This window comes from Dreissena polymorpha, chromosome 3 (assembly GCF_020536995.1).
Source record: "Dreissena polymorpha isolate Duluth1 chromosome 3, UMN_Dpol_1.0, whole genome shotgun sequence".
NCBI classification, from domain to species: Eukaryota; Metazoa; Mollusca; class Bivalvia; order Myida; family Dreissenidae; genus Dreissena; species Dreissena polymorpha.
The window spans coordinates 152,382,032-152,441,616 of NC_068357.1; the positions used below are offsets into that span (position 1 = coordinate 152,382,032).

The 59,585-nt window shown below is 36.3% G+C and overlaps 1 protein-coding gene across 3 annotated transcripts; it reads right to left on the reverse strand.

The window, feature by feature from the left end:
* Positions 1 to 8,062: 8,062 nt before the first annotated feature.
* LOC127872022 (stomatin-like) lies at positions 8,063 to 38,971 on the reverse strand. 3 transcript variants are annotated; one of them, XM_052415376.1, is made up of 9 exons: positions 38,775 to 38,971; positions 31,590 to 31,652; positions 30,087 to 30,205; positions 29,115 to 29,187; positions 28,489 to 28,571; positions 10,239 to 10,442; positions 9,769 to 9,824; positions 9,348 to 9,528; positions 8,063 to 8,488 (listed from the first exon to the last, which is right to left on the reverse strand). In XM_052415376.1, the coding sequence occupies exons 2-9, from the start codon at positions 31,606 to 31,608 to the stop codon at positions 8,402 to 8,404; spliced, it is 822 nt and encodes a 273-aa protein (XP_052271336.1). In that variant the 5' UTR covers positions 31,609 to 31,652; positions 38,775 to 38,971; the 3' UTR covers positions 8,063 to 8,401. The 3 variants fall into 3 exon arrangements, with proteins under 3 accessions (XP_052271336.1, XP_052271334.1, XP_052271335.1); XM_052415374.1 differs by lacking the exons at positions 8,063 to 8,488; positions 9,348 to 9,528; positions 9,769 to 9,824; positions 10,239 to 10,442 and adding exons at positions 12,267 to 13,027; positions 15,033 to 15,088; positions 16,583 to 16,786 and having other exon boundaries at positions 38,775 to 38,953; XM_052415375.1 differs by lacking the exons at positions 8,063 to 8,488; positions 9,348 to 9,528; positions 9,769 to 9,824; positions 10,239 to 10,442 and adding exons at positions 17,870 to 18,300; positions 19,502 to 19,557; positions 20,518 to 20,721 and having other exon boundaries at positions 38,775 to 38,969.
* Positions 38,972 to 59,585: the final 20,614 nt, after the last annotated feature.

Consider the following 59,585-nt stretch of genomic DNA (forward strand, 5'->3'; position numbering starts at 1 on the left):
CTGAAAATTGCCAAATGACATTGACCTTATCTGTTAAAATACCAATTCAAAGCTGACCTACTTTTTGTTTAAAAGCGGATATGTGTTGATTTCTGTAGCATATCAATTTCATGTCATGATCGAGTCATGTAGAAATTATCAGGTTTTCTTTCATCACAAGTAAATAATAATATCACTATGCTATAACATGCTTATACCCTGTTTTTACAAATAAACTGTTAGCTCTGAACTGTAAAGCTAATTTTCAACTTGCAATGAGTTTCATAAAAAAAGCAGAATAGCAGATTCCTCAGAGCATCATAATGAAACATATCAAATAATCTTTTAATATTTTAACTAATGAAATTGCTTCCTGCTAATTATGGTTACAGTCACATTTATTGTAATAAAAGGATATAAAAAAATCATAACATTAAATACATTTCAGTGGTATTGATTTCTCTTTTTTTCAGAGCTCTGGTTTTTAAAAGGTTCACCTTCATCCAGAACACGAAGTGTACATTACTCAAGGGCAACTTTCACAAGAACGGCATGCTGTAGCCAATATCCACAAAAGTTAACAATTGCTCTACTGGATGTCCTTTTCAGCAGGGAACAACTTGCGAAGTCCAGCGCCAATGGGTCTGGGAAGGCCAATAATACTTTAATATCAACAACATGTTTGCCTTGTGTTGCCACACAGGCTGTGAAACATTTTGTGTTAATTGCATTTAAAAGACAATGGTACACTGTGCCTGTTCGATTCAGCTTTCAATGACATAATTAACAGTAAATGTGCAAATGCTAGAAGGGCAATAACTTGTTGAAATGTTCAAATGTGTCCATTATGTAGATATGTTTATACTATGTTGTATAAACTGTAAAATATAAATTGTTCATTTGTACTCTTTACTTTTTTCAGATTGGAAGGTTGAACAAACTTGAAAGTACTATTCTATGGAAGCTGCAAGCTTGCAAGCTTGCGCGAGCTTGCAAATAAACAACATCAGCAAGCTTGCACAAGCTCGCGCAAGCTTGCTGCGAGGTTCCAATTCTAAGCTTGCGCAAGCTTAATGAATCGCAAGCTTGCACAAGCTTGCAAAACAAGTATTATCAGCAAGCTTGCGCAAGCTTTCTGCGAGGTTCCAATTCTAAGCATGCGCAAGCTTCCTTCGCAAGCTTGCCGCAAGCATGTTAGAAAAGCTTACGATTTATGTTTGGTTGATGTACAAGAATACAATTTAAAAAAAGAACAAGAGATGTGTTTGTCAGAAACACATTGCCCCCTATTGCGCCGCTTTGAAGCTGTAAATTTGACCTTTGACCTTGAAGGAGGATCTTGACCTTGATCTTTCACCACTCAAAATGTGCAGCTCCGTGAGATACACATGCATGCCAAATATCAAGTTGCTATCTTCAATATTAAAAAAGTTATGACAAAACTTTAACGAAGGTTAAAGTTTTAGGAAGAAAAATACAATGATATTTGACCTTTAACCTAGAAGGATGACCTTGACTTTGACTGTTCACCACTCAAAATGTGCAGCTCCATGAGATACACATGCATGCCAAATATCAAGTTGCTATCTTTAATATTAAACAAGAGATGTGTTTGTCAGAAACACAATGACCCTATTGCGCCGCTTTGAAGACATAAATTTGACCTTTGACCTTGAAGGATGACCTTGGCCTTCACCTTTCACCACTCAAAATGTGCAGCTCCGTGAGATACACATGCTTGCAAAATATCAAGTTACTATCTTCAATATTCAAAAAGTTATGACAAAACTTTAACGAAAGTTAAAGTTTTAGGAAAGAAAAATACAATGATATTTGACCTTGAAGGATGACATTGACCTTGACTTTTCACCAATAAAAATGTGCAGCTCTATGAGATACACATGCATGCCAAATATCAAGTTGCTATTTTTAATATTAAAAAAGCTATCAAACTTTAACCAAGGTTAAAGTTTTGGGACACACACATACAATGACACAATGACAGACAGACAGGCCAAAAACAATATACCCCCGATCTTTCGATCCGGGGCATAAAAAAGTAACCCTCAGCAGGACTCGAACCACTGACCCTTGAGTCCTGGAGTAAAAAGTCTGCGCCTTAGACCACTTGAGCATCCTTTCTTATACAACGTAATATGTATTTTATTCTTGATATAAGCGATCCTCGAAGTTTCACAAAGTACAACAACAACAACAGAACTCTCCAAATTATTCCATCGTTTCGGGTTGCAACGCTTTATAATTTTCAGGTTTTTAAATCGTCAAAAGATACATAGAAAGGCTATTTCAGAGCATGGTAAATGTTCAGTATTACGGTTTCCTCACAAATATCATAACTAAAACGAATATTTGCAAATATGAAACAACTTTTTTAAATTTTGTCAATTTACCTCATTGTTAAAAAGCCCTTTTAAAATCCGGAGAGAGTGAAAGTATTTTTTTATAAATAAAACATTGGTATGTATTAAACATAAATGGTCAATTCTTTTTATTGTCTTTATACGTTGGCTTGGTTCTAATGTGTGTAACAAAATCTTATGAAAATAAATATTGTCATTTTCAATGTTTAAATAAAGTTGGTTATTTTATGAGATCATCTATGGGATTTAACTGTGTAAGCTACTTCTACATGTGAACTGACCTTTACAATCATGGTTTTGGCATATGACTGTGCTTACCTATATTTTGAGTGTTATAATACACAGGTAGCAGTGCTTTCCACAGGCCATTTAACAGTCCCTCGCCGTGGCGCTTGAATTTCAAAATCAGAGTCAGACTCTTTAACTTTTCCGATAAGTGTATAATGTGCAGTTTCTGCAACTAGCCCTTCTAAAGATCAAAGCAATAATGACTTCGCCAAAAACTTTTGCAAGTTTCGAAGGACCATAAACAGCGATTTGTTTCCTTCTTTATAAAGTACCGGTAAACGGCACTTCCCAATTACGAAAAAACTACAAATTTCCCAATTGCTGTCCAAAAAATTCCCAATTTAAGGTAAAAAAAAAATTATAAAAATTTTTTTTTTTTTTTGAAAAATGCAACATTTTGTTAGTTTCTCTATGCAGCTCTATGGTTTGAACCTAGGTAAATATAATATTGTAACTTGAAAACACTTTGTTATCAATTTTAAAGTATTTGGGTGCATAAAATCAAATACATCAATTTCCCAATTTGAGGGTTTCACGACTCGATTTTTCCCAATTTTCAGGCTTTCACGACTCAATTTTTCCCACCCGGTAGGGGTACTTTTCCCAATTGGACAAACAAAAGCACTGAATAAAATAGTCACTGTCTGTGGAAAGGACTGTTGTTAATTTTACAAAAAGTCTTTGGCATTTGGTCGAAGTCTGAAATAACAATCACTGGAATCTGTTATTCATAACACTTTCGGAATATACCATTTATTTATTTATCATCCATAACCATTGTCTGTGACTTAAATGAACAAGCAGCTAGATGATGGGATGCCAAAAAAATGGGGGGGGGCAGGGGTGGTGTTCGCCATTGCTTTTATAACCGTATGAAGCCGTAAATCTTTTAGACTGAATTTTTTCAGAGTGGTCAAACTATTTACCAGTGAATATGGCAGGCTTTGTCAAATTATTTGTCCGAAATATGTACGTCCGAAATGTCGACAAGAAATAATTCCTAAGCTTAATACTTTTTTGATTAAATAAACTCGAATAAATTTGTACTTACCCTACAGTATGACACACACTTGATGATTGGTATATGATCGGAACAAATAATCGAGTGTGTTTTCCTCATATATAAGGTATTTACTGGAGATGACATTTTTCGCTTTTTTGTTGTTGTTCATAAAGGTTGGATAACACTAAATCCAATTCCGTATGGTCCCATTATAAAAATGCCAACTTTCAAAGCCTCTCCTATGTATCAAAAGTTGCAAGTATTGTATCATTTTAACACGGAGGAATACACAATATTTTATTGTAATGTAACCTTAAATAACTTTAAATAAATTTGCGGTTCCCGCGAAATACCCGCCAACGAATCAAAACCTACGTTATTTTTCTTTATCATTTGATTGGATCCTACTTAAGGACTTTGCTCGCCCTCCATAGCTTGTCTAGAAAATGGCGGACAGTTCGTTGCTAACTAACGCGCCCGATTAACCGTCATGTCAATTAGATTATCAGCATACAAGCCGGTTTTCGTGCTAAAGAGATCGGGTTTAAAGAAAGAGGCGATTTAGTAATGACGTTTTATGATTTATGGAGTAAAACAGATAGATTCCTTTTTGGGTACTATGTTTTTCGTTCATTGAATTTTGAGATTAAATGATGTTTTGCAAGGCTGGTATCGTGTGGTTCGCTCTTAACACTGGTTTCCAATCTCCTTTCATTTGTTACGCCATCCTTTGTCAAGAATGATTTATTTCGCGTAAAAGTATTTGTTTTCTACAATTTATAATATTTTTTCTTGTCGCTGAGATGAATATACTGATACGACTACTGATTTCTTGTTTCATTTTTGTTGCCGCTGCTGCTATTGGTTGTGCAGATGATGATAATAATAATGGTGATGATGAAGGTGATAATGATGGTAGCTGTAATTCCAAAAATAATGAAAAAGGATATAAAGAAGATCGTTATTATAGATTATTATTATTACTATAAGTATTATTATTATCTTCATCATTGTTATTCATTTGGGTGCACGAATCAATTTCATAAAAAAGCAACTTCTTTCAAAAAATAAGTATGTCCATAATACGCCAACTTCAATAAACATTCGATATAACGCGTGCGGTAGAATTGTGACATAAATGTAACAGGCCTGAGATTTCTTTAATAAGCCAGATAACTGAATCGGTTTGTTGTAAAAATGCAAATAGGAATAAAAGTTATCGGAAATTGCCGCATTTCCATGCAATTTATTATCACACTCGGAAGTATTAATCGAGGCGAATTATTCATCGACACCGTTTGGATGCGCGCGCAGCATGTCCATTGTTGAAAGTAGCGCGAGGTTTGAAAAGGATTACTTTGCGAAACCACTGGATTCCTCACAATAATCATCCATGATAATTGATGACAACATATTTCAATTTGTTTTAATTCCAATCATTTTGGAATCGTCGGCATTATTGAATCGATTCGTTTTAAGGAGTGTTCCCAACAAAAAGTGTCATTTCCGAAGAAAAGAGTTTTATAGCGCTTTTAATTATAGGAGAGATGTGTTATATCCGAAAAAAACACTCCTTGACATAATGCGAATAATGTTAATTGAGAATCGATTTTATTTTACATTAATTTGTTATTGCTCATTTATATAATAACACAATTCAATGGTTTAATAAATAAGCATTATTTTATTTTAATATTTTGTGGATAAAGTTGCTAAATTTGGGAAAAAACTGATCTCCGCTGTTTATTTTTTCCTTTTGCTAACCCGTTCTTGCACATAAACATTGTCCTAGTATAAAGCATGTTACCTTTGTATTTTAAAAAATCATTTGAAAAACAGTAAACATATATATTTATATAAACGACGTTAAAGCGTGTTATAGTATGCCATAGAAAGATTTGATTTTGGTTTGTATGAACATTTCTTCCATGTTTATAGAAGTTTATAGTTATTAAAGTTGGAAACTTCATATACTTTTATGTTAAAAATTATGTTGTTTGATCGTTAAAATCTGTGACCTTCGGCACCCATACAATGTTTTAGTTTCTTTGTATTCAACATTACATTTTCACTGCGTACATCAACTTCCTGTCTGGTTTGCTGCATTCGATTTTCATAATTTGCTTCTGATAAATTCAAACCGCATTTCAACAAACAAGCGCAAGAAATATGGACCAAAGCTTCATTTTAATCTTTACCAAACGCGAATATTACAAAACAAAATATTCGCTCATGGAACAAATTACCGCTTGACAGGTGCGTTCACTTGAGACGGTGAGACGGTTTGTCATTTCACGGCGAACAGTCGCTTAAAGAACTGACAGACGAAAAAGACACCTCGTGCGGTGGGCATTTACTAAAAAATTTTAGCGCAAACAACTGCATCATTAGTTCTCACCGGAGGAGGCCCGCAAAAAATCTTTAGATGTTTTACAATCTTGTGTGGTTGTAACTAAACCGAAAAATGAACACCTTACATGGAGCTGTGCGGATGAATATATAAGAGGTAGAAAAATGGTGCCAACTATGCATTATGATGTATCGAATATCTCTCTTCATCTGTGGGTATCCATTAAATTAAGACGTATAAATATAATTTATGCATATACAACTTTGTTCATACACGTTTCGGGTACTTTCGGTGTTTTCCGTTGTCAGTCGTATTGCCCATTAACGTAATCATATGGAATACGGTGTGTTGACGGTGTGTTGTTTGGGAAATTGTCAATACTTTTCGCTAGAATATTATTTAAAAACACGTGTCTCTTTCGGTAATTGTTTTTATTTTCCTTTCCGATTGTATGTGATAATTTGGAGATGCAAAATCCACAATACACACCCTCTTATTCGGAAACAACTGAAATCGATGCAGATCAGTTGGTAGTTTGCCCGATTGCAATCGATTAAGGGACCTTAGTGGCTTTCCAAAATTATCTTGACGATAAAAACCAAGGCAGACGAGATTTATACACAGGTCCGTCTATTTGGGATCCTTTGTATTTATCATTGTTTTGCAAAGTGATACTGAAGGAATTAGTTGTTTATTTTGTTATATGTATGCTAACTTAAGCAGGTTTTCATCAGCACATTCTAGAAACTTTATAAATTTCAGATATAACAGAGATCAACGTGTATTATGTAGCGAACCAACCTCCGCGAGGTATTTGCCAACCCTGTCGTAGGTAAACGGGATAATCACTAGGCCAATGCTTGAGCCCAATTCAATAATAACTGGGCATACAAATAAATATTATAGTTGTGAACTTATGGAACGGAAATGTACACACATTTTTACGTTTATGTTAGATATTCGTACTCAGTAAACGCAAGTTTATCAATTAATTTCATTTGTTAATACCCATAGGTTATCTGCATTATACACACCAGTACAATTATAATTTAACAATTAGTTTTTCAACACCATAAACATTTTGTCTGTTCATTGAGTTACAGTGTAGTTCAGGGGAATTGACTCATTGATAACAAAATATTATTTGGACAACCAGAGTAATTCCCCTTTATATAATCTTCCAAAAACTGATATGCCTAAAATAATATGCAGGACGATATTTAATACTAAAACATCGTTTTATATGTTATATATGTTTCTTCGTTATATATATATATATATATATATATATATATATATATATATATATATATATATATATATATATATATATATATATATATATATATATATATATATATATATATATATCTATATATATATATATATATATATATATATATATATATATATATATACATATATATAAATATAACGAAGAAACAAACGTCTTTAAAACAACATTAACATGACCAATCAGAAAAATGTGAAAATATATGGCATAGTATTCACCACTAACAAATTCGTTGACCAAAGCAAACGTTTTTCTTGGTTCTAAATCATCTCCCCAGCCCCCCCCCCCCCCCCAAAAAAAAAAAATGGTGGAGGGATATAGACTTGGCGTTTTCCGTCTGTTTGTCACTGGGTGTATTAATTCAACGATTTTGCTTGTTTCTTAAGTCTTGGTTGGTGAGAACGGGTCCTGGGTAAAGAGTCAAATTGTAAATAAAATCAATCTCAAATAACGCCTATTCCGGCGTGAGTTCCACTAACATGATTCAGAAAGGTCCGGAGGAAAAATATGTCTTAAATTGTACTCCAATACAATTAAATGTTAACGGTTAAACTATTCAGAATTTAACACTCGGAAACAAAATAGATATACAGAGACTTCAGGAAATCTTTTTAACAAAGTTGTATTATGTACCATGATATAATTATAATTCCAACAAGTGTTCATATATAACGGTATCTGCATTTTATCGATTTTATAAAAAAAAACACAAAAAAAAAAACATTAATTTAAAGTTTGAAATATTACTTACAACATATCACGTTATCACAGATTATTAAAGATATCCAGATATCTTGGTCCAGAACGTTTAGAGTAAAAATAACACAGACGGTAAAATTGTTACAACAACATGGTGACGTCATAGTAGTTGTCAACTCCTTTGCGACGTCATAGGTTAAGCCGAAACTATCTTGACGTATCAGTAGGGTAATGCAAACTCAGGCAGCACTTTATCTAACTGTTTTGAAAGTTTTCATCGCTATTTTAATTAAAATTCGGATTTTTGTACAAAGACTTGGGAAAAAAATAACCATGTTTTTGATTTGGAAATCTTGAGCACATTAGAAAAAGACCTGCCAGTTGACGTCATAGAAACGTCATCTCATCTACTTCTTGCTAAGCTGACTCAGCATGTCAATCGGTAGCGGGAAAATGATGGTAGAGTTGCGTTCAGCGGCGATCTGATTCAAAGTCTGACAAGAAATTACAAAGGCGATTGATTATTTTCAAATTACGGTAGCGCTAAATATAGTATTAAAATTCCGTATAGAGCTTGAAGGTTGTTTTATAGGATGACACAGATTTAAACAGATTTTTAGCACAATGATCAAGCTTATTTGTAAAATCCATTAACACTTGTACTGTTTTAAAAAAAAGATTAGAGTGATCATTTATGTGGTCTTTAACTATCATGGCAACTTCACTTTTTTCATCCGAACTGCTTGGATTCATCTATAATTCATACATCTAAATCTCTTGAAGCCATACGATATCAACGTTCCTGTGTAACATGCATTATAATTGGTGAAAATAGATGAGCTTATTTTACTTCCGAGAATGGGAACTTACGTAATCGTTACGCCCTTAATTCCAGAGCAGAAGATAATATCCAAGTTTGAAATGTCTATTTGTAACAAGCGGTCTGATTGGTCAGAATTTATGTTGTCATTAATGTAAAAATTGAGAACGTTTAATTAATGCAGTTAGTAGCGGATCCGTGGTCTAGTGGTAACACACTGGCTTCACAATCCAGAGATCGCTGGTTCGATCCCCCGCTGCACCTAACCTACTAACTCGTCTTTCGCATGAGACGTTAAACCGAGGTGCAGTGTACTAGGTGCTATACACCGAGCACTAAAAGACCCAGGGTCACCTCTGGAACGGGGTGTCTCCTGTATCTTGCACTATCTCCCGTAACCAACTAACTCGTCTTTCTGGGGGCGATGGCCATATGGGAGACAATCCCGGTGCACTCGATAAAAAAAAACAACAACAACAAATGCAGATATATCTACTTCTGTTATCGTTATGAATAAACGTCTGGGAACTCACCTGCAGGTACCGGATCTGCATGGCCGCCGGCGACTGGCTCATGATGTCGGCGGCTTCCTTCAGAGATCGGGAAGCCTTCATCTCTCCTTCCGCTAAGATCACTTTAGCCCTGGCGTCCCTATTGGCTTCCGCTTTCGCCGCCATGGCCCTCTGCATCTGAACCGGAAGTCGAACGTCCTTCCTGAGAAGCGAGCATTTTAAAGCAATGAAACCGATTGTTACCGGCAACGTTTGATATTAGAGTGAAATACGAAACCAAATTTTTTGTTAAACACATTGGTTTCTGTTGTGTATTAAAGATGTTTTTTGTAAATATACATGTATATCGATAATATAATATAAATACATACAAAAGTCACAAGATCCTCATTTATTTAATAATGGCTTAAAAGTATCTTGTAGGGGCCCTTGTTTAACTCACACTTCCACTCTCTCCACGTCCACTCCCCAGGGGTCCGTCGCATGGTCCAGTATCGACTAAAAGTGACAAAATCACATTGTCATGATATTAGAATGCTGTTTGCCTCGGCACATGCGATGAAAGCTTTTAATTACTTAACCGCACTGAACACTGACAGTTAGTATATAGCAAATCACACCTCTAACAAAAAGAGTGTAGGGGAGCAAAGACACTAAATCCAGTGAGCTATAAGTGTCTTTTACCAGATATATTTGAACTATAAAGTCACATTTTTTAACGCGATTTCTTTCCAAAAAAAAAAAAGAAAACGCTTGGTTTATATATGCACCTTCGTATTAAATAATACAGTGTATTACAGTAAGAAACTAACCTGATGTTATTGTTAAAGCGCTGTTTTTCCTATAGTATTTTGATTGAAGGAAAATGAAACTTATAAGCAATCTCCCATTTCTTTGTGTAAGACGATCTACCTGCATCGTGTGAGCGATACTCTCGCGGTCGCTGAGAATTTCCGACAGCACTTTGGTTCCCAGCACGTTCCTCAGCGTGGTCGCGGCCAGGAGCTTGGTTGACGCGTGCGCATCCTCAACGTTTATTGTCGATTTGGTAGCGTCGAAGATTTTAGCGTAGATCACCGCGTCCACCGCCACTGTCACTGAGTCACGTGACAGAATCTAAAATTAGAGACGTTAGATCTACTTTCAAAATAGAGACGTTTTCAATGCAAACGCTAACTATTTCTATCAAAGCGCTGAAGGCACTGAAGATGTTCGCTATTGCATAATTTAACACGCAATTCATTTTTCAAAATCAATTGCAAGTTTGAAATGAACACACGCCATTCAACTTTATAAAGTGTGTGTCATAGCGCACGGGTCGAGTTTTTTGTGCACTTTTTATCACCCTTATTATTTCATAGAAATAACTTAGACAAAATAAAAACAACATGCTTTTTGGACGTTCTGAAAGCATAGAAAGTATGATGAAAATGGTAATGAGAACTTAATATAAAGAAAATTTGCAGTCACCATCATATTAAAGGAATATTTTTTCTAATATCAAAAAAACTATCTCACCAAGAATATAAATTCATAATGAAAGTTCCGTGTACAAAACTTTTGATTTTTGACACCATATACAAATTCAAAATATACAATAATCTTCGTATCTTGTATATGGAGGAATAAAAGTATATAAACATTGCTGATTATGCTTTACTTGTTACCCGAGCAGTTCACACGGTGTCAACAACACTGACATAAACATAGGTATAGAGCACTAATGCGCTTTTAGGCATAGCTGTTTTACTCAGTTTTCCTCTTAGTGACTTTTACACAACGCCAACAGATACGCATGAACATTTTCGAATATTTAATAAGCTGATTCGAGATACTACCTCTGAATTTTTGCTACATCACTGCGTATGTTCTCAATTCAAAGGATGTAGCACTGTTCAGTGTAAGGAATTCCGGACTACTCTCTACATGCTCAAACGACACAAGGCGCGTATGTAGCTCCGGAACATGTGGCGCCGCGGATGAGATGGTTGCGAATCGTCGATGTCCTCCCGACATTTGTATTAATGCTGATGTAAATCACGGCTGTTCGTGTGTTTATTTTCTTAAACCTATGATTCAAGATAATGTACCGACCAAGTTTGAAACTAAGTCATACATGTGCGCTTTTAATTACTTGAAAGCATGGCTTTAATGAAATCTTGTAAACGCTCTGAAAATCACATTTTTTGTTTGCCCACTCGCCATGAAACTTTCTCATATAATCCACTTTTATGATATCTCGGTCAAGCCTAAAACTGGTTCCGTTTCATTGAAAAACATGTTCATAAGGGGGCTGTAGGGAAAGAGGGGACGTATACGGGACCTAACCGGGTCTAAGTGAGGTTAGTTGGAACTTACTTCCAAGATGGCGTCGTTTTCGTGTATTTCGTGAATGAGTAGAGGATATTTTCACCCGGTTAGTAACTTCATATGAATTTTTCTTGTAAATGACTACGCCATTTCGGCCATACAGTGTTTGCGCTTCCTTCGTTTCCCCCCCCCCCCCCCACCCCCTTGCATGGAAATAACCTTATCTGACTAGAAAGACTGGTGAATACTGACGAGTTCAACTTTGAAAAATCACCATGAACCTCGCTCAGAACACTTGTTTAAATGATATGAGCCGCGTTCTGAGAAAACTGGGCATAATGCATGTGCGTAAAGTTTCATCCCAGATTAGCCTGTGCAGTCCGCACATGCTAATCAGGGACGACACTTTCCGCTTAACTTGATTGTCGGCAAGGAGGGACTTCATTGAAACTTTAAATACCATAAAAGCGGAAAGTGTCGACCCTGATTAGCCTGTGCGGACTGCTCAGGCTAATCTGGGACGACACTTTATGCACATGCATTAAGCCCAATTTTCTCAGAACATGACACATATCTCAACAGAGTTCAACTAAAGGGAATATTATTAGCAGATGGAAAGACAAGACGATACAGAATTTCGAATATTTATTGAAGCTTTTAACTTGTGGTTATATATTGAACGCTAGGACACTAAAAGGAAATACATAACTATGTCATAAAATGGGTTCTTTAAGAAAGAACTGGAGAAAAAAAATAAGCACTTATAAAAACGGACAAGTACATATAAACAAATATATATTAATAAAAGCGAAATGAACTTTCTTCACGGACTGTTTTTTGATGAAGTAATTTGTTTCTTAACTCTTGTGCGCTTGTGGTAAAAATCGATATCGTAAACACGCATTTTTTTCTTTTACATCATATCCATTTGTTTTGTTCACTTGTTGCTGTTCATATTGTAGCAGTAGTCATAATTGATGTCAGGGTAATACGCATTGACATTTCATAGGCGCTACATCCAGTGTTATTTATTCATCAGTCAGCCAAGCACATTGAATTGTATTAAAGAACATATAAAATATATTGTTTCTTCTCCAAAATCATTTCGTTCGCGCACGCGCGATTATTTCTTCATCAGTCCGCTTAGCAAATCGATGGGCAGCGGGAAAATGATGGTCGAGTTCTTCTCGGCGGCGATCGAGTTGAGCGTCTGCAGGTACCGGATCTGCATGGCGCAAGGCGACTGGCTCATGATGTCGGCGGCTTCCTTCAGTGATCGGGAGGCCTTCATTTCTCCGTCCGCCAAGATCACCTTGGCCCTCGCGTCCCTAGTGGCTTCAGCTTCCGCCGCCATGGCCCTCTGCATCTGAACCGGAAGTCGGACATCCTTCCTGTGGAGCAAAAGAAAATTCCCCATAATGTGTTTGTATATAACGAGTCTTCTTCATTGGACTTAATTAAAGACGCAACCTCACAATATACATATTGTATATGACTTAGTTTAAGCAGGCTAATAAAAACCAAACAAAAAATACTAATTTTTTTTACAAGTAACCGAAATTAAAACGAATTTAAAGGTAACCAATAACAACACAATAAACATGAAATAGACGTCGAAAATTCACAGTTTACGAATTAAAGATATGATCAATAACGTTTTACTTAACAGGCAAGGTCAAACACAATACGATGTTTACGTATGGCCTTAAAATAAATAGTTTACTAGTAGCCGAACAATATACCGGAAACCGAATGTCAACAAAATACAGGTAACCGAATATCAACCAATATACATGTAACAGAATATCAACATTATACTTGTAGCCAAATATCACCCAATATACATGTAACCGAATATTAACCAATATACATGTAACCAAATATCAACCAATATACATGAAACCAAATATCAACCAATATACATGTAAACAAATATCACCAACAATACTTGTAACCGAATATCACTAAATATACATGTAACCGATTATCAACAAATATACATGTAACAGAATATCAACCAAAATACTTGTAGCCGAATATCTACCAATATACATGTAACCGAATATCACCATATATAGATGTAACCGAATATCAACCAATATACATGTAACCGAATATCACCAAATATAGATGTAACCGAATATCAACCAATATACATGTAACAGAATGTCAACCATTATACCGGTTGTAAAATGTCAACCAATTTACAGGTATTTTAGTGAAAACGAATATATAGTTAAACGGATTTTAACATCAACAACGGTATCCGACTGTCAAACAATATACATGTGCATGTAATGGAATGCCAACACAACTTATGGTAACCGATTGTAAAACAATTTACATGTAAATTATTTCAAACTTACTTCAAACAATACACATTTAACCGAATGTCAACGATGTCCATGTAACCAAATGGAAAAAAACACATGCAGGTAATCGAATGGAAAACAAACACGTAACCAAACGTAGAAATATATAGGTAATCTTATGTCAAACAAAAGATAGAAGGATAAAAACTGTTTAAAAGGGTAACAAACACATGTTACAAACATAGATTGGTTACCTGTATACATTTTTATATGTATTGATAATTTTCACAGTTTTACATTAAATAAATGAATATTTGGAAGTATAAGCCCGAATGTTAGAGAGATCTTCTTGTATCGCGGTCATCGTAGGCTCACCCTTGAATCCATGCAAAACAAACGGACCGTGCTCTAAGAAAATGGGGTTTAATGAATTTGCGAAAAGTGTCGTTGCAGATTAGCCTGTGCAGTCCGCATAGGCTAATCAGGGATGACACTTTCCGCTTAAATGTTTTTTTTGTTTACAGAAAGTCTCTTCTGCTCAAAAATCCAGTTTAGACGGAAAGTGTTGTCCCTGATTAGCCTGTGCGGAATGCTCAAGCTAATCTGGAACGACAATTTACGCACATGCATTAAACTCCCTTTTCACAGAGCACAGCTCAAATCTAAATAATGGATTAAACTCTTATTTGCAAAAGACTACATTATTGTTGGAGGGGTAAATTTCAATTTCGTTTTACGTCATTTGTTAAATCCTGTGCTTTGGAAAAAAAACAGTTAATAGTTGCTTAAGTAAGGAGGATTGAGGGCCTGTCTTTACCAACCGATTCTAAGACTCAAGTCTAAAAATAAGGAATATTCTCAAGACTTAAAGCTTTTATAATGACTTGAAAGTTGAGTCTAGCATGGCAGTAAACACATATATTTACATGATTATTTATCTAGAACTGTCTGTAAATAACAAAGCACCATTTCCAGTTTGTATACATTCAAACTCTATGTGTTATTTTCTTTGGTCTTAGTCTATTCTCTATTCTTAAAACTAAGACTGTGGTGGAGAATACGGTTTTAGTTCACGCGTACTTACACTTCCACTCTCTCCACCTTCACTCCCCAGGGGTCCGTGGCGTGGTCCAGGATGGTCTGTAATCAGAAATATTCACATAAACACGTGCACAAGGGAATACACTTTCCGCTTTTAAAGGAAGTCTCATTTCAATAAAAATCCAGTCTAGGCGGAAAGTGTCGTCCCTGATAAGCCCATGCAACTTCAGTGGCTTATTTGGAACGACACTGCACACATATATTAAGCCCAGTTTTCACATTACGCGGCTCATTTAATAAGTAACATGTTTAAAGATTGTCAAAATGACTTTTCTAAAAAATAAATGCCGCATATCAAAATGATGTACATACTATTTTCAAACAAAGAGAAAATAAGATAAATGGCACAGAGTAACATTTAATCCTTTGCATGCTGGGAAATTTGTCGTCTGCAAAAATGTCGTCTGCTGAATTTCTAATATTAGCATTTTCTTCGATTTTTTTCAAAGAATACTATCAGAATAGCAAACAGTTTGGATCCTGATGAGACGCCACATTATGTGGCGTCTCATCTGGATCCAAACTGTTTGCAAAGGCCTTTAAAATTCGGTTCCCGCACTGAAAGGGTTAAAGTACAGCTGCGTTAATGGATCATCACCTATGAAATTAGATTTTAAAATGCGAACATCTGTGAACATGTTCCTTAAAAATATAAAGCTAGATAAAGTGAGAATTTTAATTGACGGACGTAGAGAGCGGGAGAGATATTAGGATCAGATGTGTCGCTTTGTACGACCTGACGAGCGAAAAGAACCACTGCCGGTGAGCGGCAACAGAAACGCCAGTTCTAGGGCTACGTCAAATTAAATAATCCGTTGTTTTCTTTTTGTTAGCACACGACTATGCTACTTTAACAATGTTTTACGAAAAGCTACAAAACACAAGCTTAATAAAATAAATAATGTCGTTATTCAAACCGGACCGCCGTTTCATGCCTATGAAGACATCATTAGAGTTTCAACTAAGACTGCACAATCACTTCTCCGGATGTAAGCCACATTTTTTTAAAGGGCCAAAACTTCAGTAAGATGCGATCAATCATGCTGAAAACTGCATGCTTGATATTAATAAACTGTTAAATAATGTTTATTCGTCGGCAAATATTCGTTACAATTTTGTGTTATAATGGCGTTTTCGTGGACACATTCATTCGTGGATTTCTGACTTTTAAATTAAAAAAAAAAAATTTGCTTTGGCCATTTTCCGATGTGTTAATTCTTGGATGGGTCAACCCACGAAATCAACTTAAAATACTGACCCACGCACAGGTGTTGGGAGCGTGGCCAATTCACTGTAACACTATCAATATGTCAAAAAACAACATTTTTCATCGCTTTGATCAAAAATAAAATATCAGATTTTTTTTTTTGGGGGGGGGGTTTAAGTGATGAAAAATGTTGTTTTATGACATATTGATAGTGTTTCAGTGAATTGGACACGCGCCCAACACCTGTGGTCCCACGTATACTGCGCGCCCAACACCTGTGGTCCCACGTATACTAATAATTGTACAGTACCGCAAAGCTTTCGTACTTGCATCTGCTGCGCGATAATCTCGCGGTCCGTGAGAATCTCCGAGAGTTGTTTGGTTCCCAGCACGTTCCGGAGCGTCGTTGCCGCCAGGAGGCGCGTCGACGAGTGCACGTTCTCCACGTTGCAAATCGATATCACGGCGTCAAAGATCCTCGCGTATATAACCGCGTCAACCGACACCGTCACCGAATCACGTGACAGAATCTAAAAATGAAGCAAACACAAAAGTACAAATCTATTTTTAAATGGCGAATTGATATTTTAATCATAAACTAGAAGATAATAATGCGCGAATTGATTAATTTTAAAGATTTATAGATTTTTCTCTTTCTCTGTGTTTAAAAAAAAATATAATAGCTCCTTACATAAAATGTTTACGTTATAAACGGAATAGTTGGAAGCCCTATTTTGTATCAAAAGTAAGAAGGACATGCAGTGCTTCATGCATAGAAGGTTATACTCTACGGTTATACATAAGTTATACGTGCAAAGTTTAAAGTTACTAGCAAAACAGCTAGTGTCAATTCTACATTCGTTAAGTACTGAGGAAAGAGAAGATGTTTATTTTAATAAAACGATCAACTCACCTCTAAAAGTTTTCTGTTTTAGAAATTTCGAGGTTGACGATGTGCTATGATGCACTATTTGAAAAATCACACTGCTTAAAACCCACTTTAGAAAAATAGCAATTCATTTAAACCAATCATTCTTAGTGCCTCAGCGGAGGAAAGCCGAGTGGGTTGCGCATATTTTCGAAATAGAACAATCAACACAAAAAACTGGTATGGATTTCAAATGTGCACTAGATCTTTTCAAAACGCTATTCTTATTTAAAACAATACTTTTGAGCAAAAACCTGGATGGACATATTTTGGTATAAAGACTTTATTGATACAATAAGTACAAATTGACAAAACAACCTAACACATGTTACTAACACTTCAATCGTTTTTTTTAATTATGGGAGAAATGTAAATGGAAATTGTGAAACGCTTTATGGTTGAATCAGAGCATCACTTTTTATGTACATGTCTATACAAGACAATGATTTTCTAAATTTATTGTACATGCTTTGTTCAAACACAATGATAACCTTTACTTTATTTCTTCTTGATAACAATATCAATTTTAACAAATTAACAGTTATTAAATATACATTAATTTTAAGAATGTGTTAATGTGAATTTCTTTCTGTACAGTATTACAATTGGTGTGGCCATCTTAATATATATATATATATATATATTAATTCAATATTTGCCCCATTTATTTACATTTCATTTTTTAGGTTAGTCATTATTCCTTGGTGTCCCGTAAGGTTAATGTTGATAGATGCATAGCAGTAAAAACACAGTGCCAAGAAATAACTTAAACAATGCTAACAATAGTCTCAAATGGAGTGTAAATATATTGTTTCTTCTCCAATATCTTTCTGTTCGCGCATCCGCGATTATTTCTTCATCAGGCCGCCAAGCATATCGATGGGCAGCGGGAAAATGATGGTCGAGTTCCTCTCGGCGGCGATCGAGTTGAGCGTCTGCAGGTACCGGATCTGCATGGCGGCCGGCGACTGGCTCATGATGTCGGCGGCTTCCTTCAGGGAGCGGGAGGCCTTCATCTCTCCGTCTGCCAAGATCACCTTAGCCCTGGCGTCCCTATTTGCTTCCGCTTCAGCCGCCATGGCCCTCTGCATTTGAACTGGAAGTCGGACGTCCTTCCTGGGAAGCGAACATTTTAAAACATTTAAAACGGTTGTAATCGGCGCATTTGGTTAAGCGTCCATTTAGTTCTGTTATGAAAAAAGTTTTATAGATTATGGAAGTGGTATAAGTGGCTAAAACATTTGTAAATATATATTGGTAGCGCTGTGTGACTGTACTATCGAAATGAATACCACAACAATCTATAAAACAATCACTAGTTTCTCTTATTTAAGGGGCCTTTTCACAGATTTTGGCATGTTTTGAAGTTTGTCATTAAATGCTTTATATTGATAAATGTAAACATTAAATATTACAAGCTCCAGTAAAAAATCAAAAATAAAATTTAAAAAAGGAAAAAAAGTAGCCCGCAGCAGGACTCGAACCAGTGACCCCCGGAATCCTAAAGTAAAAAACGCACCAGCCAACTGAGCTATCCAGCCAAGCTTACATAACTGCGTATTTTATACCTTATATACGCAATCTTCGTAGTTTCACAAGTGTAAACGACAACAGAACTCTTCAAATTATTCAAACGTTTCGCGTTGCAACGCTTTATAATTTTTAGGGTTTCAAATCGTTAAAATATGCATATAATGGCTATATTAGACCATGACAAATGTTCAGTAATACTGTTTCCTCACAAATATCATAACTCAACCGAAAATTTGCGAATCTGAAACAACTTTTCTCAATTTTGTCAATTTACCAACCCGTGAAAAGAACCCTTTAAAAGCCCATACACAATCAAAATCAACGAATATTTCGTACAATATTTTCTAAAAATAAAGTGAACACATAAAAGCTAAATGTTCTTTATAGCAATAGCCAAAGTTTCAACGCTAGAAGTGGTCTGATAACATTGATTTCAAGCGATAGAAACATGCTCAGTTTTTCTTTTTTTTGTGGGAAAATATATGCAAAACATGTACCAAGTTAGTGTTCGTGTGTCGTATGAATAGATATTCTTGCAGCAAATTAAAATGGAATATGTTGTGCCACAAAAACATATTAACGAGCATTTTGTATATCGATAAATCTGCGTTACCATACCACATCTAGCGTTGAAAATTTGGCAATTGCTATAGGGAACACTGATTTTTATGGGTTAACTTTATATTACGAAATATTTTACGAAATATTCGTTGATTTTAAGTATTTATGTTACTTTTAAGAAAAGTTCAAACGTATTTATAATAAAGACCCTTGTTAAACTTACACTTCGACTCTCTCGACCTTCACTCCCCAAGGGTCCGTCGCATGGTCCAGGATCGACTGAAAGGGATAAACCGATAAAACACATTGTGAAGACATAAGAAGGCTGTTGGCCCATACACGTTTAATTCCTATTAAAGCTGAAAAATAGTACATGGCAAATCACAATGGTCATAACGATAACAACGTGTTGTAGAGAGAAGACACTGAATCCAGTGAGCTATAAGTGCCTTTTGTCAGAAATATTTTAACTTAAATGTCACACTGTTTTAATGCGCTTTTGTTAAAAAACGATGCTCAGGCGATATTGTTGAAAACAATATTCAAGCGACATTGTTAAAAATTATATTCATTGGACCGTGTTCGAAACAATACTCAAGGCGAAACTGTTAAAAACGATACTCAACGCGAAAGTGTTAACACATTACTCATGGCGACATTGTTCAAACCAATATTCAAAACGAAAGTGTTCAAAATCATAGTCAAAGCAAAATTGCGCTCGACAATACTCAACGCAACACAGTTTAAAACGAAATTCAACGAAAAAGTGCTCAATAAAATACTCAGCGCGAAAGTGCTTAAAACAATACTTTACGCAACCGTGTTTAAAACCATACTGACGCGACAGCGATATTCGACGCGACATTGTTTAAACCGATACTCAACGCGACAACATATTTCAAAATGAAACTCAAAATAAGTATCATCGCGACAATTCTCAAAACGATACCAAAATGACAATGTTCGAAACACATTTCAACGCGACAAGATTTACCTTGAAAGTCAGATTAACAATTTCAACGATAATATCAAAGCGAAATTACTGAGGAAATATTCAAATGAAAATAACGTGACATTGTTTAAAATAATATTAAACCCCAAATTGTTCAATGGTGACAAATATTAATCGCGGCTGAGTTGAAAAGTTCAATAAGACACAGACCCAAAAGTACGTGCATTACCGAACTCAGATATAATAGGACGTTAATCACAGGGCCACAAGCAACCACCCAAAAATACCTGCATCTGGTTGGCGATACTCTCGCGTTCGCTGAGAATGTCCGAGAGTGCTTTGGTTCCCAGCACGTTCCTCAACGTGGTCGCCGCGAGGAGCTTGGTTGACGCATGCGCGTTCTCGACGTTAATGATCGACATCGTGGCGTCGAAAATTCGAGCATAGATGACCGCGTCAACCGCCACAGTGACTGAGTCACGTGACAGAATCTATAAATAGAAAAGAAAACGTCAAACATAAGACAAAAGGTAACCAAACAGTATAGTAAAATAAATCATGCATATTTTATATATTTAATTGCATGAGAGATACGTGGTTTATTCGCGCTAATTTAAAACAAACAAAAATGATTTATTCGATACAAGGTATTCAAATGGATGCGTTTTGATAACAACCAGTTGACTGAAAATATAAGGAAGATACGCTCGATTATGCAGCAGACTAAAACGGCCAGAAATAGAAATGGTTACACAGAAACAGAAATTCAAATGTCAGTTTTGTAACGTTTTAATTTGAATATTTAAGCAATAATAGACAACTTGACATATAAATACATTATACATCTTTAACTTAAAGAAAACAATAAATATATCTGAACACAGGCCGTACCGGTTTGAAGAGACGTCTGAAGCCAAAATCGGAACGATCTCAATGCAAGCATTACTCGAAATGTTGTTTTTTTCGCTAAAAACTTTTTTATCGAAAAGTTTATTTCGTTAGTCAAATTAGAAACATTGACGCTTATTTAAATAAAATGACGCCGATCAAATCGATGCAAAGAGCTCAGTTAGTTGTACATAGTTTGTCATGTGCAATATTTACCAGATTTAGTTTTTTTGCAACCAAACATATTAACAGATAGTCGTGAAGGTAACTATTTATTTGAACAAAAAAAAAGAAAAACTAAGATATAATACTTAATTGCAATAATGAACCTGAATGAAACTGGGTACAATAAATAAACAAGCAACCTGTATTGTTACAATGAAGCTAAAGCTACTATTATCACAGTCTATAAAAGCGCGACAGTTTACGAAGCAAATATGGACATTTGTGTGGAAAATAAAATCGAGAAACTAATGGGAGTGTATTAATTTTGTTGACATTCAGAAATAATAAAAAATACTGTTAGTACGTTTGGCAGGCCATAAACTATTATCAGATTTTATTCGATACATTTTCAGGACAGCTTTGTCAAAAACGTTTATTGCGGGCTGACGTGAATTAAAAGTCGATGCACGTTGTGAAATCCCTTGTTTAAGTCTTAATACTGCTGATAAACAATAAAAAGACATGAGATCGCAAATAAAACTGATACATAATAATACAATAATTTAATGGGACGAAACTTTTCAATCATGGAGTAAGCCCCGTTTTCCGAGAACGATGTCCATGTGATTAAGCCGAAAGGAAATTATTCTACAAACACAATAATGTCTTAAAATGTAATTATCATAGCACTGCGAAAGGTTCTTTTACAGCAGCATTTTTGTATTAATCAGTTAAGGCACAAACAACTTCATGGATAACGTATTTTCATTGTTAGATCATGCTGTTCTGACGAAACAAATATTTTTGAACAATGAGTTCACTTAGATGCTCAAACATTTATTACACAGGATCTTTTAAAAATTTACAGCGAGCACCGTCTAAATCTGGGTAACGCGTGAGTGCGACGTAACTTCAACCGGTTCCAATCTAACGTAACAAGGGCCGTGCCTAGAGCGCCGTCGTTTCGTCGGGAGTACCCGGTAGACTCGGAATCGGTCATTTCGCCATCAGATCGCTTCGGGTCAACTCAGACACGAGTAATGTTTCCTTTTCCGGCTCATCGTAAACGGCAGGATCGGGGATTTCCGACCGATCCCTTTCGACTGTCGCATCTGACTGCTTCTCGAAAACCACGTCCGTTTTCATCGGTGATTTCGATTCCTCCTGTTTCACTTCCGCTATCGCTGGCTGCACGGGCTCTACTTTTCTAACGGGAGGCGCCTGAATAGCCGGTCTGCTATAGCCTCCCCCAGCCCCTGTTTTCGTCGCAACCGACAAGATGTCGATAGGCAGAGGAAAATGATTGTGGAGTTATTTTCAGCGGAAATGGCGTGCAGCGTCTGCAGGTACCGGATCTGCATGGCCGCCGGCGACTGGCTCATTATGTCGGCGGCTTCCTTCAGGGAACGGGAGGCCTTCATCTCTCCTTCCGCCAAGATCACCTTGGCCCTCGCGTCCCTCGTGGCCTCCGCTTCCGCCGCCATGGCCCTCTGCATCTGAACCGGAAGTCGGACATCCTTCCTGAAGAAAAAATGCAGCGATTCGGTAATTTTGCATTATGCATCGTCCCCATTATTCTTTTAAATCAATTAATTAACAGTACATTACAATTATTCTATTTATTTAATTATTTAGGGCCTTTTTAATTTTATTTTCGGACACAATTATTTTATTGATGTAAAATCAATAAATTAAAGCTCATTTGCATCGCCCTATTGGGCCACTTTCGCGTCCGCCAGTTTTCTTTCAAGAAATATATCTTTGATTGTGGCTTTCAAGAAATAGAACTGATTGTGAGAGTTTTTTTGTGAACTTTCCTCGAGTGGAGAGGGCACGTGGTCCGACCACCAGAAAGGATAAGCCCCAATCCAATACATCACAGAACTCTGGTGAATTTTTATGAAAAACAAATATACGTACATTTCAACCCTCTCGATGTTCACACCCCACGGATGGGTGCCCTCATCCAGTATATGCTGTAAAACATAAAAAGGAACCACAGGAAGTATAAGAATTATGCTCGTTTGTGAACAGATGACACGAAATAGTTAGCATTCTAGTAAATAAACATGAACAAATGCAATGCTATGAATACATATTTTCAAAGTGCATGTGAGCAACCAGCAAATACAATTTTATTGAAATACTTATATCCAAACATAATTCATTAAGCGGAAACAGGTTTAACATTTTAAGAAACGGTGACCTTGCAGTGATCCAACTGGCCCTTAATGTATTCACGAGCAAGGTCTGCGTGTAAGCTACCAGCATACGAAAGTTCAGAAAAATACCCAATTTTAATTAAAAGGAAGCATTTTAGTTTTTTAAGAAACAGTGGCCTTGATCTTCACCGAACTAATCCCGAATGCAGCCCAAACAAGTTGGGCCGTGCTCTGTGAAAAGGTGGTTTAATTTATGTGCGTAAAGTGTCGTCCCAGATTAGCCTGTGCAGTCCGCACAGGCTATTCAGGGACGACACTTTCCGCCTAAACTGGATATTTGCAAACAAGATTTTTATGTAAACGAAAAATACCATAAAAGCGGAAAGTGTCGTCCCTGATTAGCCTGTGTGACACTCATATGCTTATCTGGAACGACACTTTACGCACATGCATTAACCCCTTTTTCACAGAGCACGGCTCAATTATACAATAAGGCCACTCTTACTAAACCCAGAAAACAAGTTGTCGCTAAATAACTCAAGTTTGGAAGGAAGTTTTTACACTTAAACTCACAAATGTTTACATCAATATCCAAACCTGAACAAGGAAAACTATGATAATGTAAGTGCTACAAAAATTAATTCTAGTTGTCTCCCTTCGTTTAACACTTTAAATTCAAATGCAAATGTTTGGACTATTAGTATCACACCGGTCCACATTTAGTGCATATTTGGTTTTATGACTATAGTCTGTGTAAATACCAACTACTGCGCATTGATTACTTGTACACTTTTGTTTATTTTCTTTACATCAAGGATAATTATCTTTTACTTAGTCTACATAAGAAAGCGAAACTCTAATAATTATTTTTGTCATTACCACTGAATTAGTTTTAAACATTTATGTAGACAACTCTAACTACATGAAAGTTAGCAATCAATGGCTGACAACCCTAAATATATAAAGGTTGCTTAATAGCAATGTCGATATATGTGGATCGATCCCCATTCTGTGAGCGTTCTCGATGTCTCCATGCCAAAAAGACATGAAGTACTGGTTCTTCCCAAGAAAACGACTCGAGAGTACCTACAGAAGCCTCAGCAGTCATATTGAAATAACCATCCATGAATATAAACGAACCTGCATCTGACTTGCGATACTTTCGCGGTCCGTGAGAATATCCGAGAGTGATTTGGTCCCCAGTACATTCCGAAGCGTAGAGGCCGCAAGGAGGCGCGTCGAACTCTGAGCATTCTCTATACAGATTATTGACAGCGTCGCGTCAAAAATGCGTGCGTATATCACCGCATCAACTGCGACGGTCACCGAGTCACGTGACAGAATCTAAAAATATAAAGTTATTCATTTACTTTAACTTCGATCAGAAGCGAGGACTAAGTGAATTCCAAATTAATTTCAAAATGTTTTTAAACATGTTTAAACAAAAACAAATAGATTTGAATATCAGCAACGTTCCTTGGTTTTAAAGACACTCGATATTTTCCGTATTGGCTCGTATTGCGTTTAGTTTGTTTAAAACAAGTAGCCCCTACTCCGTCGGAGCTCTACGAACTAAAACGGAAACTACCGAATGTCGCCGACAAACGAGGACCAAAACGTGGACAGGCAAACAACATTCTGATATGTCAAGATCCACAACCTGTTGCTATAGAAACGATCGGAAAGTTGGAAATTTAACTAGCACTTAACGTGATTAAAAGATCACATAGTTCACAAAGAGTTACGAAGAGTGCTGCTATAGGCAAAACTCAGTTATGTTATGGAGACTTATTTTATTTGCGCAAATATGTATTGTATCCAATTGCATACTGTATTATTTTTTAAATTTTCTCTTCTTTTGTTGGACACGGTTTTATGAATCATTTCAATGGAATAGCATCAAATGGTTTGGAATCTTGACACAGATCGGGTAAATAAAACTCAGAAATCAAGCGTACATAAGTAAAGTCTACATACCGAAAAAGGGTGAAGTTAGTGAGCAACTAAGTGCCAACATGGTGTCAAAACGGCGCGAAATAAAACCGTCAAAACGGCGCGAAATAAAACCGTTTACCAATAAATACCGCTAAAAAATCCGAAATACGAATACATTTGGTACTGCAACGATATCCGAAATTTCGTTAATATCAATTTATATTAAAATAACATAATATATGTGTATTAAGCGTTTCAGCATGGTAAAAACTTGTAGACGTAAATGTGTTACCTAAAAGAACAAATGTTGGATGAAAATATCACAGCCGATGCTTAATCATAATGAATCAACAGATTTCGGATTCTAAGAGCGTCAACTTCTTAACACGGTGTACATCAAACCATCGCAAATAAAACTGACGACAGCGTTGAATATTATCGGTTAAAAAGCACTCGGACAAACGGACGAATGAACCGTGTTTGTCGGAAGGACTTTCAACTTAAAAGAAATACATGGCATGACGCAGCTAGATTACTTATGCATGTAAATATAAACTAAATTTCTTCGTGAGCAAAGCGCATTTATACATCGAATAACCGACTCGCAGACTATACAGAAAAAAAAATTGCCTCAAGAAGAAAATTCGGATGACGTTTCAAAATCATGTCGGCGTTCCGATGACAACCTAAAAGCACGGATCAAGCAACATCAGTGCCCTAACCTAAACAATGACAACATAAAAAATCTATTCGACTCTCGCTTTGGGAAAACGGGGCTTAATGCATATGCGAAAAGCGACGTCACAAATAAGCCCGTGGTGCAGTCGGTTTTTATGGCATATTTCGTCTCAAGGAAGTGCCTTCTTAGCGACAATCCAGTTTAGGCGGAAAGTGTCGTCCTTGATTAACATGTGCAGATTGCACAGGCTTATCTGGGACATCAATTTACGCACACGAAATAAACCCCGTTTTCCCAGAACGAGGCTTAACATTAAGTGTGCTTGTGATTAGTAAATATCGAATTGGATGAAATAGAAAAAATTCCTTTTTTTTTATAAGCATTTTTTGAACAAAACAATCCTTCAAACCACAATTCGATAAGTGAGTCAAACAATTAATAAAAGTACATAATGATAACAAATAATTAGCAGAATTAATTGAGTTACAGTACGTTTTAAACACAACATGTTGAAATGTTATACATATAATTTACGATGACGAACATTTGACAAGGTTTTTGTTAAAATGGTTTCTGGATATTAGTTCACTGGTTCGTATTTCAAAAGTTTTATTATACGCATATCTTGTAGTCAATGACGTGTTTACATTCATGCAATGAGGTGGTCGTACACAATACACAGTTTAATCTATATATATGCGCGCTATCTGCGTCATTTCAAAACTGAACATTTTGCAACCCATAATTTGGACATTTGCCAACTCTCATGTGAGCAAACGACACAGTGACGTCACGCAGAATATTTGATCAAGTATAGCGAGTTGCTAATGCGATTTAAAGAATAAAATTCGCGTTTTATTTGATGATAAATATTACGTTATTGCCGTTTAATGCAAATAAACCGTGCTCTGTGATAAGGGGGTTTAATGCTTGTGCGTTAAATGCCGTCCCAAAATAGCCGACTTAACTAGATTTTAACTTAGAAGAGACTTTCTTTAAACAAAAATATCGTAAAAGCGAAGGGACGCCGTAAAGACGCAGTAGTAGTAGTAGAGACTTCGTAGGGTCGCTGTAAGGTCGCCATGGACGTCGTGTGGCCGCCACTCAAACCCACAGAAAATGATCATTGACTGCAAGGTGACCGTACGGCGACCTTATTGCGACATTAGTACGTCCTTTGTACGTCTATTGCGTCCTAAGAACGACAATGGTCGAAATAAGAACGCAGTAAGAACGCTAAGGACGCCGCTCAGACGCCGTATGGTCGGCTTTGGTCGCCGTAAGGACGCAGTACGAACGCGGTAAGGTCGCCAGGGACGTATTAAGGACTCCGTGAGGACGCGCAGAACGCCATTAACCAGGACGCTGGTGTGACGGGAAGGCGACAAACAGCATTTTTACCGGAAAAGTCATTAGCGTTCTTACTACGACAATCAGAAATTGCTTGAAACACAGTCTTAGGTCGCCGTAAGGACGCCAGTCCGGTGTAACGGGGCTATTATTGGTTTCCGATTTCAAAACTTTCAACTATCGCACTTGATGTATCTCCATTCGAATGATACAATCAACAAATATAACCAGCTATATAATCTATATAAGCTATATAATCTGAAGGCAACATTTCGGATTCCATCACGAAACGCGGTTGAACTAGCTTAAAAAAGATACGCTTTCATTGGTTGATACGAAACTTTTCACCAAACGAAAATACATTATACTCAACGTGAATTGGATGGTAATTTACAATTGTTACCGATTGGACGATGGCTGACGATTGGATTAGTCGTTGGATTAACCTTATATCCTTAAAACCTTAATCTCCTTAAATTAACATCGATCTCAAAAAATGATTCTGGGCACACAGTGAGTATCACAATCCGCGGGATTGTGTGAAGAAATCGCAATTGATGCATGTTTTATTTAAGTAAGCATATAGTAACAGTGACAACAAACAAACTACAACTCAATGCATTCTACCGTATCTGTCTCACAACGCAACATTTTCAAATGCATGTAACAAATATAACTAGTTATGACACCTTTGAGACAATTTCCAGTATTTTATCTATCAATAATCGAAACCGATTTCAGTTTGGCAAATGAAAAAATCACATGTATAGCAAACAGTTCTACACAAGGTATCAAATCTGGCTAACATTAAAGCAATCTTGAATGGAATCATTCAATGTTGCATTTTACCAAACAATTATATTCGAATGAGATGATGCATATAATCTATATTTCAAGCTAAAATGATCCAAAAAGCAATATGTCTAGCTATTATAATCAGCATAACCAATATGTTTAGTAGAATATTCAAATTTATACGACAAAATGAACAACGATTACTCAAATAGTAGTTCATTTTTCTTTACCATCCCTTTTTCTAGCTATAATGATAGATGGCATGTTTGCTCGCTAAATCATACCTCTTGTGGTGGAATATCATAGGAGAAGGTCCTCATGTCGACACACCTACACGTGTCAACGCAGGGCATCAGGAAAAACAGACCTGGGCCAAAAAGAACAAGTTTTTGTAAGGCTGGGAGGAGTGGAAGGAACTTTAAATATGGTGAAAAATAGCGCGTCAAGCCCACACGATGAAACTGCTACAGGAATGGGGAATGACGTCCCCATGACCTAGTTTTAATTTTGAAGGAAACTGCTTAAATTCTCTGGGGAGACGTAGCCTTCTTATGGCTACAGCTTTACATTAAAAACACAAAACAACACAACTTAAGTTTTATGCCAACGCAAATTTATTCGGTAGCCATTTAAGGACGTTGTGCACTTAAAATGTGACGTCATACTAAATGGTGAAGTTTTAAATTTAAAAACAACATTTTAAGATACAATCAAAAGTATTTTGTATTGTAAAATACATTTCATTTTAAGAAAATAAAGAGCTTTGATTGATTTTAACTTCAGACTATAATGGACTACATGTATTATACTATACTAATAGTTGTATCTTGACTACGATGAAAACGCCCCGCAACTGTTGCTACACATGTGTTATAAAATTTCCTTTCAAAGTGGACATAACGTCACGTACCTGGTCCCTTGGCTCCCCCGGAAAGGACCCGACCCAACCGGAAGATGACAGCTCGCTCGTACTCCTGCACGATCTGGAGACAACAATCAGGGGTCAGTGTACAGAAACATCGTAACAATGGGGCCAAAATCTACCCAAATCTACATACATTCCCTTGGGATAACGGGCCTATATATTCGGCCCCAAGTAAAGAAAGACATAACTGATTATTATCATTTTCATCATCATCGTCAGAAGCAGCATCAGTATCACGACCATCGACCCCATAACCGAAATCTTGTATCAATATATTTGCCATTATCACTTTTACTCAGGGAGACAAAATTTAAGCGATCGATCTCATTGCAACTAGATTGAAAAAGTCGAGAAAGCATGAACTTTACACCGGCAAGTTCATAGAAATTTAAAACTTAAATCAATACAATCGGTAGGTAAGAAAAGGTTACTTATGTCTTGCTCCTTTCAAACGCATTTCTAATTTGAATATAAGACACTAGATTCAACTGGTTTTGGGCGGGTTTGTTATAGAGTTAAAAAACGCTTTAATAAACTAACTAAGACCACTTGCAAGACTTAAGCAAACACATGCAGAGTAAATATACAAAACACACTGTATTTGTATGTAGGTTATGATATACATACAATTACTCGAACAACAGTATGGTATGGACTATGCACTTACTGAATTATGAAAGCAACACCCTTTGCTGTTGTTGCTGGTCTCCATGCATGTCATTTTGAAACAGTTACAGCAGAACATGAACACAAATACGTTGTCTTAAATATGTTGGTACATTTTAGTAGCTTATTTTCGGACTTAGAAGTAATCGTCCTTCGTCTGCATAGAGTGCTCGATTATTTCTCTTAAAATCAGACAAGTGCTATTACAGCGTGTAAGTGGGCTAGCGAGTATGGCAGGGTAATTGTATATGGATAATATAAATGCTTTTAGCCCGCCGCTCTACGGCTTACCTTTAGTGAACAGATGAGGGAGAAAGGGAAGAAGATGATGAGGATGAAGATGGAAACACCCGTCAGCACGCAGCCGCAACAGCCCAGTTCCGCTTCCGGCTCCTCCCGCCCTTCTTTACCTGCAATATCAAAATGGCGCGATTTGAATTGTTGCCGGGATATTATTTGGTATGGGTTAAAGTTTCACGTGACCTCAGTGAAAATGCATCAATTCGTGTACAAGTATTTGAATAGTGCTCTGGGAAAACGGGGCTTAATTGAGTCGCGTGCTGAGAAAACTGGGCATGATGCATGTGCGTAAAGTGTCGTCCCAGATTAGCCTATGCAGTCCGCACAGTCTAATCAGGGACGACAATTTCCGGCTTAATTGGATTTTTGCTAAAAAGAGACTTCATTTAAACGAAAAATGTCATAAGAGCGGAAAGTGTCGTCCCTGATTAGCCTGTGCAGATTGTACAGGCAAATCTGGGATGACACTTTGCGCACATGCATTATGCCCAGTTTTTTAAGAAAAAGGGGCTTAACTAATAAGCGAAGGCTGCTCTGGGAGACACTTTTCGCATGAAGTGTGTATTGCATTTCCAGGAAGTCTATTCTTAGCGAAAATCCAGTTAAAAAGGAAAATGTCGTCCATGATTATCTTGAACGGACTGCATAGTTTAATCTAGAACGACACTTTACGAAAATTCTGCGCCGCTTTGAAACCATATATTCGACCTTTGACCTTGACGGATAACCTTGACCTTACCCTTTCATCACTCAAAATGTGCAGCTCCATAAGATACACATGCATGCCAAATATCAAGTTGCTATGTTCATTATGGCAAAAGATATGACCAATGTTAAAGTTTTCGGACGGACGGACGGACTGACGGACGGACTTCCGGACAGTTCAAGAACTATATGCCACCCTTCGGGGGCATAAAAACATATGAAAATCGCCGATGGTCTACGGTCAATTTGTATTTGAATGGTAAATCATGCAATATTGTGAACCAAAAACTGATATGAAGTGAAACACGGAAAAGTTTGTGGTAAACGTCCGTTGCTATAAGCATTGCAAAATAAATGTAGCCTAGGAAACAGCGTTTACATAGGATTCCCAATATGTCCTCAGTTATTTTTTTTTCTTTGCTGTATATTTTGCATCCCGAGCCTTTTGAATTGGGAAAATTAGCGCAAAAAAACAAGAAGTTGGGAAAAATTAAACATTATTGAAATGATTATAAATAACAGTATTCCAATTGTTAATGAATGCATATTTAACTGATTTTTTAAAATGTATATTATGAAGGTTACGGAATAATATCGCTGTATAATAAACTCTATAAACCAATTATTGAGTTTATCGGAAATGTTTGGCATCTTTTTTTGAGAAATTTTAGTCAGATATTTTTGGGAAAGAAAAGTTACTATTTGCTATTGGGAAACAACCTGTAAGAGGCTGTAATTTTGGGCAAAGAAATCACATGTACTGTATATATGTTCATTCATTTGATATACCTCTGGAATTACTGTCCATGTCAACCAAAGGCAGCGGCGAGACCGAAATTTTGAAGGTTTAGTCTGAAAAATAAAATAATAAAAATGACAAAAGACATTAATCAATTGTTTACCCCCGTTTGGATATTTCCAACAAATCCTATATTTCATATTGTGAATACACAAGATGACATGAGTTTTACCTGTTTGAAGACTGATATCATATGAGCCTTGTTCTGAGAAAACTGGGCTTAATGCATGTGCGTAAAGTGTCATCCCAGATTAGCCTGTTCAGTCCACACAGGCTAATCAGGGACGACACTTTCCGCCTCAACTTGATTTTCGGTAAGGAGGGACTTCCTTGAAACTAAATATACCATAAAAACGGAAAGTGTCGTCCCTGATTAGCCTGTGCGGACTGCACAGGCAAATCTGGGAAGACACTTTACGCACATGCGTTATGTCTAATTTTCTCAAAACAAGACACATATTATTCACACATCCTCGTCTAATTTTTAACATTTTTGTAACGATAGTAAGTACCAATAATATATGGTTTAACATTTAACCGTAATAGACACGGAATACTTTTCAATTGTGACTCACGGGTGTACGTGGGTATTTCGAAGTTTATTAGGACACAGGTCATTTCAAGGCTGCACTATGTTCGGAAAAAGAACGCATCTACCTAATGAACTTAATAGACTACTAAACTCATAAAGATGGAATGAATTTTGACTTATGGCAGCGATGAATAGCTATTGTGCAAATATATTTAAATATGTTGGTGTGTTGTGCATGGTATTGTGCTTTGAGAGTGGGGATGCATACTGGTAGGAAACCTGAAGGAAGCCCCACCTCTCCGTTATTGTGACCATCAACCAAACTCACATGCGCCGGAAGCGGACATTGAACCCGCGTTACCAATATGAGCGTATTACAACCACTGCGCTAACCGGATCAATCGGGTTCTGTACGGATCAAAATGGGACAAATGTCATCCTTTTTTTTACATGCGCGTGAACATAATTTGTGCATACCACATGCAGCGCCTATCTAGACTTAGAATATGAAAAAGCAAATTGAGTTTTTATGTTTCACCAATTTTGCAATTTTACCGCGGGTCAAGTGAAAATCATGCAAATGCATGTCAAATCATATGAGAATAATCATCATTAAGTGCAAACCAACGCCGGAAGTCTATTTAAGAGTCATTAACACGCTCGGGCGAAGCTTCGACTCTAAGCTGTAGTCCCAGCTATTAAGGTTTCCCTTATTACATCGATTTTTTGTATTGAGGAACCAAGAGGAAGTCCAACCTGTCCGAGTTGGTGAAAACCCAAACGTTAGCCACCTTTCCCCGACTGGCTGGGATATTTTCCTGGTACACTGGATCCCTCAGCACACAATACCCCCCCCCCCCCCCGCCCTCTAACCTACTGCGGCATGATTACATTTATTGCTGCCTTTTTAATTCTTATAAATAGTATATCATTGCGCCATCAGCAATGATCGCATAATTTGTATAGATCATAACTATTTCCAGCACACTTGGTTAAAAATCAGTAATCAATAAAGCTTTCCACCTCCCGCCCGGCAGTGTGCACACATTTCTATCTCGTTTAATTTTTCGTCAATTCCCCGGGTATGGCTATTTTCTAGTTAATATAAATTAATACCGCGGTTTCATTTTTCAATTGCGATGCGACCACATTGGTGACAAAGGCTGTTTCTATGCCAACTACTATCGATTATCAGTAGAATATGTAACAGCAAGAGTACGCTTAAAATTAGCGATAATTTGCGAAATGTATCATATACGTAAACACGGTCAGATCACGATAAATAACATCACATACATTAAACGAGCCTTGTTTTGGGAAAACTGGGCTTAATGCATGTACGTAAACTGTCCTTCCTGATTAGCCTCTGTAGTTTTCAAACGCTCATCAGGGACGACACTTTCCGCATAGACTTCGATTATAGGCTTCGATTATAGGCTTCGATTATAGGCTTCGATTATAGGCTTCGATTATAGGCTTCGATTATAGGCTTCGATTATAGGCTTCGATTATAGGCTTCGATTATAGGCTTCGATTATAGGCTTCGATTATAGGCTTCGATTATAGGCTTCGATTATAGGCTTCGATTATAGGCTTCGATTATAGGCTTCGATTATAGGCTTCGATTATAGGCTTCGATTATAGGCTTCGATTATAGGCTTCGATTATAGGCTTCGATTATAGGCTTCGATTATAGGCTTCGATTATAGGCTTCGATTATAGGCTTCGATTATAGGCTTCGATTATAGGCTTCGATTATAGGCTTCGATTATAGGCTTCGATTATAGGCTTCGATTATAGGCTTCGATTATAGGCTTCGATTATAGGCTTCGATTATAGGCTTCGATTATAGGCTTCGATTATAGGCTTCGATTATAGGCTTCGATTATAGGCTTCGATTATAGGCTTCGATTATAGGCTTCGATTATAGGCTTCGATTATAGGCTTCGATTATAGGCTTCGATTATAGGCTTCGATTATAGGCTTCGATTATAGGCTTCGATTATAGGCTTCGATTATAGGCTTCGATTATAGGCTTCGATTATAGGCTTCGATTATAGACTTCGATTATAGACTTCGATTATAGGCTTCGATTATAGGCTTCGATTATAGACTTCGATTATAGGCTTCGATTATAGGCTTCGATTATAGGCTTCGATTATAGGCTTCGATTATAGGCTTCGATTATAGGCTTCGATTATAGGCTTCGATTATAGGCTTCGATTATAGGCTTCGATTATAGGCTTCGATTATAGGCTTCGATTATAGGCTTCGATTATAGGCTTCGATTATAGGCTTCGATTATAGGCTTCGATTATAGGCTTCGATTATAGGCTTCGATTATAGGCTTCGATTATAGGCTTCGATTATAGGCTTCGATTATAGGCTTCGATTATAGGCTTCGATTATAGGCTTCGATTATAGGCTTCGATTATAGGCTTCGATTATAGGCTTCGATTATAGGCTTCGATTATAGGCTTCGATTATAGGCTTCGATTATAGGCTTCGATTATAGGCTTCGATTATAGGCTTCGATTATAGGCTTCGATTATAGGCTTCGATTATAGACTTCGATTATAGGCTTCGATTATAGGCTTCGATTATAGGCTTCGATTATAGGCTTCGATTATAGGCTTCGATTATAGGCTTCGATTATAGGCTTCGATTATAGGCTTCGATTATAGGCTTCGATTATAGGCTTCGATTATAGGCTTCGATTATAGGCTTCGATTATAGGCTTCGATTATAGGCTTCGATTATAGGCTTCGATTATAGGCTTCGATTATAGGCTTCGATTATAGGCTTCGATTATAGGCTTCGATTATAGGCTTCGATTATAGGCTTCGATTATAGGCTTCGATTATAGGCTTCGATTATAGACTTCGATTATAGACTTCGATTATAGGCTTCGATTTTAGGCTTCGATTATAGGCTTCGATTATAGGCTTCGATTATAGACTTCGATTATAGGCTTCGATTATAGGCTTCGATTATAGGCTTCGATTATAGGCTTCGATTATAGGCTTCGATTATAGGCTTCGATTATAGGCTTCGATTATAGACTTCGATTATAGACTTCGATTATAGGCTTCGATTATAGACTTCGATTATAGGCTTCGATTATAGGCTTCGATTATAGGCTTCGATTATAGGCTTCGATTATAGACTTCGATTATAGACTTCGATTATAGGCTTCGATTATAGGCTTCGATTATAGACTTCGATTATAGGCTTCGATTATAGGCTTCGATTATAGGCTTCGATTATAGGCTTCGATTATAGGCTTCGATTATAGGCTTCGATTATAGGCTTCGATTATAGGCTTCGATTATAGGCTTCGATTATAGACTTCGATTATAGACTTCGATTATAGACTTCGATTATAGGCTTCGATTATAGACTTCGATTATAGGCTTCGATTATAGGCTTCGATTATAGGCTTCGATTATAAGCTTCGATTATAGGCTTCGATTATAGGCTTCGATTATAGGCTTCGATTATAGGCTTCGATTATAGGCTTCGATTATAGACTTCGATTATAGGCTTCGATTATAGGCTTCGATTATAGGCTTCGATTTCCTTTAGAAGTGACCTCCTTGAAAAGAAAGTACAATATACCGGAAGGTGCCGTCCCTGCTCATTATACCGGAAGGTGCCGTCCCTGCTCATTATACCGGAAGGTGCCGTCCCTGCTCATTAAGGCTGACAGATTTTCTAGAACGTGGTTCAAATGTAAACTTTTACTCTTACTTAAATGCGCCACAATTCATTAGCACTGCCGTATACTGCTAGAAATAAGTGTATTTCATAACTATAAAATAACCTCTCACTAACATGCTATTTTTGTCACTATACTCCACTAACGTCGAAACAAATCAAAATAATAAGGTGCCTATCCAATTGTATGAAAAATTTCGACAAGTACACTTTTGTACACAAGTTTCAAGCCGTTAGTATATATGATAAAAACATACCTCAATCTTAAATCGGAACTGAACTCAATACACAAACGTGTACGCGCTGTCATACTGATATACCAGGCGGTTGCATAATAAAGCATAGGGAGTGTCATGCACAAATATCTGTCAGTCAATACGTATAACAAGAACAATGCTATCAACATACTAGCAAATAAGTACGTACTGTTATCATTCACAAGCCGGGTTACTAAATAATACCCGATGGTCGTGTGCTAGAAATCAATTCGACGAACTGACTCCGTATACTAAATTATCGAGCTACTGCATGGTGGGTTCATATATGCATTTATTTATTTAACTGCGTCGTGCGAAAATGGTTCTTATGCCATATGCAGCCAGTGTAGCTCCTGACCAGCCTTCGCTTTCGCACAGTCTGGACAGGAGCTACAGTGTCCGCTTATGAGACCACGAAACCTTGTGTGACTTTACAGCGTACAGCGTAGCTCCTTATTAGACGGACCAGGAAGTACGTGTAAATCTACGCTGATCGCATATGGCATAAGACCCTTTTTTGCCTTACGCGGGCCAAATGATTAAATTCTATGTACATGAACTAACTAAAACGCAGACTTTACCACAAATCAAATTGTTTTACTACTAAACTAATTCAATGAGGTCTTGTATATTACCTTTGATTTATAATGTCCTTTTACGCCTTATATCAAATGTACGTAAATCGCGAGTATTTGGTATTCCTTAGTAATTTTGCAGATATTGCCCCTTTAGACATTTAGATAAGAATGTCTGTTGCATAATGTTATTAAGAGAGTTAATAGCTTGCCACAGTGTTCATTCAAACCATCGCTACAATTAAATGAATACACACACGCAGTTGAGAATACAATTTCTACTTCGTGAGTCAAGAACAGATTTCAAGCGGCAGTGGGAGATGCGTATCAAGCAAATTAACCCATTTAAGCTCTCCCATCCTTCTAAATTGGATCAATTTATTTCCAAAATTAGGGATGTCTAGTATATTTATTTATTTATTTAGAATATTTCTTACAGAAATTTCCGTTAAGCAAACAGCGCAGACCCAGATGAGACGCCGCATCATGCATACATGGGTTAAAGGGACCGATTTGTACTAGGAAACTGGGTCCGCCTAAGTCAAATGTCGCAGAACAATTAAATATACGATACAATTTTAGAAGAGGAGTATAGAATAGTATAGTAATTATAATTAGTTTTTTCCAGTTTTGTTGTTTCATTCTTTTCAATCTTAAATATGTCGTATGATCTTTGAAATAACAAGCCCCAGATCTTTGATAACACAGCAGTACAACGAGAATGGACATGGTGCTAATTCAGACTAGTCTGTCGAAATTCAAAAATACCAAAATCCTGGGGTCCAGGAATGGAAATTAACATTGTTCAACATAAAGTATTCATTTGTCATTGAAAATTTGCAAACAAAGGGTTGAACCTTTTTATTTTGACCATAACTGCCCATCTTTAATCATTCAGTACTCCTTGTATTCACTACATACGTTGTAAATATCCACTTATGTGTTACATCATTTATCTGGCCTCCTCGCGCTAATTAGCCGAGCGTCAGTCAATATCGATCAAAACTAACGATTTTTCAAAGTTCAACGGAATTTCTGGAATAATTCGTACAGCTTGGATGTCAACTATTAATAATTGAACGTTCTGCGATTTGGTACAGGTTTTTTGTTTGCTTTAAGTATAATTGTCGACTGACAGGCATGTTCACCATGGTTACCTTGCAGACGACGAACACAATTCATAACGTTTCACGATTGCCTTTTTGGACTTAGTTCATATCACAAGGTGCTAATGCGGCGGAACGAAAATATAAATGTATCATTTGTGCAGAATATAAAATAAAATAAACACCGTGCAGAGGCAGAAGGCAGGCTTTTTTTAGACTATTAAATCTATTCACGTCGGAAAAGTGTATGAACAATTTATAGTAAGGCATGTTTACGACGTGAGTTAATGATCTTGACAATTTTGTTTAGTTTCTCCAACGCGTTTAACGAAAATGTTATTGTTTATCGATAATGCTATATCTCAGCCGCGTGACAATGTTGCAATATTTAGTTGCAATATTTTAAGGGATTAATTCGGACATTAATTGATGGCTGTAATAAAATAATTTTGTCAGTTGAACATATTGTTACTTGTATTATATAGGACTGTTTAGGCATTTTAAGTAAAAACACGCCATATTTACCATCCCTATACCATTCTAACTTCCAGCCCCTCCTCCCCCCACCCCTGGTGTATCTGCAGTGCGATATTTTACAAGGCCCAGCCAGAGGGGCGTGTATTGTGACCCTTTTGGTTGACCGCAACCTACAACTACATGTAATAATTGTCTTCATTTTTTAAAAATTATTTTGAATTCATTAAAGGGCTTATTAAGCACTGAGTGTCTTTTATACACCATACAATTGTATATAATGTGTAGCACTATGGCCTAATATTACACCATATTGAATGTTAAACATATAACTGCTAATAACACTCATGATTATTTCGATGCTTGCGAGAAGTGTACGATCTTATCAATTATATGGAATATTTGGTGCGAAATTTCCAATAACGTCAAGATCCTTAAAATACAAATTCTGTATAAAAACACATTTAAAAACTTGTAATGACAGTCTTTAAAAACGCTAAGTAGTTAATAATACCAATCTTATTGTTGTTGTTGTTGTTGCTGCTGCTGATGTTTCTAGTATTGTTTAACTCTCAATAGCTGCTTTCCCTGTAGTTGAGATAGATTTATAGTCCAACACTTATAACCACAATGAAAACACAAGATGTGATTCTCATGTCTATACACACTCCTTTAAATAGGAATCCTCTCTATAATTGAGGAAGATAAAATACTTACGAATCTAAGTATTTAAATCCAAATGAAACGTGAGTGTTCATAGAACTAGTTTTATGTAAACGTCTTAAGTGGTTGAGGATTATAAAATAACCTCGCAGTTTAAAGTTATAAAGTTATATGAAAATACAAAATATCACACTCCTGCCTAGGTATATAGTTTGTAGTATGCATCATGCGGCGTTTCATCTGGGTCTACGCTGTTTGCCAGGGCCTTTTTTTCTAGACGCTAGGCATAAATGGGTTATGAGATTGTCCTTTGTTCACAATTTTGAGAGGATCGCGACTCATTTTTTTCACAAATTGTTCACCAAAGGCCGCTTCACAAAGATGGGGGAGCCCTGATAAGCATCGAATTAAACATGGTTCATCTTTAGTCCTTCGATGTTTAACATTCAGAATGGCGTGATATTAAGAACGAGGTAGATTTTCAGTACGCCTGTATTTCTCTAAGGGAGGTCGCACAATTTATTGGCCATGGGCTCATATTATGTTGCTTATTTATATTCGTGAAAAATATTTGTATGTGTGTTGACCAGCCTCTAAGCCGCCGGCAGGGTTTTCATTAGGAGGCGGCCGGCGGCCGATTTGACCGCCTCACATGTTATTCAGGCCGGCTCAAATTGGGAAAGAAAAAAAAAACATCAGCAAATTTTCACGACGATGACGAGATATTTAGTATTCGTTAATATACTAACTGTCTGAAACGGAAGTAAACAACCTTAACCGATATATGTTAACTGCTTTCTCATTGGTCGTATCGATATAATTGTCCAATCGCGGAGCGGGTAACGAGACTGTACGACTTTGATTCAAGGTCACAAACTGTGACAAAGTCAACAATTGGATATGTCAAAAAAACACACAAAAAACGACTTTTTCGTTTGTGTTTCGAGTAAGAACGATAGTTCGCTGTTGAAGTTATCTTGTTCCAGTTTTGTTAACGTTTATCATTTACCGGCACCTCCGGATAAATGCACTTTCCTGCTACACTTACATTTCGTTTTTTGTTCGATTTTCGACAGATTTCGTTGATGTTTGGTTTCTCCGCGGAATTTTGATCCTCCGAGCGGTAAGTGGATTTATTTGTTACCACATTTTACAGGAGGGTGAGTCTTTCATTAGGATAAATGCTCTCGAGCCCCAAACTCTCCTGATTCTTAACCTGGAATCAAAGGAATATGATCCAGAATCAGATAGTGAATTATCGGATGATGATCGTTGTGGCAACTAGTCCAGTTGCCACAACAATCATCAGATAGTGAATTATCTAGTCTAGTTGCCACAACAATCATCATCCGATAATTCGCTATCTGAATCAGATAGTGAATTATAAGATGATGATTGTTTTGGCAATTATTAATTAAGTCATGTTCATGTACCCATTTGTTAATGTCACTTAAAGTGCCAGACATATACTCATCTTATATCAGACTGTAATTTATGTGATGTTTATCAGACTTTATTTTTCTTAAGGTAACTTACTCATTTGGTAATATTATTTGAATTGCTAGTCACATACTCTTGGTAAAATGGGATCGTGTTAAGTAGAGGTTAATTATATTGAATGTTATTGTTTGCAAGAGTGGCGAAATCTCAAAAAAACTATAGTTGTCCACGGACAACAATTTAGGAAATTTAATTTGTCCGTTGCTGAACTACACTTGTCCGTTAAACTTAATATTTATATAAATTATAAACGCATTTATTGTTATACCTACACATGTACCATTCTAATCAGATAAAATAGTGGCCAGTTTAAAAAAAAACTGATGATGGCAACGGTGTTATCCTCGTGGAAATTGTGCATTTCATGCGTAATATTGTCAAAACATTTTTGCATCACGTTGAGCGTTTTAACAAAGACTCGTTAAATTAATTACACACAACTGTAAACGTTTTGTTCTATTCTCAAATGAGCATAAGTAAATGTGTAATCCGACAAACACTTCTGAATTTTTATGACAGCCATTTCCATATGCAATGTAACTATCCGGCAATGCTCGAATTTGTATGAAATAACATGAGAAAAAAATGATGCTAAAATTAAGCCAACATTTGGTATGGGAAGGTATAAACCCGGAAATGTCCGGAAAACCCGGAAGTCTTTTAGGTAAAACCCGGAAAAGGTAAAAATGGTTATAAATGCATTATTATTCGTCCGATATGAATTATAATGGTACCGTTGGAAAGAAGAGCCTCCAAAGCTTCTAACGATGTAAACATATTGTATGGCAGGGTCGGGGTCGGTCTGTAAATCGCGGTCAAAGTCGGTCTACTTTTAGGTTTTTTTTCGCACACAAAAAATGCCTAATGGAAAACCCGGAAAAGGTAAAAGTGGTTTAGAGGAAACAGTTTTATTAATTCGATATTAATTATAATGGTACCTTTGTAAAGAGGATCCTGATAAGTGCCTACGAATGATTTTGATTTATATATTATATTGAGGGTAAATAGTATATATGATGGCTTTTGTTGTCGTGAGAGCAATACGGAAATGACTATTTTCCCTCATGATCATATTTCTGGAGTTAACTTATTATTTTATTAAAAACATGCGACGTTGTTTTGTTTTATTTCATTGTGCCTTAGAAAGTTACAGTTATGTTGCTCTGGTGAACATACAACCATTGTGTAGTTGAATAGTTTAATCAAATTAAGCGTATTCTCTTTTATTGTAGTTTGATTGAAATTGTCATGCAATTAGGTTAATAAGTGTTTTGCTGTTGAATTTTTTTTTTTTCTTTTTGCAAAGTGTAATGTTTCGGCGCCCTTAAACCGTGTCTAAACCTTAGGCAATGCATTGCTTTGCATTGGCCATGTTAATGCGCTGACCCCAGTGTGTGTCGTGTTTTTTGTCGTGTGTCTAATTAAATTGCAATTTGCCACATGCCTAAAATGACCGGCCTTGTTTTGACGATACAATAACTTCCTGCAGATGCAACTTGATATTAACGTTATTTATAATTGATATTGGACTCGAATCTGTTAGTTCATCCATAATGCACAATTATTAAACAGCGTACATTCATCAGCATAATTCGCTTAACGTAATATGAAGCGATGTATCTTATTAGAATTTTCAAAACCCTATTGTGTGTGTTTCCAAAATAATCGTACATTATGATAGAATGACGATATTTTGTACAATCCTGACAGACGCGTTATCTAATTATATTTGCGTAAATTACTTGTATTGCCCTCTTTTCGTTATTATTGATGAAAACACGGAGCTTCATATCACGTTCGGTTATCTCTAGCGCCACCTCTGTTTGGAGTTGTATTATTTATTGAGTCAACTATACTTCCAAGATGGTACTTGTAACCGATAGTAAAAATGAAGATAAGTAAGTTTATATGTCTTCGACGATATCACAAGTCCCTTAAATGTAACATGTGGAAAACAGCAATTAAGATTAAAGAAACCTCAGCTAATGTAATTTACGTCATGCACAACACGTGTAAAACATTGCCCAATTACCGGGGTCTTTGTGCCGATGTCGTTTGAACCGATAACGAACACAACAACCTGTAATGATGGTTTAATGTACAATGAACAGGATTTGATGTGAATAAAATATAATATATCCTTTTTCCGTATATACAAGAGAAATTGAGAAAAATAAGTTTCAGTCTCGTGAAAATGTGACATTTCTGTCGTGGGGACAAAGCAGGATGAAGATCCTTATCGCGCATGCATACCACCGCTTTAGTTTTACATGAAATTGGTGAGGTTATCACAGTGGAGGGGCGGAGGCGGGCACAAATCTTGACCAAAGCGTGACCAAACGATCGTTATTTGGGCATTCAGAACGTTGAATATAAGTGACACGAGTGTGGTGCTTTATGAAAATTTCGGTTTAGGGGACTCTAAAAATGTATTTGAAAATCTTAACAAGTATTATCAAAGTACGGAATCCGGATAGTGCCATTAATAATCTCGTCCTCCTTCATTACGGGCGATAAAACAAGTAATATCAAGAAACATGATGGTTATAATGACGTTTCTATGGTGTTTATTTTTTTCAAGAACAAATATGTGTCACTATGAGTTGTGTTTTGGCTGCAGCGAATCTACCGTGCATCTCATTTCTGGAGAAGATCCTATCAGCAGCTAGGCCAGTGTTGACCAATTCACAATGAATTTACTAATAAGGATCTTGTTTATTCAATTTTGATACAGTGTATTCATAGCTCAAATCTCATTATTGCTGGTATGACACACCGTACTTTGTACGACTAAATAATGCAAATGAAAATAATTCCAGAAACAGAAACTTAAGTGAAATGGCGAGTTGATACGGATTAAACTGTATATAGTTCAATATAAGTATTTACAAATATACACAATCGATCTTTAAAAAAATAACATGTTTTTTTTTTTAATTCCGTAGTATTGTTCTGATATTCTAGATGTGTTTAGAAGATCATCATATTTGCCAATCATTTACAGGGATATTTTATGATATTATAGAATAACATTATCACTTACAAGCGGGTTTTAAAATTGCCTCGATCAAAATTACATTCTCAACCTTATTCAACATATAAATTATTGTGTTCTTTATTAATTAGGAAACATACATGCATTCCTAAATAAAAACTTTATTTTTAATATACATTCTGTTTTTGACGGTAATAGCCGTTTTACTGAGACAGTGAATTGTTAGCATGAATTAGCTTTACACATAAGTATACAGCCTCTGTATGGGGGAATTAGGTAGAGTCCGACAGATTCCTGTGCAATTGAGGTCAATTTTACAAGGGCCAGAACTTTCTAAATAATAGGCAATATATTACTTCCGGCATTAACGTACATCTGCATGTCGCCCTAAAGACTGTCCATGAGTATAAATGAAAATCCATTGAAATTATAAAAGGAGATGCGTTCACAAGAAATTATTCTTATACTAAGTATATTGAAAAAATAATCCAAGAGTCATTATTTCAGTTAAACGGTAAGCGATATTTAAATTTCCGAATAAAAGCCGGGAGAGCTTATGTCCGCCCCTATGAAATTGACGGGAGGGTTTTTATCCGGATGTCTTATATCCCTAATATATGCATGTAAAGTGATAATGTCGAAAGAAAAACGTGTTGCACGAAAATCGACTTTAAATACTACAAACTAAATTTTAGGGTCGGCAAGGAAAAAAAACGTAGGGTCGGGTTACCGGAAACAATTTTACGCTTTAAAACTGTACATTTAAAACAGAAAATGTCATAACTTGGTAGGGAAATCAAACAACTTATACCAACCTACAGCGCTCATCTGATATTGAAAAAATTCTTTTGCATATTTTAGGAACGTCATAAATTTTCCTTCACAACGATATTATTTTAATTCAAGTCGGTAGAAAATATTGCTTTTATAATTACTTTTATCTTTTCCGAATTTTACGCAAAACATAATTAGGCATTAGAAATCATAAAACTTTACCAACTTTGGACGCTAACATGTTGCAAGAGTGCTAATTTGATATTGTAAAACATTATTGTTGCATGTTTTACAAACCTTAGAGAACCTCTCTACTAGGATACCATTATAATTAATATGGAAAAAATAATATAGCTTTTATAATCACTTAAGCATAGGTTTTCCTTAAATGTCGGTATATCTGTTTTTTTTTGTATTATATATTGTGAAATGCGCATTTTTCAGCTGATTCGTTTGATATAATTATCATGACGCTATGTTAAAAAATTAAAATTTTATTAAGAAAACATGTACATCACATGCGCAATTTTCTGGATGGACGGACTTTTTGACGTTACGTCATAGCATATTTTGATAATAACATGAATATAATATTGACACATCATTTAAATGTTATTAACCTATACAATTACAACTATTAATGTAACACTTGATCAATATCAAATTTCGTATTGTGCATGGTTTGTTTTTGAATACACGTTTAAAAACAACAAATAAAATAAGTTGTAAATAAAATAAGTTTAACACAAGACAAACACATACCATATCTCCAGGTTAATTTCAAAACTATGTTGACTGCCATTACTACGAAAGTACAAGTTTTTAAATGAAATAACGAAATAAATCCTGAACTTCTTCCATTTAGCTTTTGTTTTGACATTTTTATTATCTTATTTTTATTCAAACCAAGTTATACATGAACAGCACATTCGTCTTTAAATACGACTTATATGTATACGCTGCCCTGTATCTTTGTGAGCAACAGTATTTAAAAGTATTTTATTAAAATAATAGACTTGCAAAACCCGCATAGTTGTTGATAACCTGTCATCAGGCAAACGGAGTTCACATTTTGCAAATGCATTTTGTGTTTTGACCTTTTTGGTCAGTCATCCTGGTTATTCACAATATCATGATGCGTTTATGACACAAAGGTTGCATTATATCAAACCATTCAGAACAGTAGTATTATGTTATAACGTTTTGGGTTGTTTGTTACATGGTTAACACGTACTACAGCATTTTTAAAATGGTATCAACGCCATTGATAAGAAATGAAGCATTAGGAAGACTAGCAAGCACTGATTAACAAAGTATAAAAATGAAGTGTCTTGAAACATTACACGTGTTTATATTTGCGTACACAACCGGATTTATAAGCGGGATATTGTTAGTAAAACGCCGAAATATATTGCTGACATAATTGTTTTGTTTACCAAATATCTTCGCTCAATATTTACGCCATTGCTTTCGGATTGGCCAAACGCGTCCAATTGTGTCGTATCATATGATCATCTCAACATAATCTTCCGGTCTTTACATCCATGTCAGTTGGATTTGAATGAATTTTCTTCCAGTCCAATTGTGTCGTATCATATGATCAATTGTTCAAGTTTTCTTCTTTGTCTGGGAAAACTATTTTTTCCTGTTTACGTGTTATTTGGTGTTTTATCTCAACATAATATTCCGGTCTTTACATCCGTGTCAGTTGAATTTCAATTAATTTTCTTCCTGTCTTTTTTAGTTTCGGGTTTGAATTATAAAATTGGAAAACCAATCAAGCACACGCGAGTAAGTTGTACTTCAGGAAGTAGTGTGATTTTGCTTTAAATGTATAATATTGCTTAAGCTCATCTGAAAATACGTTATGATGTTATAAGTCAGTCGTAATTGTATGTAGTGAGTTCTACCATTCAACTCGGTTAAAAGCACAGCGGTGTTTTAAAACAGTATTTTAATATATAATTTTCATTTTTGCAGATGAAATAAGCCGGGAAATGTAATGTTCAAATTATTCATTAAATATATGTTTTTTATACATAATGACTATTTTACCGTGTTTGTTCAACTTTAATATAAATTGTAGTTGATTCAAATGGAATACTTCACCCAATCAACGGAACTGAACGTAATCCGTCTCGGCTATCGGCTTTTCACGTCCCAACGTTCCGACGTTTGTGAGTCTAGAAAATTAGTTAGGTAGTAGCGATGTGACACACTCTGGGTTTTTCCGGACATTTCCGGGTTTTATACCTCCCCTTTGGTATAAATAATGCATTTTAAAATTTAAGACGAACGTTCAACATTAAGGTACGGAATGAACGAGCAAACCAGTCTGTACACTGCCTATTAAACAGACGGGCCGAATGTTGAAAATGGGGCATGCTAGCCTCCTGGTCTCTTATCATGCTTATAGAATAATCGAGACCATTTCGCAGGAGAGTGCCCATATTTTAGCTTGATTGCTCCGCAAATAGCACTGACAATGTTATCGGGTGTCAACATCCGGTTTGTAAAACTTAATAACGGCTTTAATACAATCTATTTTTTGTATTCTCAACCCGACTCGTTGTCTACGGACAACTTAATTGAAAAAAATCAGTTGCCCGGACAAGCAAATGTACGACTCGGGCAACTCGGACATTTGATTTCGCCACCCCTGGTTTGACAGGTGATAAAGATGTTTACAGTTTGTACTGCTTGTTCTTATTTGCAATAACTACTTGTGGACTAGTCATTTAAATTGGTTTAGTTATATATTTTGAAATGTCATTGTCATTATTGGAAGTTACAACTTATTAAAATGTTAAAATTTCCAGTGTTTGTTTAACTGATTTTCATTAATACTGTAAAGAATACATGTTATGTACTGCACAGAAATTATACATTAAGCTAGGGCCCGGGCCCTTCGCACCCGACGGGGACATTCCACCTCAGACCCATGCATCTACATGACAATTTAGAGAAATAGATTGTGATATTTGCTTGCCAAAGAATTTTTTCTGTTTTGAATCTCTTTAAAATACAGGTGTCTTAAAGCTCAGGAGAAGCGATTTCTTTGTTTCAAATAAGCTACATTGCAGGTGCTTCCGGGGGCCTCTTGCCCCATGGACCCCTGTCCAGGGTGTGCCTTGAACCTACCATGGGCCCTATCGGCACCCAGATTTTATTTTCAGGATTTCAAATTTGGGACAATTGACACCCCTGAGAGTTGATGTAACCTGAGGACTTAATAATTCACATTAATATCCTCTATTTTAACTGAGGAAAATCATGTAAAGTATGTGCCCAAAATCGCTCAGAAGCCACGATTTGGCACCTTTATTACAAAAAATTTCCGGGGGGCATGCCCGGACCCCCCTAGCAGGTTGGCCTCCTCAAATAACTCAAAAGCCTGCTACAAAGAATCCTAATGAAAACCCTGAACATACCTTCTCCATGAAGTGGTTTGAAAGTTTTATGAAACGGTGGCCAGAACTTTTCGAAACCAAGAGCTTTGTCGTTGGCTAGGGCTAAAGCAACCAGCCAAGAGGTAGTGACCACCTATTTCAAATAACTCGAAAATGTTCTACTTAAACACAGTTTGATGGACAAACCACAACATATTTATAATGTTGATGAGAAAGGCCTAAAAACAAAACATTCTCCCCAATTCGTAGTTGGCTGCAGGGAAACCACACCACCAGCTATAACATCAGCTAGAACAGCTACTACCACTGTTATTGGGTGTGGGAATGCTTCGGGAGCACAAATACCACCATATTTTGTATTCAAAGGGGAACGCATGAGGGAGGAACTGCTGGAAGGACGAACACCTAGAGCTGAAGGTACAGTTACTCCCACAGGATGGTCAAACAGAGAAGTGTTTGAAAGTTACCTTCAAAACCACTTTCTCAAATATGTGCAGGGAAGAGACAAGGACCAACCAATATTGGTATTGTATGATGGCCACAAGTCCCACATCTCTTTGCCTTTGATAAACTGGGCAAAAGAGCATAACATCATATTGTTTGTACTGCCAGCCCACACCAGCAATATTTTACAGCCCCTGGATGTTGGTTGTTTCGGCCCTTACCAGCGAATTTTCAACTCTGAATGCCATAAGTTCATGCGTCACAATCCTTCCTCCAGAATTACGAGGTACAACATCTGCTCTCTGGCATGTAAGGCATATACTTATGCTTTGTCCCCTGATAACCTCAAGTCAGCATTTCAGAAATCAGGTATTTTCCCATTCAATCCCACTTCAGTAGATTCTGCCCAGTTCAAACCAGCAACAGTATATAAATCTAACCAGCAACAGTATATAAATCTAAAGGTCCATCTCCATGTAATGCAGAGCCCATATAGTTGCATGATGTACATGAATTGACTGTCAATGGCTCAGATACATGTCAACATGATTGTTTTGTGAAGAAAATGGACTGCATTCAAATGAAATCAGTGGACAGTATTAAGCAGAGAAGAGATTTAAGAACAACTGTTGGTGGAAAGGCCATCACTGAAGAAATCACTGTCAAAAAAATTGAGGACCACCACAAAAATGTCAATTTAAGTACAGATCAGGCAAAAATTGTGAAAAAATCCAACAATAAATAAAAAGAGGAAAGTATCTGCTACAATAACAGAAAAACTGTATAAAATACCCAAAGTGTCCAAACTGCAGGATAACCCCAACCCAGGCCCATCTGGACTTCAAATCCTTCCAGTCTCTGACTGCAGTGATTTTAGTTTAACTGATGATGAGGATGATGAAAAGTGTTGTGTTTGTGGAAGGTTTCAGCCTATCGAATTGACGAATTGTGTGTCACTCATATTTACAAAATGGACACAGTGTGATGTAGAGGGATGTGGTCACTGGACACATTTACAGTTTTGTTGTCCGCAAAGAGTTGTGAGGAGAGATGATCGCTTCTGCTGTCCATGTCACATTGCAGTGGAAGAGTAGCTGTCTTTAATTCCAACTATTTCTTTGTTGCTGTTTTTCTTTAAGTTATATTTATTTCTGTTTTCTGTTGAAGATCTCACAACCAGATCATCCTGTATTATATCCATTGTCTATTTAAATGCTAATATTATTTACACCCTGCTTTTATTCTGAATACAGACATTCCATGACTGTATAAACTGTTAAAATGTTGCTGATATGAACAAAAAAATACATCAAAGCCGGTTTCAGAACTTTTCAATTGGATTGTTAGTCACTCCTGTTTTTTATATAAGTTTTGGAACAACCCTCGTCGAAATATTGAGGTCTGGGGTCAATCTACCGAAACAGGTGACGCATGTACACAACTTTCCTCGTATGCTGTTATGGCCGAATCTCTGTGTTACGGAAAAAAGGGGAAGCAATTGATCGATATCGATACACGAATTAATGGAGATTGAATAAGTCTTGCTGTACGTATTTTTTATTTTGCCGACTTTACTTTATTAAATCTGATTTTTTTTCGATTATTTGTTACATCGACCGAAACAGGTGAATCGAGGATATATTATATCTGAGTATAAATCACACGTTTTATCTCTAATTATCTTGTAGGTTAAGTAGGCTTAACACCGTTTATGTTCTCCTTTACACAACATTCCAAACGCACAGTTATCTACAATCAGTTATAACCTTTCTAGTATTAAATTTAACCAGCCGACTGCCTGTTATTTACAATCTGTCGCCATTTTGGTGCGGTAAAATAATGACCCCGATGATAATAATAATAATTATTATATTTATAATGTTTAAAATAATAATTATATAATATTAATAATAGTGGTTATATCAAAATAGAATAATAAAACTGAAAAACAAGTTAATTAATTAAATCTACATAAGTAATTACCGTAAAAATATAATTCAATTACCAAATAACGAAAAACGCATGCTAAATTGGTAATGCTATATCCGGAAAAAAGTTGCTTAAATTCTGGCATCGCTCTAAAAACCACCAATACTTTAATTTCTAATGATTGCCCTAACATATTTTAATTTCTAATGATTGCCCTAACATACAACAAGCTACCACACCCAATAAGAGAACGCCGAAAACATCACAGAAATATTAAGATTATGAATACAGATTACAGTGGGTAGAGTGCACTTTTTACTCGAGCTGTATGTGCTGTATAATATAATATGTGTTCTTATAATATTCGACTGTTATAAAGTGATTATTTTCTTCATTGTGCAAACAGACTTAAAATTGTTGAAGCATGTCGAAACTTACCTTAAAATCACTTAAGTGAAAATGCTGGCAGTTAAATACTGCTTATAGCGTAACTCACTCACACTCGCCGTTCGGAATCCTATTAACGACTGAAATTAAACAAGTGTGTGTTGTTGTAGGTTATTTACAGGTCGTTCCCGCGTCTTCGTGACTACATTTGGTATCGACCTGCCCCTGTGATGTTTCAGGGGAGACAATCTCAAGACAAATTCTTGTCTGGACGCAGCTCCGCCGAGGGAGTGCAGCAAGCAGCTCTGCCTTTATGGCCACTCTCGTCACCGGCCGTCGTCTTCAACCCCGAGACGGTTTCCCCAGTGCGTTGAGCGCACTGAGTACCGCCGCCCCGGGTCCACTCTCTAGGGCCACACCCTCGATGTTCTGATGCCAACACCAGGTCCACCCCGTACGTCCTCCATATTGGTAAGCTCCCTGTCCCGCTCTCTCCAGTCCCTCTCTTGGAAAGTATAGTGTGAAAGCCACACTACCTCCTAGGCCCTTGCATACAGAGTGGCTCGGGCCCCCGGTCTTCAAGATCCTGGAGATAGCGAACCCCCGTCGATGTACAAGTCCCTCTCTTGGAAAGTATAGTGTGAAAGCCACACTACCTCCTTGACCCTTGCAAACAGAGCGGCTCGGGCCCCCGGTCTTCAAGGTCCTGTATCAGCGGTTGACGAGACCGCTGTATCTTCGGGGAGACAGCGAACATAGCAGTATAGAACACGTCCGGCTCGAGGGTGGCGGACTCAGCTGGATTAGCAGAGCCACCCGCAGAAGTTCCCTCTATAAGGAAATATGTACAGGTGAGAAGATCTTCTGCGGGTGACTCTCGCCTCGGTCGCGACGCGCACGCTCCAGCTGCTGACCGAGCTGAAATTAAACAATAACTTTACCTGGTTATATATACATGTGCAGCCAGACGCGTATTTAATCCAATATTTCCACTATTTCAAAAGAATTACAACTTGCGAAATACCGATTCGATATCAAAATGGCTGGTAAGAATCAATACCCACCTGAGAATAAATTGGGTCAAAGTAGTATTCACGTTACTGGTTTGTTTACATTCGCGAGTCCTTGGCAATCGTGCTTACTCGACAGTCACCGGAATGCTCCGTGAACTTAAAGGGATATAATCACAGTAAACGATCAAAACTCTGAAGGCACTCCAGTTGTTCGCACTTAAATTGTATGCAATAGCAGTGAAAGAAAATGAAGTTCGACCTTTTGTTTTATGCAAATCGAACTGCCATGAAAAATACAAACATAAATATAATTTCAATTAAATTGTTTACAGGGGCGAGATTTTGCTTCTACAGGGACTAGACTTTGCTTCCTCGAGGTGAGATTTAATCAACAGCTCAAGGGAGAAAAATGCATTTACAATCTCACATATTTCTTCAGGATTTACAAAAACGTATTGCGATGAAAAAGATAACGTTTAGTGTTTTTTCTTTAAGTACTTCAAAAGCATATGTCAATGCCATGCATCTGAAAGGGTGATTATGTTCACGGTGAGGAAATTACATCCCTATCTTTAATAAGTAGGGGAAATAGAAAAGAAACAAACTACTATTTCTTTAACACTTAGAAGTACTGGGCTCCGTCATCAACTTATACGATGACGCGTGTGTGTATTTCGCAGTTTATGGTGTACTCTCGCGCCTGAGGCTGTATTATGTATAAACCCGGATTGTATTCCAGCACTCCTTCCTATTTAATTTACTAGACTTACGAAAATAGGACTGAATTTTGAACTATATCTGTAATTTACAGCTATTTAGTTGTTACTGAGATATTTTGAATTTTGAGTACCCGAAGCTAGAAACCCTACCAGTCCATCACGATGTCCACCAACCAAACTCTCATGCTTTCACAGCCTCTCTTACTACTTAACCGTACAGCCTCTTAAAATGCGATACGTTCAATATCGCATACGTTAATATCAAGGCCAGTGCCCTGCCAGTGTGTCCGGAAATCGTCCTTACGAAGATTCGGCATAAGCTTAAGCGATACAAGAAACATCTTTCGACGTATGCTAACATTTCATGTACAATAGGGTACATCCTTAAGATAAGACATGTGCACTTTACTAGATTCTGAATGTGCTTCTGTGCTTCTGAATGTGCCCCCCTCCCCGATTTGACGTTATTTCATCAAATCTTTGAATAGTCACATATGCAAACATTCATTTGTTACTTCAGAAAAAAAGACGACTTTGTGTTTAGGAATTTCTTGAGTACTTTTATCGTCCATATTTACAAGAATTTGCTTTAAAAAGGGAATATAATTACGGGATAATTGGGTAATGAATAGTGACAGGAAAAGAAGTAAGTATTCAGTAATTGATAGTCGGGATGATACGGAGGGGAACCGATCGAGTGGGGATTATGCTTATATATGCTTGAAAGTGTTAAATCAATTAAAAAATGATGTTATTTTAATCATGACTTTATATCTTTTTTTTCATTAAGAGTCATAACGCACCAAATAACGTCATAAGTAAATATAACAAAATTAACGTATGCAGGGAGTTGTCCTCCCTATACCACCCCTAACGGTCACAGGGCGTCTGAAAAATATCCTGTGGAAAGCACTGAGGTACATGAGACTTTCACTGTTAAGTAACTATAAATCATTTCAGCTATAAAAGTTTGCCTCTGGCTATGAAATGTTGAATGTTTTGTTGCCTAATTGGCTATACAGACGAAAAAGTTAGTTTTGCAGACTGATGTACAAAAATACAATTTAAAAAAAGAACAAGAGATGTGTTTGTCAGAAACACAATGCCCCCTATTGCGCCGCTTTGAAGCCGTAAATTTGACCTTAAAGGAGGACCATGACCTTGATCTTTCACCCACACAAAATGGGCAGCTCCGTGAGATACACATGCATGCCAAATATCAAGTTGCTATCTTCAATATTCAAAAAGTTATGACAAAACTTTAACGCAGGTTAAAGTTGTAGGAAAGAAAAATACAATGATCTTTGACCTTGAAGGATGACCTTGACCTTGACTTTTCACCACTCAAAATGTGCAGCTCCATGAGAAACACATGCATGCCAAATATCAAGTTGCTATCTTTAATATTAAACAAGAGATGTGTTTGTCAGAAACACAATGCCCCTTATTGCGCCGCTTTGAAGCCATAAATTTGACCTTTGACCTTGAAGGACGACCTTGACCTTCACCTTTCACCACTCAAAATGTGCAGCTCCGTGAGATACACAGGCATGTTAAATATCAAGTTACTATCTTCAATATTCAAAAAGTTATCACAAAACCTTAACGAAGGTTAAAGTTTTAGGAAAGAAAAATACAATGATATTTGACCTTGAAGGATGACATTGACCTCGACTTTTCACCAATCAAAATGTGCAGCTCTATGAGATACACATGCATGCCAAATATCAAGTTGCTATTTTTAATATTAAAAAAGGTATCAAACTTTAACCAAGGTTAAAGTTTTGGGACACACACATACAATGACACAATGACAGACAGACGGGTCAAAAACAATATACCCCCGATCTTTTGATCCGGGGCATAAAAAAGTAACCCTCAGCAGGACTCGAACCACTGACCCTTGAGTCCTGGAGTAAAAAGTCTGCGCCTTAGACCACTTGAGCATCCTTCCTTATACAACGTAATATGTATTTTATTCTTGATATAAGCGATCCTCGAAGTTTCACAAAGTACAACAACAACAACAGAACTCTCCAAATTATTCCATCGTTTCGGGTTGCAACGCTTTATAATTTTCAGGTTTTTAAATCGTCAAAAGATACATAGAAAGGCTATTTCAGAGCATGGTAAATGTTCAGTATTACGGTTTCCTCACAAATATCATAACTAAAACGAAAATTTGCAAATATGAAACAACTTTTTTAAATTTTGTCAATTTACCTCATTGTTAAAAGGCCCTTTTAAAATCCGGAGAGAGTGAAAGTATTTTTTTATAAATAAAACATTGGTATGTATTAAACGTAAATGGTCACTTCTTTTTATTGTCTTAATACGTTGGCTTGGTTCTAATGTGTGTAACAAAATCTTATGAAAATAAATATTGTCATGTTCAATGTTTAAATAAAGTTTGTTATTTTATGAGATCATCTATGGGATTTAACTGTGTAAGCTACTTCTACATGTGAACTGACCTTTACAATCATGGTTTTGGCAGATGACTGTGCTTACCTATACTTTGAGTGTTATAATACACAGGTAGCAGTGCTTTCCACAGGCCATTTAACAGTCCCTCGCCGTGGCGCTTGAATTTCAAAATCAGAGTCAGACTCTTTAACTTTTCCGATAAGTGTATAATGTGCAGTTTCTGCAACTAGCCCTTCTAAGGATCAAAGCACTAATGACTTCGCCAAAAACTTTTGCAAGTTTCGAAGGACCATAAACAGCGATTTTTTTTCCTTCTTTATAAAGTACCGGTAAACGGCTCTTTCCCAATTACGAAAAAACTACAAATTTCCCAATTGCTGTCCAAAAAATTCCCAATTTAAGGTAAATTTTTTTTTATAAAAACATTTTTTTTGGAAAATGCAACATTTTGTTAGTTTCTCTATGCAGCTCTATGGTTTGAACCTAGGTAAATATAATATTGACAGCTTGAAAACACTTTGTTATCAATTTTAAAGTATTTGGGAGCATAAAATCAAATACATAAATTTCCCAATTTGAGGGTTTCACGACTCGATTTTTCCCAATTTTCAGGCTTTCACGACTTAATTTTTCCCAATCGGACCGGTAGGGGTACTTTTCCCAATTGGACAAACAAAAGCACTGAATAAAATAGTCACTGTCAGTGGAAAGGACTGTTGTTAATTTTACAAAAAGTCATTGGCATTTGGTCGAAGTCTGAAAAAACAATCACTGGAATCTGTAATTCATAACACTTTCGGAATATACCATTTACTTATTTATTTATCATCTATAACCATTGTCTATGACTTAAATGAACAAGCAGCTAGATGATGAGATGCCAAATAAATGGGGGGGGGGGGGTGGTGTTCGCCATTGTTTTTATAACCGTATGAAGCCGTAAATCTTTTAGACTGAATTTTTTCAAGTGCATTTAAATAAGACTATAGTCTACAGTTTTCAGAGTGGTCAAACTATTTACCAGTGAATATGGCAGGCTTTGTCAAATTATTTGTCCGAAATATGTACGTCCGAAATGTCGACAAGAAATAATTCAAAAGCTAAATACTTTTTTGATTAAATAAACTCGAATAAATTTGTACTTACCCTACAGTATGACACACACTTGATGATCGGTATATGATCGGAACAAATAATCGAGTGTGTTTTCCTCATATATAAGGTATTTACTGGAGATGACATTTTTCGCTTTTTTTTGGTGTTCATAAAGGTTGGATAACACTAAATCCAATTCCGTATGGTCCCATTATAAAAATGCCAACTTTCAAAGCCTCTCCTATTTATCAAATGTTGCAAGTCTTGTATCATTTTAACACGGAGGGATACAAAATATTTTGTTGTAATGTAACCTTAAATAACTTTAAATAAATTTGCGGTTCCCGCGAAATACCCGCCAACGAATCAAAACCTACGTTATTTTTCTTTATCATTTGATTGGATCCTACCATTAGGACTTTGCTCGCCCTCCATAGCTTGTCTAGAAAATGGCGGACAGTTCGTTGCTAACTAACGCGCCCGATTAACCGTCATGTCAATTAGATTATCAGCATACAAGCCGGTTTTCGTGCTAAAGAGATCGGGTTTAAAGAAAGAGGCGATTTAGTAATGACGTTTTATGATTTATGGAGTAAAACAGATAGATTCCTTTTTGGGTACTATGTTTTTCGTTCATTGAATTTTGAGATTAAATGATGTTTTGGAATCGTGTGGTTCGCTCTTAACAGTGGTTTCCAATCTCCTTTCATTTGTTACGCCATCGTTTGTCAAGAATGATTTATTTCGCGTAAAAGTATTTGTTTTCTACAATGTATAATATTTTTTCTTGTCGCTGAGATGAATATACTGATACGACTACTGATTTCTTGTTTCATTTTTGTTGCCGCTGCTGCTATTGGTTGTGCAGATGATGCTAATAATAATGGTGATGATGAAGGTGATAATGATGGTAGCTGTAATTACAAAAATAATGAAAAAGGATATAAAGAAGATCGTTATTATAGATTATTATTATTACTATAAGTATTATTATTATCTTCATCATTGTTATTCATTCGGGTTCACGAATCAATTTATAAAAAAGCAACTTCTTTCAAAAAATAAGTATGTCCATAATACGCCAATTTCAATAAACATTCGATATAACGCGTGCGGTAGAATTGTGACATAAATGTAACAGGCCTGAGATTTCTTTAATAAGCCAGATAACTGAATCGGTTTGTTGTAAAAATGCAAATAGGAATAAAAGTTATCGGAAATTGCCGCATTTCCATGCAATTTATTATCACACTCGGAAGTATTAATCGAGGCGAATTATTCATCGACACCGTTTGGATGCGTGCGCAGCATGTCCATTGTTGAAAGTAGCGCGAGGTTTGAAAAGGATTACTTTGTGAAACCACTGGATTCCTCACAATAATCATCCATGATAATTGATGACAACATATTTCAATTTGTTTAAATTCCAATCATTTTGGAATCGTCCGCATTATTGAATCGATTCGTTTTAAAGAGTGTTCCCAACAAAAAGTGTCATTTCCGAAGAAAAGAGTTTTATAGCGCTTTCAATTATAGGAGAGATGTGTTATATCCGAAAAAAACACTCCTTGACATAATGCGAATAATATTAATTGAGAATCGATTTTATTTTATATTAATTTGTTATTGTTCATTTATATAATAACACAATTCAATGGTTAAATAAGCATTATTTTATTTCAATATTTTGTGGATAAAGTTGCTAAATTTGGGAAAAAACTAATCTCCGCTGTTTATTTTTTCCTTTTGCTAACCAGTTCTTGCACATAAACATTGTCCTAGTATAAAGCATGTTACCTTTGTATTTTAAGAAATCATTTGAAAAACAGTAAACATATATATTTATATAAACGACGTTAAAGCGTGTTATAGTATGCCATAGAAAGATTTGATTTTGGTTTGTATGAACATTTCTTCCATGTTTATAGAAGTTTATAGTTATTAAAGTTGGAAACTTCATATACTTTTATGTTAAAAATTATGTTGTTTGATCGTTAAAATCTGTGACCTTCGGCACCCATACAATGTTTTAGTTTCTTTGTATTTAACATTACATTTTCACTGCGTACATCAACTTCCTGTCTGGTTTGCTGCATTCGATTTTCATAATTTGCTTCTGATAAATTCAAACCGCATTTCAATAAACAAGCGCAAGAAATATGGACCAAAGCTTCATTTTAATCTTTACCAAACGCGAATATTACAAAACAAAATATTCGTTCATGGAACAAATTACCGCTTGACAGGTGCGTTCACTTGAGACGGTGAGACGGTTTGTCATTTCACGGCGAACAGTCGCTTAAAGAACTGACAGACGAAAAAGACACCTCGTGCGGTGGGCATTTACTAAAATTTTTTAGCGCAAACAACTGCATCATTAGTTCTCACCGGAGGAGGCCCGCAAAAAATCTTTAGATGTTTTACAATCTTGTGTGGTTGTAACTAAACCGAAAAATGAACACCTTACATGGAGCTGTGCGGATGAATATATAAGAGGTAGAAAAATGGTGCCAACTATGCATTATGATGTATCGAATATCTCTCTTCATCTGTGGGTATCCATTAAATTAAGACGTATAAATATAATTTATGCATATACAACTTTGTTCATACACGTTTCGGGTACTTTCGGTGTTTTCCGTTGTCAGTCGTATTGCCCATTAACGTAATCATATGGAATACGGTGTGTTGACGGTGTGTTGTTTGGGAAATTGTCAATACTTTTCGCTAGAATATTATTTAAAAACACGTGTCTCTTTCGGTAATTGTTTTTATTTTCCTTTCCGATTGTATGTGATAATTTGGAGATGCAAAATCCACAATACACACCCTCTTATTCGGAAACAACTGAAATCGATGCAGATCAGTTGGTAGTTTGCCCGATTGCAATCGATTAAGGGACCTTAGTGGCTTTCCAAAATTATCTTACTTGACGATAAAAACCAAGGCAGACGAGATTTATACACAGGTCCGTCTATTTGGGATCCTTTGTATTTATCATTGTTTTGCAAAGTGATACTGAAGGAATTAGTTGTTTATTTTGTTATATGTATGCTAACTTAAGCAGGTTTTCATCAGCACATTCTAGAAACTTTATAAATTTCAGATATAACAGAGATCAACGTGTATTATGTAGCGAACCAACCTCCGCGAGGTATTTGCCAACCCTGCCGTAGGTAAACGGGATAATCACTTGGCCAATGCTTGAGCCCAATTCAAAAATAACTGGGCATACAAATAAATATTATAGTTGTGAACTTATGGAACGGAAATGTACACACATTTTTACGTTTATGTTAGATATTCGTACTCAGTAAACGCAAGTTTATCAATTAATTTCATTTGTTAATACCCATAGGTTATCTGCATTATACACACCAGTACAATTATAATTTAACAATTAGTTTTTCAACACCATAAACATTTTGTCTGTTCATTGAGTTACAGTGTAGTTCAGGGAAATTGACTCATTGATAACAAAATATTATTTGGACAACCAGAGTAATTCCCCTTTATATAATCTTCCAAAAACTGATATGCCTAGAATAATATGCAGGACGATATTTAACACTAAAACATAACGCTTAATGTTAACATGTGCTGTTTGTCTACAACACCGACACGTATATATATATATATATATATATATATATATATATATATATATATATATATATATATATATATATATATATATATATATAACGAAGAAACAAACGTCTTTAAAACAACATTAACATGACCAATCAGAAAAATGTGAAAATATATGGCATAGTATTCATCACTAACAAATTCGTTGACTAAAGCAAACGTTTTTCTTGGTTCTAAATCATCTCCCCCCCCCAAAAAAAAAAATGGTGGAAGGATATAGACTTGGCGTTGTCCGTCTGTTTGTCACTGGGTGTATTAATTCAACGATTTTGCATATATCTTAAGTCTTGGTTGGTGAGAACGGGTCCTGGGTAAAGA

Coding starts and splice junctions, on each gene's coding strand:
- LOC127872022 (XM_052415376.1), bottom strand. Junction 28,572..29,114: donor CGGGGGAGCCAAGGGACCAG/GTACGTGACGTT, acceptor TTTTTGGCCCAG/GTCTGTTTTTCCTGATGCCC. Junction 10,443..28,488: donor ATGATATTCCACCACAAGAG/GTATGATTTAGC, acceptor CTCTAATTTTAG/ATTCTGTCACGTGACTCAGT.